The 72,089-nt window shown below is 40.2% G+C and overlaps 1 protein-coding gene across 2 annotated transcripts; it reads right to left on the bottom strand.

The window, feature by feature from the left end:
• Nucleotides 1–33,948: 33,948 nt before the first annotated feature.
• Nucleotides 33,949–66,704, bottom strand: PCDH10 (protocadherin 10). 2 transcript variants are annotated; one of them, XM_042871522.1, is made up of 5 exons: nucleotides 64,095–66,704; nucleotides 62,708–62,766; nucleotides 62,030–62,136; nucleotides 53,188–53,493; nucleotides 33,949–34,031 (listed from the first exon to the last, which is right to left on the bottom strand). In XM_042871522.1, the coding sequence occupies exons 1-5, from the start codon at nucleotides 66,702–66,704 to the stop codon at nucleotides 33,949–33,951; spliced, it is 3,165 nt and encodes a 1,054-aa protein (XP_042727456.1). The 2 variants fall into 2 exon arrangements, with proteins under 2 accessions (XP_042727456.1, XP_042727457.1); XM_042871523.1 differs by lacking the exon at nucleotides 33,949–34,031 and adding an exon at nucleotides 36,897–36,996.
• Between the last annotated feature and the right edge of the window lie 5,385 nt (nucleotides 66,705–72,089).

Below are 72,089 nucleotides of genomic sequence, written 5' to 3'. Positions count from 1 at the left end.
TAAGTTCTTCAAAACAAAGCAAACAAAAATTCTCACATGTAAAAAGGAACTCCACTAATACAGTCTCAGAAGCACTCTGCTGCACACTAAAGCAGGAACTGCAACATCAACACATGTAAACTTGCCCAGTGTACAGATCTACAGCTGCCCACTGAAGCACACTCATGTCCTATTTTGGGCATCTAGGCAAGTGATAAACACTCCCTTGCCAAACATTTGTGTAAGGAGCTCTATTAGCTACAAGTGTCCATGATCTCAATTTTCCCCACGGTATGAGTATGCTATCTAAGCTGACTGTCAAGAGAAAATGCAAAAAAAAAAAAAAAAAAAAAAAAAAAGGAAGAAACCTAGCGTAACAAGATGTCTTTTTTGTTATACCAAGGAAAAAAAGTAGAGTTTTAATCAAAAAATTGTTAAGTATCACAGTTAACTATAGGGCCAAACATAAGAAAACTTATACTGACAACAAGTGACCTCTTCATCTGCACACACCTACCTGAACCAAACAACACACCAAAGAACAAATCCAAGTCTCTCAAACTCCCCTTTTGAGCTCCGCTGTGTTTAAATTAACCAGTTACTTATTAAGAAAGAATTAGTGCAGCTACGTTTACAGGCTACTACAACTGTATTTTACAAGGTTAAATACATACATACTCTTCCCCATAAAGTTTTTATTTGCACGAAAGTAGTATTTCCTTACAGCTCTGCTTACTGTCTGGCAATCTAGATGGTGGAGCTGCATTATAAACTATGTTTATACACTGTACAACTGTGCTGTATATGCCCAGCAGGATTTTCTATATGCACAGCAGACTATCCAGGTGCCTTGCTCAGAGGCCCTGACTGGATTCTGGTGATTTAAAACACAGCTTTGCAATATATCTTGTCATAACACCTGCGACCTCCCTCTAGATTTGACTCAACATTTACAGAGTTCTATCTTCTTTGTGAAAGAATTTAGTACACACAAGAATTAATAATTTCTACTGATCTCAAATTCCCTTCTGTGATCCAATACGCACAGCTTCTTTGCTCTTTGGTGCAAATAACTCTTAAGTGCAACTTAATAAAAATCTCTGAAGTTTAACTAATAAACATACTAGATAATGACCAAAATCCATTCCCTCTCCCCTTTCACAGTCTCTTTGAGACAACTGTGGTCACAAATCACATCTAGCCCTGCAATACTATTCTACATGCTGCACCTCACATTACAGTAGCATTCTGCAGTTCAGGCTGAAAATTGCTTGGCATGTCTCTCAGCAAGATGAAAGGCATCACAAGCAAGGTGCTTGATTGCAGCAGACCTCAGCCAAGGTGTTAGTCAGAAAAGAAAATGAAAGCCAAAAAATTTATCATTCCATTAGGAAGCATGCCAATGCTTCAAGCATCACCAAAACGTTGCAGTCTTGAGTAGCAGAGAAGCATTTCCCAAAGTTACGAGCTCAAAAAGAGTTGTCACTTGAAGTTCTCAGAATTACATTGTTCAGAGTGGCATCCTGGCCTGTAGCCAGCAGAACTAGAGAGGTGACCATCTTCCTGTACTCAACCCTGATGAGGCTGCATCTCAAACACTGCACTCAGTTTTGGACCCCTCACTACAAGAAAGACAACGAGGCCTTAGAGTCTTCATTACACACATCTTAAGAGGAGCTGCTAAAGGAACAGCAACTGTTAAGTCTGGAGGTGAGGAGGTTCAGGGGAGGTATTATTGCTCTCTACAATGACTGGAGAGCAGATGGTGGCAAGCTAGGGGTCAGCGTCTTCTGTCAGGCAACCAGAGATAGGACAAGAAGGAATGGGCTCTATTTTGTGCTACAGAAGGGTTAAGTCAGCTACCAGGAAAAACTCCAAAAAAGTGATAAACTGCCCAGGAGGTCATAGAGTCACTGTTCCCGGAGGTGTTCAAGAACCACACAGATGTGCTACTTAGAGACATGTTTTAGTGGGCAATATTAGTAGTAGGTAGACAGTCGGACTAGATGATCTTTGAGGTGTTCTCCAATCTTAATGATTCTACGGTGGTTTGCATAAACTGGCTGGGGTTTACAACTGCCCCAAATGATTTAGAAATTAAGTCTTCACCATCCCATCCACTGTCTGAAATACAAACAGACACCAGGGAGAAATGTAAGATAAGACTTGTAGTTATTCAAAGAAACAGAAACTAGTCCACAATCATTCCCCTCCACCACCAATATACATGGAAAGGAGGGAGGGGAAGCATCTGTGTAAGCAATACACTGAGAATATAGACAAGGTAAGAGCTCTTGCCTAAAAAATTATCCAGTGCTGACCAATGAATGGTTTTGGTCATCTCTCTCATCATACGACTGGTGACAGTGAGGAGGAGAAAAAAAAAAAACAAAAAACACTAAATGGGATATCTCCCATGACTTGTTTTATGAGGTTTTGTATTGGATTCTCCAGAAGCATTTTATCTGAAAAAGCACTGAAAGTTCCAATAAATTCTAAGTAGCTTTTAAGCAGGGTAATTTCAACACTTTCATGATGCTTGTGCTCATCTTAATGTAGAAGTTAACATAACCCCCAAACACTTCTACACACAGCAAGGCATTGCCACTTAAAACCCCTGAGTTCTGTAGTTCTTTTCCCAGACAGGAGCGTGCTATACTCACTCCCACAGAGGGTACTTCTTACAAACGTTCAGATGGCCATTCAAGAGTTAGCTCATTACTGCCCAAGTAGATAGCTTACTGAGATGAATAAAACTTAAAGGTACTTCAGGTTCAGGAGCGCACAGCAGACATCCCACGACAACAGGAGCTGCTTCTTACTGACAAGACCTGGTGAGCTTAACTCCAAAAATTTAGCATTAACAAACATTAATTCCCACATCCTCCCTGTTCTTTACCTGCCACAGAATACAACAAATGGTATTCTTCACTCTAGCTTCCTTGAATGAAGCAAACTTAATTGTTACATGATTGCAATGCAATGGAAAGTGCAGCAATGACAGAAGAGCAAGAAGGTCCCAGGCTGCAACAAGAAAGGATTTGCTCAAATGCAACAGCTGCAGGCACAGAAGTAAAAGAAGGAAGCTGCTTACCTTCAGAATGCTTCATTTACACAGGGATCTCTAGCAAGATACCTTGCCTCCACTGCCAACCCTTCTGAGAAGCCAGAATCCATCCATACCAGCCAGTTGGGCGCACTGCATTGTACCTGAGCTTCCCTGGGTTGGCCCTGCTCTCCTAACAGGTGCTCAATCACTGTTTCAAGCCTTGACTTAGCATTTCCACTACAGTAATACTCCAGACTTCATAACAAAGCTGATATGTTACCACTTGTTTTAATTATGCTCTGGAGAGTCAATCAACAAAAGGAAACAAGTGGGAAACTTGCTAACTGCTCCAGAAAGATTCTACAGGAGACATAAGTTAGCAGTCAAAGTGAGAAGTATTTCTCATCAACCAAAAGGATAAAAGTAATTTTCATTGTTGCATATACTGTATTAAGCGTCCAGCGTCAAAACTGGAATGTGACTTGTCAGGAGTAGGTGTTGACGAGGCGGTGTCGGGATGTGACGCGTTAGGACCTCCCCTGCTCTGTGACATATGCTTGGGGGCGTAGACAAAGCACACAGAGTATATAAGATAGGTTTCACTTGTAATAAACGCCATTTTCCTGCTCACCATATTGGTGTGCATGTCCAGTGATTTGGCCCCGGCCCTATCGTGGCCAGTATCGTAGATCCTTAACATTGGGTTTCACTAACAGGAAACCAACACTGTCAATTTAGATTTTATTTCAACTTAAAACTAGAGTTGCGCATTAAAAAAAAAAAAAAGAAAGAAAGAAAGAAAAAAAACACACCGAACTGCAGTTGGGCTCCAAAAGCCAACTTTAAAGGAGACACAGGAATGGCTCTGGGAGGATGCTTCTCAATCTGGTAAAAGCTATTTCCCTTCTCTTGACGTCATTCTCAGTTTAAGCAATAGATACATTCTCTACCCTTTCCCACAGCACAAGAAACCAAAATAACATTTGAGTCACTATAAAAAGAGAACAGATGTCTGATATCAACATGTTATCCTGCTCAGAGGAACCTGAAAATCCCGTTTAATCCAAGTATTTTATTTAGTGAAACTCTAAGCTCAACTGCATACTGCTTCTTACTCCAAAGCGTTTCAGATAGTGAGTATTGCATTAGCCACACGGGAGCCTGCCTAAGAAACATGGCATCCAAGACTTCCTAGGTTGTACCTGTGTCAGATAATCTTTGCACCACACTTGAGTTTTTAAGTCCCACTTCACCAGACTACACAACCTGTAAACCTCACCACAAAAAACAAATACAGCCTAGCTGTGCTAGCGCATGAACCCTATGAATTCTGCTGCAGCAGCATGCTTCAGGAATATCCTACCTCTACTCTGATCATTTCCACATAGCATTGTATTTCACCTTTAGCAGATATGAAGTAGTTTGAGGCTCCCTCTAGCTCTTCATTCAGGTGAGTGAAGGAACAAGCGAATTATGAAAGATAAAATGTGTTAGTGCTGCTCCACCGCTCAAGAATCAGATGTTCTAGGGTGACAAGTTAGATTAGTAGGGGGGATAAGCACAGATGGGGAGTGGAGGGGAATTACTACTCTCAATTCAAATTCTTCTCATGCAACTTGACCCACTATCAGAGATTACCATCAAGATTTTCTTCAGTTTACTGAAACTTTAAAAATCTACCAGATTTCTTCTGGTTGCTCATAAAATCAGACAAAAATCAGTTAAGCCAAATAGAAAAATACTGTACAGGTTTTTCCTGTAATCTTATCTGAAGGTCTTAAAAGTGCAGAAAAAGTCATCGGAATGTTAACACAACTAATTTCCAGCCTCTTCATGGACTGCAGGCAGTTTACAAAACCAAGAGTTAACCCTTCACAACCACTGCCACTGATTGGAGAACTGATAAGAAAAATTTACAGAGGGCTTCAGATGACTTTGACTTTATTCCTTGTGATGCAAACTTGCATTTCATTTCTGCAGCTGGTCTTCATTAATTCTCTTGGAACTCACCACCATTGCGCTCTTTATCGTTTGAAAATCATTTCTACTAGTTGGTGAAGACCTCCACACCAACTAAGATATCTTATGACAGTGTTCAGGGCATTGGCACCCTTTCCCATTTGACACCACCACTTGAAATGCAAAGCAAGCTTAAGAGGCAGAATCAGAACTCCGTAGATATCTCCTCACATACACAGATCCAGCAACAAAGGCTGACAAAGTTATTTATGCCCCTGCCCTTCCACAGAGTTTCCTCCAGTCATGGCAGAGGCACATATCAGGACCTGGTATAATTCAAACCATCAGCATCTTGAGATAGAAACAGCTGTCAGATTTTGAAAAACTAAGTCTCTCTTAACAAGACCCCATGCAAAGGATAATTTTAAAGTAATGTTTCTCATGCAAATTGTTTATCTTTCCTAAACAGAATAAGACAACAAGCAAACAGTGTAAGATAAAGAGTGTTGAGTGAAGTACTTCACTTCATGGGGAAAGTTGATCCAGGAGCCAGATAACATCTCAGTGAAGCAACTGCTGTCACAGTGCAGCTGGCAATCTCTTCTGCAGCGTTTCTTATCTCTCTCAGAGCAGAGAAAAATGTTCTCATTACGTTTCTTTGTTAGAAGACACTTTTAATGTAAATTCTAGACATCGTTTGGAAAATAATGGCACTTCAAGAGTTAAACTCATTAATAAGTTTGATGGCCTTTATTCAAAAATAATTTTACTCAAACTAAGTTCCATGAAAACAACTATTACTTGCTCCTACAAAGTCCAAGATAATTAATGTAATTTCCGCTGGATGTAATAGGAACGGTTTCAATTACCCTACTTTTCAATTATTCTCCATAATATCTTTTATTTTAGAAAGACTAGAGTGCCTTTATTAATAAAAGTGTTAAACTGATAATGATGATTGGGGAAGTTAGGCGAAAGAGGAGAGAAACTGTCTACATAGGAAAAATTGTATCATGCATTATTTACCCTAGTTCACTCAAACTGCAAAGAAAAGGGAAAGACAGAATAAGTGACTTAATGGGAATGTCTGAATTGGACACACGGATGAGTTATAAGGATTAAGGTCAAAGGATAGATAAAGGGCATAAATCTGTTCAACTTTCATTAGGATACAGATGTTTTATTTAAAGACACTCCTAATTCAGACCAACTTGAATTAAAAAGGTCTGTGCGATCAGTACTGACAGATTTTTACTACAGTGAGCTCTTTCTGAATCACTGCACAAGATTTAAGTTAGTGGCAAAAAACGTAACTTCAGAACTCTCCTTCTTAACGCAACACTTAGTCCCCATTTTGAGGTACTATATATAAGGGAACAGGGTGAAAAATACTGCATGCTATTACAAATACTGTGCCCATCCCTTACAGCTGAAACCGCTGTTTACTGAAAATAATTTCCTCACCTGACATAACATACTTGCTGATTACTGAGTATTCACATCCACACATCTACATTGTGCCTGCATAAGCAATGTCATGTTCAGTTCTAAGTATGAAGAGCTTTCAGAACACAGAGCACAAAGGCAACACACAGAACTCTAACACTCATTCTAGCACGGTCCTCGTTATTTTATATAGAAGTCTGACCATTAGATCCTAGAAGGTGGTAGTGTTTTTTAACCTCAAAAAAATTTTAAATTCCTATGCCTGTACTTCTGCTATTGTAAGTGTTTTCCAGAGGTCTATAAGCCATGAAGTACAGACTATTTTATTGCATGAAAACTTTTCGATTTATACAGGTTTTTAATATACAAAGATTTCTGTACATCCTTTTTTTTTTTTTTAGTTTTATTTTAACAGATCTTCAGGTTTAAGATTTCAGAATGCACCCTGTTAAGTTTGTTTGCCACTTTAGAAGAAGTCAATGAACTTAAAAACAATGGATACTTGTTTATGCTAGACTTGGTATTCACAGAGTTCTCAAACTAACTTTAAGCAGTAGACATTGCTGTTTGAGTGACAGACCTGGGATTCTTCCATTAGGAGAACGCTGAGAGGGGATCTCATCACTGTTTATAAATATCTGAAGTGAGTCAAATCAATGGAGGCAGGCTCTTTTTGGTGGTAAGCAACAGTAGAGCAAGGGGCAACAGGCAGAAAATGGAACACAGGGAATTCCATACTACCACAAGGAAGAACTTTCTCACTGTCAGGAGTGATGGAGCACTGAAACAAAATGTCCCAAGAGTTTATGGAGTATCCTCCTGTAGAGATATTTAAGACCTGTTTGGACAGCTAACTGTGCAACCTGCTGTCACAACCGGGTTGCACTGGATCTCCAGAGGTCCCTTCCAACCCCTCCAATTCTTTGATTCCGTCATATTAATTCACACCAAGTCATCAAATACGTACTGATAATACCAGCCACTTGAAGCATAAACACTGTTAAAGGGCAAGAATTAGACTATAACTAAGTTATATTTAAACAAGTAAAATTTATATTATCGGCGGCACCTTGAAAACATGATACAAATTCAAATGTCTATTCATGCTTCTATTACAAATCCTGTTTTGAAGCAATTAAAGTCTTATCCAAGTTGATTTCCATCAGTGTGAAGCCCAGCATTAGAATTCTTCATTTAGATGCATGTTCACTTTCCTAATATTTAAAAACATTTGATGTAAATCATTCCAGACCTTTTCATTATTAGATGAGCTTATAACCTTATTGCTTTTCCAACCAAGCACAAAAGTCTAATATGAAGAACTGATATGATCAGCTCATTCTTTCCATATTAAGTTTTATTTTTCAGTGTCCAAGAGGAAGAGGTTTCTCCACAGCATTCGTTTTCAAAGCTTCTTCAAAATGGTGTCCCAAGGACTACGTCTGTCCTGCATATGAGCCTTACTTTCTGGAAAAGGCAGCTCTCATTTCATCTAACCAAAGCTTCACTACATCGATCTACATTATAAAAGATATACAAAGGAAGAGACATTAGCCTGCAAAAGCCAGTGGCCAGATGTGGTATTTCAAACCACTCCCTCAAAACCATTCATTCCAGTTCTTATTATCTTTCAACGTCGTTTCAAGGGTTGAATGCGAGTTCCTGATCTAGTCACCAGCAGAACACCTTAGAGTAAGTTGATAAGATTAAAATACAACAAGAATAATTGAACAGTCAATCAACTGTACAACCAAATAGCCCTAATGGAATTTACATACAACGAATACAAAAAACTGTAGCCCATAACTCACCACTTGCATCAGCATGTATGCAAAAGGAACATTGTGTGTTTGCCATCTAAAAACCTTCACAGTGATTTCAAGCGAGTAGTAAATTTTAATCCACCGCTTGTGTGCAAAGAAAAAGGTAAAACCCATGAACAAATGAAAATTAGAAGACAGCTTAACAAATACCAGGAGAATAAGAGTGGTTTGTATAGTCTAAGAAAACATTTCTCACAGTTGTATCTGAAGCCCTTTGAAAGGGCCAGGAAACACACATAAACAGTTTTGAACATACATTCACGTCCCCTAAATGCTTTTGTCACAATTCCTCATTAAAGGCTCTTAGAGAAACAACTGTAATTAGATCAGAGAAGATTCTAATTTTCTTTTCCAAACCTTTGTCTACTTACTGACTTATGAAAAAGTAAAACTGTCCTTTCCAAGCAGTTGCTAACACGGTATTTGAAACATACATATTGGGTTCTTCACTGTTCAATAAACTCAAATAATCAGGATGGAATGGTGGGAAAAAGACACAATAAGATGAATAAAAGCAGGCCACAAAGCTTGCAGATGAGCCAGCTGAGGATTACTGTGACAGGTTGTACAATGCGTTAAGCAATGAACAAAATCAAAGATGAATGCAAAGACGCACATGGAGAAAGTAAAATTGTTCTCCTTCTTTCATATTAACGTTTGTCATGGGACAGTTACCACCAACGAAAGACACCAGAATTGACACACTATGCAGAAACAGACCAAAGAAGGCTAGAAGTTGTTAAGAAAGAAACAGTAAGCCAGAAAGCATTGTGTCATCTCTTCAAAAGGCCATATATGAATTCGTATTTCATACAGTCTTATTAATCCTATGACAAAAGAGAGGTGTAAGAATGAGAAAGGATGCTAAATGCTGTGAGGACAAAATTATGTGAAAATCTTCTTTATTAAAGAATTAAGCAGATTAATTTGCCATTTAAAGAGAAAACTAAGAGAAATAGTAGTAGTCCACAAGATTACGCATAGCCCGTAGAAGCTGGGAAGGAGATTATGCTGCACTTGGGTCACAACAACCTCCACTATCAATACAAGCTGGGGGATGAAAGGATTGAGCATGGCCCTGCCAAAAAGGACTCAGGAACACTTCTGGATGGCAAGCCAGATTTTAGCCAGCAATATACCATCACAGCCCAGAAATCCAACTGTACCCCAGGCTACATTAAAAAAAAGTATGGTCAGCAAGATGGAGGAGATGATCCTGCCCCTCTACTCTGCACTGATGAGACCTCACCTGGAGTATTGCACCCAGGTGTGGAGTCCTGTGTACAGGGGAGACATGGACCTGTTGCAGCATGTCCAGAAGAGGCCACAAAGGTGATTCAAGGAATGGAACGTCATTCCTAGGAGGACAGGCTGAGAGAGCTGGAGGCTGTTCAGCCTGGAGAAGAGAAGGCTCCAGGGAGACCTGAAAGCAGCCTTTTGTATATGTAAAGGGAGGCTGTAAGAAAGAAGGGGACAGACTCCAATCTGTTGTGATAGAAAACAAGGGGAGATGGTATTGAAATTAAAAAAATAAAATGAAAAGGAGATTTAGACTGGATATTAAAAAAAAATTTCACAGTAAGAGAAGTGAACAGGTTGCAGAACATGATGGTGGATACTCTGCCACTGGAGACATTCCTGGTCAGTCTGGATGGGGCTCCAAGCCACCTGATCTAGCTGTAGGTGTCCACATTCACTGCAGAGAGTTGGACAAAAGAGGCCACTAATGGTTCCTTCCAACTCAAACAATTCTACAATACTAAAGGCACTAGCTCTCAGAAGTCATTGCAAAAGAATTTGAAAATTAAGCCACAAATAATTCTGCTTCACAAAAACTGTAACGAAAAGTTGTATATATTTGCTGCCAAAGAATGGCAAATCTGGGGTGAGGTCAATTTTCATGTAGCAAGCCTCGTGTGTAACCATTACAACATGAATACTCAGACAACTTACAGAGGGCTAAACACTGGTAAAGTATAGCAGGGCGCAGCCTACAAGACACAGATTTCATACCACCTTAAACTCTTTGGTGAATGCTGCACGATCTCAGGCAGCAGGATAAGATGGTCCTCAGTTAAACCAGGTACAGTGAGTGATCAGGCACAAATGGAAAGCCAATTAGATCTTTCTAAGTCGGCCTTGTTAAGGATTGATCAAAGGAAAGATGAAGGAGCCCTCAAGCCTTTCTTATTTTCAGTCTCCAATTCATTATTCAGACAAAATGTGTTGCATCTCCAATTCTGTAAGGAGCCTTTGTGTACACAAAAATGTAGTCTGTAAAACTATCAATTTCATTTATATTACATCTCTGTTAAGTGCAGTTTCTTGAGAATGTTTTGTTTGTTGCTTTGTTTTGTTTTTTTTCCTGGTTGTTTAATGGTTCTCCCACACAACCTCACCCAGGGAAGTACTTCCACATGGTTAATTCTTGTATAGTATACAGAACCTCATTCCAATCACGTTGCAAGGAGGATCATAGAGGAGACATTTTTTCTATTCAATTCTATTTCCTGAAGTTTTGACTAAAATTAATTTTAGCACAAGACTTATTTGATCACCGCAAATGCTAAGCCACACTATTTTTCTGGGAGGAAAAAAAAGAAAACTGGTCACTGACAAATTTTTCATTATTTGCACCTGCATAACAATCCTTTTCTATGAAACCACATGCTTATAACTACTGACAGTCCTCTAAGAACCCATTCAGTTCCCTACCTGCTATTCTCACAAGACAGAGAGAACAGGACTGGTAGCTGTTTTGGTTTTTTTCCCCTCACTCATTGCTCCTGTTCTTTTGGTATGGACTTCAGTCCGACAGAGAACTAATAAGATTCCCCTGAAACCATCAAGTCTGGATACTTAGTCATATATTCAAGTGTTTCCTGCAAGATGTAAAAAACTCATTTTACTTCGATATTAACTACATCAGCTAAATAAGGTTGGGCAGAAAAAAGAAATCACAGATGGGAAGAAGTTTTGTAACACAGTAACCTATAAGCTGAAACTATTCAAACAGCTGCCCAAAAAGACCTTCCAATTTCAGGCATTTAACCACATGATTTAACTCACACACACCCCTATACGAAGGAGCAGTAGCTCAGGGAACATAATATAGCTTCAGCCCCAGACTTATCAATGGCTGTAAGGTTTCCTAGTCAAGAACTAGCCAAGGCTTCCCTCGGTGCAGCTGTAAGTGAACACGGCACCAAAGAGTGTACCAAGGATTGCCATGTTCACCATCAGCTCATCAGCAGTTTGAACTGCTATTAACCTGTCAATAACTGCAACATGATTACTGTTGTTTTTTTCTTTTTAAATATGAAGCTCTTGAGTGCATTAGCTTCTCTTCTCACTAAAAGCTATCCTTAGAAACAAAGACTACTCAGTGCGGTTTTGCATAATTCTACGGATTTCAGAGGTAGTGCATCCACTTACATTGAAGCATTTCACAATATTTTTTTAGACTAACAAGGAGATAGAGATGATTCCCTGACCTTTAACCATCTACTTCATACAAAGGGATTTCCCCTTTAGAATTATTTTGAAGACAAATGAAAAAAATATTTGTTCTACTTTAGTCTTGTTAAACTGAGTAACTCTTACAGCTCCTCAGGAAAGCATAAGTGAGAGAAGACCAACTTTCCTCACAGAGAAAAGATCATATATGAAGACTAAGCTGTAGCTTGACCTTTATCTTCATAAGTGATAACTCTCAAAAGTGACCAAAAGGTTAACTAAACTCTAAAAAGGTCACCTGTCTTTAATCTGGCTATATAGATCCTTTTTTGATGTTCAATAATACACAGCTACTGTTCATTAAATATCATCCGTCCATTCTGTATTTTCACCTCCTCTTTTCAGCAACGGCAAGATTTTTGTTCTGTCACATTACGTAAATCGCAACTTCTTTCACATCAGTGCATTTTCTAGGATAGAAAATATTGTAGAATTATGCAGGTGAATCACTAATTGTTCTGCTTCTATTAATGCTTCTCCTGCAATGTCAGGTATGCGTACAAGTCAGATCACAAGATAAGTGTTTTCCTCTTTGCCCTTATATGTTTTTTTCCCCACACTATTACTATAATCAACTATTTTTCTCCACAGAAGCGATGCATTTCAAGCTGTATTCAGCTAAAACATTTCAAAACAAAGAACTAACCCAAAGTTTCGGTTCAGTTCCTTTCATTACACATTAATCAAAATTCAACTCATTTAGTAGATAAGTGTTACCTTCACATTTTCTTTCCATCAAATGTATAAAGAAATCCATGGAAAAGAGACCATCTAGAACTCACTCAGTGTGCTTTCATGTTTTTTGTAGACATCTGTTAAAGTCAGCCCAGAACACTCACTCTGAAGAACTTAACCTTTCACTCATTTTATGAAATTTGTAAATCTTACTTTTGAAATAATATCTAGCACAGAATCTGCTAAAAAATACTTTTCAAACTACCACTATCAAGATGAAGTACTTATGAAGTTACTCAAAGCACATGCTGGATGAGCTTACTCTCCCTTGTTCCTGGTTTCAAGACAAAATCCACAAGAGACCCACCCTCAGAGGTTATCTGCCTGCTTAACCTACAGCAATACAGGAGGAAATGGGATGTACTTAACCATCTTCCAGTTCTCTCCTATCCATAAGATAACTATTGTTATAATTATCATATTTATTGCAAAGTTCAGAAGTAATTCTGCACTATTATGCCCAAATTCGTGCATGAAAAGTCATTTTTGGCATTAATTCTAACCCAGCTCAACTGAACAGCTATCATCATCCAACCATGTACTAGTTTGAAATGCTTGGGGAACATGCTAAGAGACGGCAGGCTTTCAAAGGAGGGACGGCTCTTGAAAACAATAGCACCACAGACGGATGTGTGTAAGACTCAGGATCAGGGCAAGATATGATTTAATTCCCAGCAACTGGAGAGTACAAGACAGGTCTGCTTGTCCTGGATACTGACAGAACAGATTCAGGTAAGTCCATCTCTCCTGGATGCGAAGTATGCATCGGTTCAATGATTCCTGAGAATTGAGGTTAAACAAAGAGGAGTGGTCCTGATCCACACTGCTGTAGTTTCTAGTCTTCTAAGAGCTGTATAGTTCTACAGGCACCCCCTGATTTCCTATTGCAGCACTTCAGTCTGGTTCCCTCAGGGAAGAGTTACAAATGAAACATCATGATATTCTCGCCTGCACGCAAACGCACATACATTCTTTCATAGGTCTTGGTCCAGGATCTGAATCACTAAATACCACAGCTCAACTAGTGAGATACTTAAATCAACAGAACTAGTACTTCCTCATTTGTAAAAAAGGTAAAACTAAGCATGTCATGGGCATTTGACAATCCCATACGTTTCTGAGCAAACTGTAGAGGGTATCTTCTTAACCTGCAGAGTGTCATGCCGAGGGAGGAGGGGGGAAGGAGAAAATCAACAAGGAGTGAAAGGTTTGTGGCTCAATGAATGCACGGAGCTGCCTTCTGACTCATCCTTCTCACCACACACAGCTTCCCACATCAAAGATTATCACTCCTTTGGATTCAAAGAAAAAGGAAGGATGCTTTGTCATGCTTTGCACAAGAGGGTAAGAGAGATTAAATGGATTTACTGGGAGCGAGTCAAGACCTCAGATTTAGATATAAACTTACTGTTGTAAGAACAGTAAGAGGGTCAAAACTGATAGGGGCATGATTTGCAAGTTTGCACATCTGTTGCTTCTATCTACATAATTCAGTCTAATAATAGCAAAATTATGAAGCGCCATTTCTGTTTTCCAAATTGAACTTGCTCCTCATTTCTTCTACAGCATCTGCAAGAAACAGAAGCTCAAGGGCTGAACAATACAGCTTGTACTACACATTAGCATCTTAAATCTTAGAAATATTTGAGACGTGGTCTGACAACCACTGAACAGCCTATTATGAAATAAAATAGAATCATCTAGATTGGAAAACACCTTCAAGATCATGATAAGAGCTGTAATCATTAAGTCACTTCTTGAATCTCCCAAAGGCACGCCTGCGTAAATATATCTCTACTCACAGTGGGGAAGCTGTGTGTATGTAAGGCAAAAAAATAGTACGAAGAAAAATTATTTTCACCCTACCATAATTAAAGGACTTGCCACAGGAGTAGACTTCTAAGCAGTAGTTCTCCGTATGCAACAACAATGACCAATTTATTTCAAATTGAGTGAGATTACTTTGATCAGACAAGTTCACAAACCTTGCACTCTACAAATTAAATTGACTGTAGATTTGTCTTTTCCGATACCATCTTTCTTAACTGAAAAGATTCTTATGCATCAGAAGACAACACACAAAAAACCCAGTGCTAAGAACTAAATGGTCAAGCATTTGCAACTTTGAAAAGCCGACAGTTATTATTCCAAGAAATCATCTCCTGCCTTTTTTCTCCTTCATTCAAATTTCTTCTCTATTACTACTTTAACTGAAAGAGTTCAAGTTGAAACAAAGTCCAGAACCATAATGAGAGTTCAGCTCAGCAAGGCTTGGAGGGGTGACTGCCTCATCTTTTTATGTTTTTTTCTTCAAAGCGAACAGGCTTACAGACTCTAACTGTGTTTTATTAAAATGCTTTCAGACATCATTTTGCAAGATGCACCTAAGCGGAAAAATCTTAAATCTAGTGGATGATCAGATTAAAGAATCTGCTGAGGCAGAATGTCTCCCTCCCACTACTCGTATCTCTGAAACAAGGAAAGGGGTCCCTTGCAGTCCCAGTTACCAGTCCAGCAGCTTTCAGCACTTCCCCCAAGTTAAGCAAACATCAGACAATCCTCCCTCGGGTCTGTACCAAGTCTTTCATCACTCCTGAAGTCTGGCTTGGCCAGCAGTTCCCTGAACTGCTGAAAGCAGGATCTCCACTTGCAGCTCATCTCACTAGCTGACCACAACCTCCCTCAGCCTGAGTACGACTAGGAAAGCAGCTCTTCACCCCTCTTCCCTTTCTAGAGAAAGTATGACATAGTAAAGAGCACAGCAGCAGCCAGGACACTGAAAACAGATCATCCTCCCTTTCCAGAGGCAATTTCATGTGGCATTCACTGTTCAGTTTGCCTGATCAGCAAAACACTTCTCATACCACCCTTATTAATGCACTGCTCTAGACTCTGAACACTCACTGAACACATTCTTGAATATTTAGCCTGCTATACTTTCAAACGCACTTATCTATACACTTGATGTTAGTTTGCATGGCAATTGCCTAACTCTGAACTTTGTTTTCCAGGTATCCGATACAGTAAATAAATAAAAGTTATATCACCGGCTCAGAAATGAGATTCAGGTAGATGCTGGCACCCTGTTTTCAGCCAGTATTTCTCATCAACAAATGAGATTAGTCTTGCATTCACTGCACTCATTTTTCTATGAGAATCTATAGACTATCTAACAATTCTGCTGACACAGGATCAGAAGACAGGATTTCCTGCTGGAGGCACCTGCACCTCTCTCATCCAAAAACCTTCACAATGTGCTGCGTTAAAAAAAGCCATTTCAAGTTAGACACTGGGTAATTTTTCTGTGAGGTTACAGGACCCATGAGCTGATAAACACAGCATTATTCCTAATAAGCAATGATAAACGTGGCATCTTCATGTGACAGCGTGTGTGAAGTTACTGCATATCTGCCTGTTGAAAGCAAGGATTTGATTTCAGAAACAGAATACGTGTCCTGCTTTTCCTCATTTCCTTGAGGAGTTACATGTAATTTTTGAAGTGGTAGACTAAGCACAACTTCTGTTTTTTAAATAATTTCCTTCACTGAAAAGCAAGAGACAACCCCATTCCCTACACCAAATAATTTCTAAGACAGATGATCTTATCAGCTAAATCAGACTTCTCATTAAGTTCTCTCTTGCTTCCCACTGCCTGAAATTTGTCCATTACAAAGAAGAAAATGAATTGTTCATAGTGGCATTCTCATCACTTTTTTCACTGCAAAAGAAAAGCTTTCAGCTGAGAAACCAGTTACAGCATAAAATAAAATAGTAAGTGAAACATACGCATGAACTTCAATACAAAGTTGACTCCCATTTCCCAGAAATTACAAGGTCTTGATCTCCAGATCCCATCAAAAGCTTTAAAATATTCAAGTTCTCAGCAATCTAAGAACTTCATTAAAACTTTCCTAGCCTCCTCAAAACTTAAACTCTTAAAGAAGTTTCAAGATACAATCGTTGCAAAGACTATCAGCAAAGGGTATAACTAAGTTCATTATGTATTTCCACAGCTGAGCCAAATGCAATGTTCACAGCCAGCACATTTGAATTAGGATACGTGACCTCACGGAACTGATAACCTAGGAAAGAATCTGAATGCAGAGAAAGGGAGAAGGAAAAGAGGATGATAGAAACAGAACAATGAATTCTACAGTACTAAAAACGTTTGCTTCAAGTGACATTATCAATTACTGTTTTTTACAACTTCTACAGATGGTTTTTAGTTGACCAGCTCTAAAGATGTGCAAACTCCGTAGCCTCCAAAGCAGGCTGTACAGAGCCCAGAGGGCGTGCAAATGTTACAATGGGAAACAGTAGTACTGTGGAAGGATGTTACACAAAAATGTAACAACAAAGGGACCAGCACAAATAAGATGGTATTTCACAGGAAATAAAAGTGCTCACCTGTCTCCAAAGATCTAGGCTTGCAGAAGGGACTCCACAAAGGAGGGATCTCCAACCAGAAATCCCTCCCCGGTGGCAGTCAGCCCTTAAATGAGGTCTAGGAGAGGCACAGCCAGGCTCCACTCTCTCTGGTCACACAGAATTGCATTCACCTGTGCTCGAAGGGCTGACCCACTCCTTTCCCCAGGTGATCAATCAGTGGCTCAGGCCATGACTCAACAGTTCCCATACAGCAAATCAATCCACAGAGGCACAGGAAAAAATGTTCTGCATCATTAATGAATACAAATATTTTTAAATAGTTCACTTCATCATCGTCTCTTTTAGTTTCCATTTCTGTACGTTTTGTAACACACATAACATGAGCATGTTGGACATACATTTAATTTATAAACAAAAATCAAAAAATTGGAATGCATGCTCAAAGATGGTTTTTCTTACTGGCAGATGTGTGCAATAGAAGAAAAAAAAGCTCTACATAGCTCTACGTAACGTATCCATCTAAGAGTAGCACTCTGAATATCTGTGAAGTATTTAAACCTCTCTCAAACATCTCTAACTACAATTTCCTGCTCTAAGCCATATCAAACAAACAAAACCCCCATTAACTGTCAAATGCATCTAGCTATTACATAACAAACTTTTAATGCACACGAAGCTTTCTCTTTTATCCTTTATAGCTTCTGAATATAATCCATTTTCAAGTATCAAAAGAGAATTAAGGTTTTCAACTAGATGATCCATTAGTTTTCAAGCTGGCTAGCTCAATGAAGACAGACGTTTTTAATGGAAGCAGAATGAAAGAGAAGAGGGCAGGAGGGCTATTTCTTGAGCTCGTGTGTAACCACCACCACCACTTGACCACTACAGAGAACCGTTCTGACATTGTTAGATTTCATTCCGTGCTTAGTCAAAAGAAACAAACAACAAGCAGGCTTTCATCAATATACATAAATAATTACCAGATTCAGAAATTACTACCTCCAAAGCAGTTATTTTTCACTCAGCTCTATTTCATTATTTATAATGCCTCTATTTTTAGAGCAACATCAATACGATGAACGCAGAGCTTGGTTTCTGCTGATTAAGGCCCCCCCCCAAAAATACACTGAGGTCCAATTCCCGCTACAGCCTTGAAGGGAAACGTATCTAGAGTAACAATCAGAAATAGCATCCTACAGGACTCCAAACCTATCTCCCCACCCACTGATTACTGATTACACTATCTCACCCTTTCCTTGTGTTTTTTGTGCTGTTGTTTGTTTAATCCCATCTCAGGACAGGGTTTTACTGAAGGTTTTTGCAGCACGTTAGCACATTCAGCCTCACAGTTACCAATTGAATCCCTCACACCTTACTCTGGCACATGAAGCCAGCCTGGCTGACGCAGTTTGCTCCAGCTCAGGTGATATCAGTCAGCCCAAAGTTCCTGTTTTGTTTTTTGTTTCTAACGTATTTTCATTGCCTTTGAACAAAGCCACAAAGGCCGGTGAGCTGAAAACACGTGCTCAGCCCAGCGCTGCACAGCCCCGAGCCGCAGCCCGCCACTCACCCCGAGCACAGATGCACCCACACCACCACCAACCTCGGAGCCCCACAGTTAGCTCGCTACCACACCACGCACAGAACCAAAGCTCAGAACAGCCTTCCAACCTCTTCCCTTCGCTGATTTAACTGCCTCTCACGTATCTTTACCTTTTTACACAGCAGCACCGCGAGTTCTCCCGGGGCGGTCCGCTCCCAGCAGCCGTCCCCTCCTCCCTCGGGCCGGGCTGGTCATAGCGCCCGTCTTCCCCTCTAGAAGCTTCCTCGTGCCGTCGCTCTGTCTGCATGGCTGCAGGCGGAGCTCGCAGACCTTCAAGACTTCAAAAGGATCCCCGGCCTTCCTCCTGCTGGACTACGCAACAAATTAATTTTAGGAAGTTGTAAGAGATTATTCTTTTACAGCATTGCCTCAAAGCTTGCTGGGGACACAGATGGACTTGTTCAAGTGCAGACAAGTCCCGAGCAAGGACTGTGAAATGCTTTGTCTGAAGGACACAGACGAACAAGTGCAGGCAAGTCCTGGGCAAAGGTTGTGAGATCCTTTGTGTGGGGGACGCAGATGGACAAGGGCAGGGGCAACGAGAGCGAGATGAGCTGCAGCTGAATGGCTGACAAGTGCTCCTTTGTGTGGGCTTATCTCAGGATGATGGCCATCTCAGGGGGTACTCAATGACTCTTGCTTAAGGCCCATCTTTGTCACATAGGCAGGAGAACAAGGAGGATAAAAGAGGAAACGAAAACCATGAGGGCAGGTTTCTAGCAACAGATTCCTCATGAAGCAGAACATGGGATTCCTGACTATCAGATTCCTCACAAAGTGCCACCTGCATGCTGACAGACCACCCTAATATGCAGCAAATGCAAGCCTGGACTTGCATAAATCAATCAATCGAAGATAAAGTAATAAATATGTCAACGCTCTGCTGTGGGCACTCTCAGTGTGAAGTGGTGATCAAGAGGGCAGGCAGGACAGGGGTGCAGCAGCTCAGCCACAATGGTGGTCTGTCAGCCTCACAGAGGCCCTGCAAGGAGAGCAGCTGGGAGCTGCTTGCACAGAGCCCCGCTCACCTGGCAAGGCAGCAGGGGCTGCCTTGTGGCTTTTGCCTCTTCTTCCCAAAGTAGAAGCCCACTGGGGTGTCTGCATCTGGGCCTTCATTTCTTACCCCAGGCCACTCCAGACAGAGTGGGAACCACTATGCCCCAGGGGGCTCTCTCTCTTTATACTTAAAATGCATTACAAATGTTTTTCCATTTTTCTCTTCTGGAGCCAGGAGGCGATGCTGGCCCAACATGGAGGATGACAGCTTCTGTGGTGGCCTGCTCCTCCTGCCGTGTGTAGCACTGACTCACCTTTCGGTATTAAATGTAAGCTGATAAGCTCTCCCCAGGCAACGTTTTCGTGCTATCCAAGACAGCCTTTGTGGCTGCAGAGATCCTTCAATAACCTGTCAAGAGTGGGCATCCCTGTGTAAAAAGCTGTTCGTCCCTATATCTCATTTTAGATTGATGTACGTACCACTTTCATATCCTTCAGCTCAGCGTAACATTTGCCCTTTCATGTTCTCAGTTTAAGCCACTGGGAATTCAAAGCTATTTCAAAGCATAATTATAGCAATCTGCATATAAAAGGCTATATGTCCTACAGAGGGTTCAGCGGAAAAAAGCAAACTCCTCAAAAGAAGAAAATTAGAAGTAAATCCCACAACTAAGATTCAGTAAAGTTAATACATTTTTCATCTGATGTGAACAGTCTGTGGATTTGTAAAGCCACTGGAAAATTGTCTAAGCCACTGTACTGAGTCAGTCTATAAAATAATGTAGCTGTTACAAGGGGCCCACCGCTTCAAAGCTCACTCTCTCCTCCTGTGCTGCCCTGCGCTTTATTGACCTTAAGGCATGCTGCAAGACCCAGCTGTTTTAAGTGAGCTTTGAAGGGATGGAGATCTTCCCCACCGTCCTACCCATGGGCTGCTGCCAGTTCCTGAGGAAGGAGCATTCTGAAGAAACTTCGCTGGCTAAAGATGTCATGAAAGATATAGAAGAGGCCTTTTAAATTGACAAATCCATCAAGAGGCCTTCTCTAAAAACTGTACTTTGAAAATAAATTGTATAAAATGGTTTTGCTCTGACTGTATCGTGCTGCCCTTTTATATAGCAAAAGGTGGGAATTATAGCCACAAATGTTATATATGCTACTGAAATCAGGTGACTCATAATATTCCTTAGATTTACTGAACATGAAGGGTTAACCACATCAAACTCCTTAAAACGATTAAAAATCATTAGAATGTTTTTAGTTTACCTTGCTTGCTTTACCTATTTAGCTTAAAATACATCTAATGTTGCACGTAGTAACCAGATTTAAGGAACATCATAATCAGTTTGAATTGGAATATTTGCAGCTTAATCATGATTGTCTGCAATACTGCTTTTCTGCGATTATATTTCAGAGGTGGTTTCACACGGAATCACAGAATCACATGATGGTCCAGGTTGGAAGGGACCTCAAGGAACGTGAATCTTCAACCCCCCTGCTACATGCAGGGCCACTGACCTCCACATTTAACACCAGACCAGACTGCCCCATCCAACCTGGCCTTGAACACCTCCAGGGACGGGGCATCCACAACCTCTCTGGGCAGCTCTTCCAGCACCTCACCACTCTCATTGTAAAGAACTTATGGTTTCTCTACCATGTAACTTTTACTTCTCCTTTTTTCTAATTTTCCAGGCTTCTCTAATTGTCCACTCTTCTCCACTGACTTGCCATCACACTCTCTAGGCCATTCCCTTTTCAGTTCCCCTTAAGCTTCGTATTCTTCCTCAGTTTCTTCTTTCTTCATCATAAATCTACAGGTTGTTTTTGGAGCAGCACAAAGGTACTGAGAAAGCCACTCCAGGTGAGCTGCTGTTACTTTCTCACAATAAATTCTGCAAAAGCAGACCCCTGTCATCCTCTGTAGGTGATACACTGCAGAAAATCCCACTCCTTCCTGTTTTTCTAAGACAAGCTTGAAACACTAGTAGTCACTGGTTGGCTGAGAAAAGCCTCCCTGAAGATTTAAAACCAATATCATTAATAGTATCAATAATCAGAGCAGTTGTATCCAGGATATTTAGAATTACAGATATATGATTTTTTTCTGTGAACTTACATTATGGAACATTTCATTTTGGTAATGGAAGATGACAGTAGTCTAGCCCCTCAAAGGTACAGGAACAGCTCATGTAAATCTACAAAAACAGGAAATGTACAACTACCATTTCTGTCTCTGGAGTGTTTTATTAGTAAAATACCTGTTTGTTAGTGTTACTGTTACTCAACTTTATTCTCTTCTATGAAAATGATGATGCACTGGTTTATAATTATAAAGAAACTTTCAGTATGGGTTTAGTTCTGATTACATTTCCTAGGAAAAACTACAGTAAAATTCATAACAGTAAGGTTTTACTTTTAAACAGGTTTTGAAACATCTTGATTATAGGCAATTCTTACTGTGAGAACATGTATGACAAAAAATAAAATGCTGGTGAAAAGATTGCAATTTGAAAGACAGGATTTCTCAAAAGTTCGTGAGAGACAGCCCTCAGTCCTGATTAGGAACGTTTTCTTGCTTGTTATTTGGAAAAGTAATAATTTGCCTTTATTTTAAAATCCTGTGTATTTTAGAAAATGAATAACTTCAGGCTTTTAGCAGAGAAGCACTGAAGCATATGGTAATCCCAGTCCCAAACACTAAGATGTGCCTGTCTGTGCCAACTCTTAATTACCACCTCATTAACACTCAGGTGTCAATTGCTGGTGGCAAAGGCAATACTCAGTTGGCCTGGTTTCTGTCATGCACAGTGTAATTAAATTGACCTCCGCAAAAGGAGCCCAGTAGTTGCCTGATACCACTTGGACACCGATTGCCGCACTAATCACAATCGTGTAATTTAGTGAATCACACAGTGTAATGAGGGAAAGACTCTGGAGAGTACCAAATTGTACTTGCATATGTAATAATGACTTTAAGGACAATTAGGGAAATAATCGTTGCTCTGTTTTCTTCCAAGCTAATAATGAAGTGCAGTAGTATTTGAGTATGTGTTGTTGATTTAAAGCTTCAGCTGCTGTCTACTATTTTAAAATAATGGTAACCAGCAATTAAAACGTATTAAAAATATATATATATATATATTTGTACCAGTAAGAAAGCTCCAGCTTCATTAGTAGCCCCACATCAGGTTACAGTTTCAAGTGCTATTGGTTGCCTAATTAGGATCTGAGACCTCTGTTGGCTTTTGGGTCCCAAGAGAAAAGATTGATTAAATGTACTTCCCTATTCTCCATAATGGGCCAGTGTGCAGTCACTGTCCTGTGTCCTGCATGCACAGCAGTGATGTGAAGGCAGCCCCCAAAAGGCCATCCAGGAGGATATACCAAGTGCGTGCTACTTCCCAAGCGAAGGCTCAGACCATGGCACCAGCACTCAAATGCAACACATGGACACAGTTACTCTTCTTAGCCAAGGTTTTAACTATACAGCTTTCTCTGATTCATGCACAGCCTGAACACAGGACTCTATATCTTGGAACTAATGAAGACAGAGCTCCAAGGCTTGAGTTTATTTTGTTGAATTTCTGGCACTTAAGTGAAGCACGAAAATTTGGAGCTCAGCTGTCATTAACTCCCTCTTGGCCAGGTAGGCAGCTCCAGGAGTTGTTTCAGTGCTGCTCCTGTTTCAGCTCTCCCTGATAATCTCTTTTCCTGTGCTATGTAGCACCTTACTGCTATGCATATATTATATATGTAATCACCTGACAGCAGCACGTAAATTTGCAAGGGATGCATATGCGCTATAATATCCAACCAGAACACAAACCTGAGTGTATGACCAAGATGTTATAATTGCAATATAATCAAAAGAGTAAGGCAAAAGCAAACAAGGATCACAAAAGAAAATAAGTAGAAGAGCTTACCCTTGGGTTGAGCTCACTAGAAGATACCAAAAGAGGGGATCTCCAGAAGAGATCCTTCCCCTCTGGTAGCCAGCTCTTAAATAGGTCTAGGAATTGCCTTCACCTGTGCTCCTCTGGCTGACTCAAGGCTCACCTCAGGTGATTAATCAGAGGTTCAGGCCGTGACTCAGCAGTTCCCATACACCTGAGATCTTCAAAAAGGCCTGCTGTATCTTAAATTCAGAGTTTTGTCTTTATTATTTCTCAAGGCTCTGTATCTCCAGGTAGACCTCTGAATCTTATACAAGTACAGAAATTCTGGGCTTATATTTTTTCTGAGAAAAACTCTAATATTCAACTTTTTGCATCCGTACTTGTGCTTTGCCAGCTGGCCATCTTTCCTACACACATTTGATGGTTACCACCACCGAATTTCAGTTCTGTGTAGATCAGGTTCCCACTTTTCATTGTTGGATGTTTTCCTTTGTGATCCTCTGTTTCTATCTCTAAGTTCTGCCTTGGACTCTGATGATTAGAATCATAGAATCATAGAATTGCTCAGGTTGAAAAAGACCTTAAAGATTATCAAGTCCAACCACAACCTAACCACACTACCCTAACTAACAACCCTCCTCTTAATCATGTCCCTGAGCACCACATCCAAATGGATTTTAAATACATCCAGGGATGGTGACTCAACCACCTCCCTGGGGACCCTATTCCAGTGCTTAACAACCCTTTATATAAAAAAGTTTTTCCTGATATCCAGCCTAAACCTCCCCTGGCACAACTTGAGGCCATTTCCCCTCATCCTGTCACCTGTCACCAGTGAGAAGAGACCAAGCCCGCTCTCGCTGTAAGCACCATTCAGATATTGAAAGAGAGTAAGTAAGTAAGTGAGTTCTCCCCTCAGCCTCCTCTTCCCCAGACTAAACAGCCCCAGTTCCTTCAGTCTCTCCTCATAGGGCATATTCTTCAAGACCTTCACAAGCCTTGTTGCCTTTCTTTGGACCTGTTCCAGCACCTCAATGTCCTTTCTTTATTGAGGTGCCCAAAACTGCCCAAATTAAACAGTAAGATGAGCATGGTGAAGCCATCTTTTATTAGTGTGTTTGTGCTTTCACTTATACTAGTGCTATGAATATGAATCCTATGTGCTATTGTTTTAACAATATTGATAGACAAATAAAAATCTGATGTCCAAAACCAAGTATGATCAGGAAAAGTATTTTGTCACTGAATTCACATACTGCATATATTTTGCCCATTAATAGATCAAATATGATCCTGTTTTACTATGTTGGCCCATGATGTCAGCGGTGGATGTTGGTGATGTGGCAGTAGAGTTTGAATCTTCTCACCAGTATTCCATTGTATTTTGTTGTCACGTGACAGATGGCAGCACAGAGACAGCCTGACAAAATGGCATCGTATCACAGACTTGGAAACACTTATGAAGCAAAGGTGTGGAATTGAATTCCTTCAAGCAGAAAAAAATTGCACTCATTGACATTCATCAACACTTGCTGAATGTTTGTGGATGTAGTGGACCAAACAGTGGATGTGAGCACAGAGGAGCAGTGGGAAGTGAATTTCAGCAGTGGTGATAGCAGTGTAAAATACAAGCTTTTTGCTACAGCTATATGAACGTGGCATGCAGGCTTTTGTTCATTACTTGTGAAAATGCATAGCTAATGGTGGTGACTATGTTGGGAAATAGCGTATTGTAGCTGAGAATTTACACAATCAGATGTTAGTGCATAACACAGACTGAACTTAAAACTCTGCTATAGGTATCTGTCATAAAAATTCAGGTGTTCTTTTATGCTGATACCAGTGGGATATCTGAGCCTTGAGCTCAGATATGATCAGTTCAATTGTCATGGTGAGTGGTTAAAAAACTCTGCCAAATAGTGCAAGTCACCTGATGAATAGATACTGAGCTGGGGGAAGAACAAAGATTTGAAAAGAAAAACAAGTAAAAATTTTAGTTCCTTGAAAATGATGCAAATAAATTTGCTGACAAGTTTATGCAAAACATGCAGAAGGAGAAAAATCATTTCTAGAGATGCTACAAAATCTAAAGAATAGATGAAAGCATTTTGTTGACGATGTATTTATTAAAGGTTGTGAAGTCTGGAGAAGTGATACATCTAACAAAGAGAAAGCAATGCTGTGCAGAGACCATGAACAAGCAGGAAGGATGTCTCTTGAAGAATGGCAGGCCATCATGGAAAGACACTTTTGCTTTCAGCTCACAGCTGTAGCAGGTGAGATGCAATCAGTTGAAAGGTATCCAATCTGCAGATGAGGAATTCAACACTGTTTCATGTATAACTTTCTATCTGCAAAACCGTGCTCAGCATGGATTGCATAATTATGCAGCTAAAGGAGGAAGAAAGATTCACTATACCTTCCCAACAGACATCTGTAAGTGTATTCTGTGTTTGCTGAAGAAAACACTGAAATATAGCTGATGGAAATACTGCATACATAATTATGACAGAAAGGAAGTCAGACTGTTTTATGATTTACTACCTTACTTTTGAAAAATACTAAGCATATATATCTAGCACCTTTTGACCCAAACAGGAGCTCTGGAAGCTCAAAAATTCATAACATAAGGCTTTTTAGGCGTAAAAATTCCCCTTTGTCTCAAGTTATGTAGGAACCTCTCCTCAGCCAGGGTAAGGACCAGATGGTGCTTCAGCAGCAATGGTCTGCTCTCTAGGGCTCCCCAGCTTGTCCAAAGAGTGGTAACCCAAAAGTGGCTTCTTGGTGATGTCCAAGTAAGGTAAATTAATTGTGCTAAGAAGCAGATGGCATAACATCAAGAATACGACAACTAGCTGTAACCTTACGAGGCTCCAAAGCTTTGCTGCTTTTATTAACTATTGTACAGCATAAGTGCACATAAACAACCCTAATAAAAATGCTTGACATTTAAAGGCATTTTCCATTCACATTTTGAGAGGCATAACACAATACAAATTTGGTCACAAGTACTTAGACATGTAAATGACGCTTATAAAGCACTTACCCCACGTTCCTTTTACAGCACTGTGAGTTACTCATTCATCACCTGTGTTGTCTATAGCACTCCATCTGCACTTCATATTGCTTTCCTCCCCTAAGGAATCAAGCCCTCATTTGTGTGTGTGTGTGTGTTGTTCCCCTCCAACTCTGACTTACTTTCTCCTTTTGATCATGACAGCTGCTGGTGACTTAACATACAAATGGCAGCCAGAAATCAGCAGGCCACAGAGTGTCATTTGTTATACCATTTTGCCTTTGACTCCACACGCTCTAAGGGGAATAAAGAGAAGGATGGTGCTAATATAATTCAAGGTGACGAGCAGATTCTTCTAACTTGAACGAGCTTCTTGTGGTCTTCCATATTGTTTAAGGGTTCAAAGCTTTCTGAGATTTTTGGCTATTTTCTCCCAATTTTGCTTCTGTATGTTGAGATAAATTGTGGGGGGAATAGAATAGGGTGTTAAAATATAAAATCAATCCAGAGAGGTGTTCTCACCAGCAGGGAGAAATAACAGTCTCTGTCATATCTTTCCTCCTTCTTCAAAGACCCGAGAGGAACACAAATCCTGGAAATAGGATGGGAGCAGGGATAGGTCTTCAGTTCTAGCAAAAGCAATATAGTCTGAAGGGCTGCCAAAAAACTGAATCACTTCAGCTATTACCAATTTGCTTCAGTAGTACAAACAGGTGTTAATTCAGATACACTTTAATATCATCTCATGTATTCTGTAACGTAGCTTTTAGAGGGACTATTATCTCACTTTTTAAATGTTTGCACTCATGGATTCTTTATGTATATTCATTCAGTTCTAAATAGTTGTTTAGTTTTTGATTAATGGGCCAGTGTATCTTTATGATAGATGACAGGGCAAGATGTTCACTTGTTGTAGACAAGAATCACACTAGTACACACTAGATTACGAACCTACCTTTATTCTTATTGATTATTTAGATTAAACTAGTAATACAGGAGGATTTTAGCTTCATACCAATGAGTGTAGAAACATTCTTCAAATAAATTTATATTCATTTCTCTCCTATGAGCAAAGGTTGATCAATCACCTTGCTTGTTCATGATATTTTCAGGCCAATTTAACCATACTGAGATGGAAAGGAAACTGGGGAAAAGGAGAGGCAGAACTTTTGAAGGTACAAGTTTTTTCTTTGCAAGAGCAAACCAGGACCAAGAAAACAGAAGAAGGACCTTGGGAAATATTAGTGACAGCACATGCACAAGAAATATTTGAAACAGCTATTTTCTGCAGTCTAAATACTCTAGTATTATACAGTAACATAGCAGTAAGGAAAAAAAAAAAAAAAAACTATCAAGACTTCATCTCAAAGTGAAATATTCCTTTTTCTGCCCTCTTACAGCAAAGGCATGTGGTGCCTGGCACCAGTACAGCCTGTAGGAAAAGATTGGATGCACGCGTATTGGTGAAGGCATTGCCACTGCTGGTTCTGCAGTCAGGCAGGAAAACTGGGAGCATTGGCCTCCTGCTGTCTGGGTGCAGAGGAGCTGAGGCTGGGACCTTGCCCCTTGGTAGAGGTCAGATCAGGCTCAGCCAGGGAAATCAGGACCAGACACATCCTTAGGATGTGTGAGGCTATCAAAATAGTTCAAGGGAATTAGAGGGCTGAATAAATCCTCTTTTTAAACCAGCAATTCCAAAAGTCCCATTACTTTTTTTTTCTTTTTGTCTTTCCAGCCTATAATGCTAGTGTGCAGATACTTAGGCGAGGAAAACAGCAAAGAAGTGACTTTTCCCAACCTAACTGGTTCAGTAATTCTGTTGTCCTCAAGGGGATGACTTAGGAAAGATTTCCTTTCTGGGAACTTAGCCAATTGTACAAAATCTCTGATCTTTTCAACATCTGCCAGGTAAGTGCCAGGTAAGTCCTTCCCAGTAATGCTTTCTGCTAGTATCAGATTTTCAGACTGCCCTTACCACCATTATGTCTGAGTGTTTTCCAATAAAACATTCGTTTATATGACTAACATGTCAGATGCGGTTTGCTCGCTTGCTCTTTCCCTTTGGCAAGAAAGCAAGCTCTCTAATGGTTCTGTAATATGCCTAGTATCACTCTGTACTCCAAACTACAAATATCTATTGAGAAAAAACTTTGTATAAAATATTATTCACTGGGGAGCAGGCAAACAAGTCTGCATTTAGTGAGTGATCATCTGTATAAGGTAGCACGTGTACATAATTTCTGCAGTAATAAATGTTTAGTTGCTTTTGTAAAATGAAGAAGCAAAATAGGAGACAACACTCTAATTTTAGAAATGGCTTTAAATTGGATTATCTGAGAAAGGGAGAATTGAATAAAGGTTTTTCAAGTCCTGAAAAAATACTCTCGTCATACCACCTGCTCTGGAAATCTTTTGTACCCAGTCTTTAACACCTTGGGTTTTCTGAAGGATCCTATTTTTAAGTGCTCTGAGAAGACACGTATTGAACAGAACACTGCCAGAGAAAGAAGTACTGTAGGAGGCCCTTTTTATACCACACTGATCATAATATTTGCCCGTGATTTTGGCCCCTGAGGACAAATGCTTCTTTTATATGATGGGATCTAGACCCAATTTTCTTTTCCCAGCCCTCGCTAATCATCAAATCCAGAAGGATTTAGGTTCTGAGTGGAAAGATGAAGAGCTCTTCATTGCTTTCTTTGAAGCTGTCCCATTTTACAAAGAATAATTATATATTCTTTTGACAGAAAGACCAAGGGCACCAAATTACATATTGCTCTCTAGACTGCTAGTTAGCTCATTAACCTGCATGTGGGGAGATGTTGATATTGTAGCACCCATGTGGGCTTACATTATTTTATATTATAATCACTGTTGTTGGTTGGTTTTCTTATTATTTTGATTTAGGAACTAGATTCTATTCCCACCTCTACAATAAACAGCATTATGAAATTTCTGTTATGCTTCAGTAAAATAAAGATAGTAATACAGGCATCTGCTGTAACACTGGAGTACACTTTGCTTACCAATAAAGGATATAAAGCACACAGAACAGCAGTCAATAGAAATCTAACTTTGAAATGAATGCTTTTTCAATTTCCAGCCACTCATAGATTTTGCACTACAAAAGGTTCTCTCTTGGATGAGAAAAATAAGACAATTTCTGTTTTTGTTTTTGCTGAATCTTTAGATCTGTGAATATTAGCAGCATGTTCAATGCAGTTTTAGATTTCATGTGCAAACGAAGAATTGAAAAACTAACAACTGCATGCAAATGGTGGTTTACAGTTTACTCCAGATAGAACAGAAACAGGAAAGAAATTTCCCCAGTCCAGTAAAAGACCGTGCAGGCTTCCGATACTTTTTGTTACTAGTTTTCATGCCTTTATCACTGAACAGTGGAGGTATGAAAAAAAAAAAAAATGAATTATGTAAAAAAGAAAAGGTAAACTTCCTGCTTTGGCCTGGAATTGTTTCTGTGCTACTCCTACTTCTTGGATCATCAAAATGAAATAAACCTCAATCGAAAACACAGGAACTGATGGTAACAACTCAGTTAGCAAATTGAAACGCAGCAAGCTTAATTTAAGTTTCTATATGGTATCTCTTACCCCAGTTCCCCTTATTAGACACGATCCTGACTCCTACCCCAAGCTCCATCCCCGTCCTCCAGGAGCTGCTAGTGCTGAGGACTGGCCCCTCCTGCCTCCCCCAGTGTAAGAAAGACTAAGATATGTCACCAGCCTCTGTTTTTCAACTTGGCTGTGATTGATCTTATTTAAATGTGTACAGGGCATAGCATCATAAAATGATAAAGGTTGGAAAAGACCTCTGAGATCATCTAATTATCAAGGATATGATTTTTTTCTTTTCATTGTTTTCTTTTTTTTTTTTTTTTTTTTTTTTTCCCAGAAGCTCAGTGAGGTTTAATGATTTCAATTCAAGGTATACTGCATTTTCTCCCTAGATTGCATTAATTAACTGGCTTTTTCTTCCAGCACTCACTCTCTGTCTTCTTTCTTTGTTGCTAGTCAGAATATAAATCAAGCCAAGCCTGTAACAAAAAGTGAATGGCCATGAGCTCCAAGGGCATCATTTAGACTCATCTTTGGGGGTTTGAGCAGAATAATGTTTCCTTGCATTCATCATCTTTTTTTTTTTTATATATATATAGCATAAAGCTATAATAAATGTATTGCTCTCATGGTGAGAGCAATCTTTCTTTCTTTTTTGTTATATTTATGTTCCTGAGAAGAGCACTATTTAAATACCAATTAATGTCATCTGTAAGACTAGGAATAGCAAAGCGCTCTCTTTCTTCTTGATGGCTGAACAGTCCCACACCACTGCTCTCCTGCCAGCATCCCGTAAAGTTCTTGCTCTAAATTATTCTGAAACCCATCTAGAAAAGCTGTAATGTTGGAGATGGAATTACTATGTAGTTTTGACATCAGGCTTCATTTAGGTCTTTTTTTTTCTATTTTATTCTCACCAAACATCCACATACACACGGAGACCCTTCTATATACACCCTGCTTCTATATCCCAAGTAAAACTTAGACCAGAAAATATGATAGGAAACATCTTTCAGAGTAAATCTGAAAAGAGATAAGGTTGTTAGGACATTTGTTACCTTCCAAAGCAAAACCTTCTGAAACATTCATCATTGGGGCTGATATTTCTTTGCTGGCTTTATTCTCTCTTTTAATCATCACTCTTCTCCAGTGAATTTTTAATTATTTTCCCATTTGTAAAAACATTAATGTATGTTTTCAGGACTGCATTTCTGTTGTGGTCTTCTAAGAAAATCTCAACAGAGATGTCATTCAGCTTTGCCTTGAAATAAAATCACTCAAAACTTGTCTGCTTTAAACTGACATATAGCCACATCCAAATTTCAGAACTTGATTTCACAGCTCATTAAAAACAGAGCTAGTAAAGTTTCCCATCTTTTGGTGTCAAATATTTTTATTGCAAATTGCTCTTGCTCAAAAATGCATGTGCATAAAGAAAGAAGAACTTTTTTTTGTTCCCCTTCAAATCACTGCAGCTTGGACCACTGCCTTTAATGGAATTAGGCTCTGATGCATACAAAATACAGTTCAGTTTTGGAACCTGAATGTTTGAATCCAAGGCTTCTAAAACTTAAGGTTGGTTTGGTTACATTCACTTTATCGTGTTGTTGTAAGGCATTGTTATACAATACATTACTCTTCACTCTTAGTGCAACTCATAGATGAGTTACCCAAAATATGCTTTTAAGCTGATGATGAGGTGAACTTTAATCATTGAAGTGCATGTATTTGGAAGCATACTATTTCAGGAATTGCATGGCTTAACTGAATTTTACCTATTGTATAATACAAATAAGTATTTTAATACAAATTCAACCTCTTGTCTTCACCTCTCTTTAGTAAGAATGGTAATGTTATCTGAATCTCTTTTGCTATTCTGGATATCTTCTGAATTACTACAATAGTTAACCATCCAGAGGACATTTTAATCAGTGCTGACACAGAGAACAAGAAAGTTTTGGCACAGTGTGTTTCATCTTGACTCAGCAAGATTTCCAGCACTCACATTTACACATTTTTGACAGGATGCTTCCTAAATGAAGCATTAGCCTTCTGGAGAACTACACCCACATAGATTTCATTTTCCCTGATGTCTCAGCCAACATACAATATCATGATCTTTATTAACAAATTCAAATTCAAAAACAATTTCAATTCAAGAAAGCTGTCCACGTTATTTCTTGCTCATTTCTTACATATGAGGATATCTACAAAAACACAGATGCTTCAGCAATGGATTTTAATGGCTGTATTTGTTCATATATATGTATCCATTTCATATCAAGACAGATCAGCAGATCAGAGGGAAAAAAAAAATGATGAAGGAGACCTTTAATATGAATCTGAGCTCTGATTGTAGGGGTCAGTGCAATGGTTTCAACTCTCTGTTTCTGAATTTTTCTTAGCATAACATAATAGAGTCTTACTGGCTGCCTTTCACTTTGCTTCAAATAAAATAACTTGTCTGTTCTTCATAGACATCTGGTACCAACGTTTTGCAATCAAATTGCTATGTCTAATTGTATATGAGTGATGCTTATTTACTTTGGCCCCTACACCTTTGTATAAATTCTAATTAAAAAGTCCCAGTGCCAAACAACTTACGACTTGAACAAGGAACAATGGCAGGATATGATCAGCTTTCTTTCTTCACATAAGACATATAAATATTTAACAGCCTTGCAAAATTGCAATGACAATTTATCAGCCTAGGAAGACTATCTATTTATCCACCTTTTACCCTGAGGAATGATAGCACTTGAAAAAAAGAAGAAAAAAGGTCTGCTGTGAGCAGGTAAAAGTTTTCAAGTCAAACAATGAAATGTGTGTTTGATTGTGGGTGTGACGCATGAGGAAGGGGCTGAATTCAAATGTTGAATACAAAACTCCATTCTACACTAAAGAACAAGTCTAATTTTCTAGTACCATAAATGTGTTTCTACCCTTCTCTTTGAATTTACTGATAGGAGCATACTCCGGCAAGAAAAAAATCCAGAGGCAACTTACCAGATTTTGAACTATAGTTATATACACACATACCCCCCCAACACACACATATATAGTGACTATAATGCATGAAGCATAATCTTTACAAATAATATATATCTGTGCACTGACATTCCACTTAGTTTTGCAACAATAATGTTGAAAAGTTACTACACCTTGTTCAAATCAGTTGAGACTATTTAATGGAAATACTTCTTTTTTTTCTCCCTTCTCAGTGGGCAGATTAATTAAAACCTGCATGAAATAATGGTAATTCTGTTTCAAGTAGTGAAACATTTTAGTATTTTTCAGTTTTGCAACAGTCAGTCTGGAAGAAACGAAAGAAATTTAATAGGCAAGTCGCTTAGATATCCATTGCTACACATCTAAACCAGGAATTAAAAAATAAATAAATAAATTACACATCTGGTTTCATTTTGTTATTCTCTGTAAGACACTGTCTTGTGCTGGAACTTTCATTTACTCTAAAGAAAATTCTTCACAAAGACAGCTTGTTCTACTGCTCGCAGTTTTTATGTGAATTTAAACATTAAATATTGCTTCTGATACCTAATTGAAGGATAGAACATCTTTACTCCTACAGCTGTGTACAGATAACATCTTCTGAAGCTCAGGATGCCTTACGATGAAAATTACAGAACAGGACTGAGAGACTAGTCCCTGCTATTTCTCTGAGGCAAGTTTAAGTACACTTGTATCATCCCTGACAGGTATTTTTTGAACTTTTGAAAATCTTCAAAGAAGGAGGTATCAGAACCTTCCCTACACCAGCTTACGGATGCAGATACTTCTCCTTAATATGCATCCTAAATATTTTCCAACTACTTCATTTTATTTTTTGCCCAATATGCAAATCAGAGTCCTTAGACATTAGTAGCACATACACTTAAAGGAAGAGGCAAATACAAAGAGCTAATGTTTAAAGGCATTTACATACCTATCACTGCAGATAGGCACCTAGTAGCATGGTGAGATACATGGAGATGCTGAACAATTCAATTTCAATGGGAGGTGGCTGGATGCAACAGGTATCTTCCCCACTACAACATAGAAACAGGGAAGGGATTGAACCTCTGTACGGCCAAATGCACTTCTCAGTACTTCTTTTGGGTCATAACAGATAGGTACTGTTATTTAATGTGACCTAAACCTCATGTCATCAAACATTAGCATACTGAAATTCACAGTGAACTAGGGAAATCCTCAGAAGTGTTTAAATATTTTGGGAGCCCAGGATGTAGTAGTTAAAAACATTCTGTTCCTCGGGAGCCTCGCATCCTATCACAATTCCTTCTGGGACTCTCCCTATGAACTTAGAAGGATTTCTGTGCATACATGGATCACTATCTGTATTATTTAACATTAATCTAAAAAAAAAAAAAAAAAAGAGAGAGAGAAAAGAGGTGTGTATCAAATACACAGTTCACTGAAAACATTCCGTTATGGAAAGGAATGACATGATATGATATGGTTAAGTTTTCAGGAAAAAAAAAAAAAAAATGCATGCAAATTGTGAAGATAGCTTTATTAAATAAAAATACTTCACTGTATCTGAAAAAGAAAGAAAAAATATTTTTCTTCCCAAAACCTGAAAACAAACTTACTTTACATCTAATATTAATGAGGTACTTGGAAACAAAGAAAAACAAATTTCTTGGAGGCCTTTAAAAGCAGAAACAACCATTTAACATAATCCTTTGAGTGAAAGTGATGTCACAAATTTCATTGTTGTTCTTCACAAAACTAAAAAGGCGTATCAGTGACTGTAAGTCCCACTGTCTACAGCTAGAGGAACATTCCATGACTGGTGTTTGTTCAAATCAGTAACCACTGTTTTCACTCCCTTCTGATTGTGTTTTGTACATATTTTTAAAAGGATCCCCGAAATATATTTGAGTGATACAGATCTGCTAGAAATATCCATTAAAAGTGTTTAATAGTGTTTGTTCAGAGTAGTTAAATGAACTTCAGAGCTCAGTCCAGCAGCCAGGAACTGATCAGCAATCTTGTTTGAATCCTCAACAGGATGGTTTCCATTTGGGTGAATTATCTGTCTTCTAGAAACTGTCATCATAAACAAAAATAATGACAGAGGGAAGAAAACCAGACTTAATAAGCACATAGCAGTGGCTAAATTCAGCTTCTCACGCATTCCTCCTGTGGTAGCTCTAGTGGGGGTACCAGAATTCCTGTATAACAGCATGATCCAAATTCAGCTGCAATCAATGAAAGGTTTTCTCTTGTCTTAATATTGGACCGTCCCCAGGTATTTGTTCAAATTTGGGTAGACGTTGCTTGATAACACAGTGTTCTATCATTTCTTTTCAGTACTTGACAGATATTAAGATACAGTGGGGAGGAAAAAAAAACAACAACCCAATACAAAAAGAAGGAAAAAAAAAAGAAGAAAAGCACTTTACTACATTTTTACATTTAGTAAATGGTACTTAAGCTCCATGGAGATGAATTTACCTTTAAAAGTTTACTGTTTTCATTATTTCATAGAAAAAATTGCTCTAATATACCATTTCCAACCATACAATTATTACAGAACATAAAGATTATATGAAAGGGCTTGATCCTTTTCCCAGCTGAGATGGTAATCAGCCCCTTTTAAACTCCTATGGGAGAAGGGTCAGATGAAAATGTGCCGTGTTCCTAATTTCAAACATCCGTTGTGATAAAAGAGTCGATATTTTGGCATATACTTTGCCTTTGTAGTTTGAATTCTATCAATAACTATTCCTAGCCACAAGAGAAATATTTTTAGGCAATATATTTGTATAGCTTCACAAAAGTATGTCAGAGAGATGTGCGTGTGTTTGTGTGTGTGTGAATGTACGTATGCATATTTATGAGTTTGGGATGATTTTCTTAAAATACTTCACTTACATATATCTTACATTGCAAAATGTACAGACACTCAGTGTTCTTTTCAACAACAGATATAGGTGAGCTTATAGAGCCTTATAAAAGGTTTTATGATTCCAAATTAAAAAGCATAGAAATACCATCAAAATAATGGAGAGTGAATTATACCTCTGATAGTACATAGCGCTCATTCTGGTAATATTGACAGCTGCATCTTTGGCATTGAAAATTCATTACAACTTCTAGACAAAATGTTGTTGTTGCTTACAGCTCTTTTTTTTTTTTTTTTTTTTTTTTTCCTTTTTTTTTTTAAACAAGAAAAACAGGATTGACCAAGATACGAATATTGGGGAAGTACTATTAAAGGTTTATTTTATATTTGTTTTTAGCAAGGATAGCTTAGGAACCCTGAATTACCTTCTCATTTTAGTGTATGGTGTAGACTGTATGAATCCATTTAAAAATCAACTAAGTTGTACCACATTTTTCTCAAAATTATATATAATATAATATATATATATTTTATATTTATTTAGAAGCTTTGAAATAGTACAGTAAACACTTTGCAACACGGTGTATAAACTACAGAATGTCTTCGATAATTTGGTGGGTCTTCAGATTAACAACATTGTTTGTGACCCACTGGTGAAAAGAACATGATCACAATCTCTCTTGTAAAGTTGGAATAGTTTGGGGAACACTTGATCACACAAAAATAATATAAAACAGTCAAGTTTAAAACAGTGATATTGCATTTATAATGCACATTTCTTTTATCTGTACGATTGGCTTCTTGTGGTGATTATAAACATCTAAAGGGCTCAGTGACATTTTGGAGAGAGAAAGATATATAGTGCTGTAAACAGGCACACACTGATCAGAGAGGCAAGATCAGTTGCCTCTGAAGTTTCTACAGTTCTACACATTTCAACTCATTTCTCAGGCCTGCTGAGAGCAATTAGGTCCTATTGTTGGCCATGATGTCTCCAACAGCACACAAATCCTTCAGTTAGACAGAACTGGATGGCCAAGATAATGAAGTTGAAAGTTGATGCTTTTTGTTGGTCGACTTTTGTGCAAATCATGCTGCTTCAGGTAAGTCCTGTAGAAGTGACTAGCATATCCTTTTCCGTGCTGCAGGAAAGAAAAAAAGACACTTCTGAGAGAAAAAGGAAAAAATCAGTCCCCAACAGTTCTTAGGTCTAGAATTTCTTAAAGTGTAGAGAGATAATCAAAACTTGTCACAAACTGTTGCTTAAAATTCCCATTGTAGCAAACAGTTTAATGTCGATTCATTTTTTCACAGAAAAGTCTTTTTGAGGCTTGATAGTCTGAAAACCAAACTTCTCATGTTGTTTTATTATTCTGTCTAACACATCATGGCAAGTATTCCAGTGTGCCTCTATAGAAACAGTACAAGAACAAGGCAAATAGTCAGACTTGTAGGTTCAATATTACAGGAATTTCCAAGCCTATTTTTTCCTAGTTCGTCTTGTTATTTGAAGCAAGATCTAGAATCCCCCAGATTCAGAAGCTGGTTTTCCTTCCTTTCAAAGTGAACCATTATCCTCATCACCAAATGACCCTTCAGTCTGGTTTGACAGAGAGATGAAAAAATGGTACATTAGTGCTACAATTAAAATTTCAGCATTTACTGTTAGACTGGAAATTAACTCGTGTTACACAAATGAAAAAGGTCAATGCATTAGCAAACCCATATCCTACTCCACCAGCTGTGCTGGCTACATTATCTCAAGACACTGCTTATTTTAACTGTAATTGGGAGCAAAGGTAACAAATGATTTGTATAGCACTCAGAAAGACCCTGGGTTAAATTCTGATCTCAGTTGCACGCAAAGTTGAGACAAGGAACTGGCTCAGTTGCTGAAGCATTATTAGTACCATTACTACCATAGTCTTCATTGTTGTTATTGTTTAGTAAAGCTGAAATGTTAAAATCAGCTTTTACCTTAGCTTCAAATCAACTAAATTCTCTACCTGAAATTCTGTGTATTCCTGTGGAGTGTTACAACTAAAATAAAAGGAAACTTAGCTTGAACTAAGCCATCCATATATACATGCCTGCATGTAACAAACAGATCCAGACTCCATTCCATTTAACAAATATACACATGAGCCATATTTATTACCTATAGATACACGGCACTAATAAGCATATGAGGTTTATCACTGAATCACAATGACTTCACTCACAGAAAAAAGTCAACATGGGCACTGTTTGTTTGATCTAGCCTACCTATCCCATGGGATGCATACAGAAAAATGTTAACATTTATTTGTAAGCTACTTGTTCAATGCACATACACCTGCCAGATCTGTTATTAACACTAACATTAAAATATCTATTACAGTTTTGAAATTTCATTCTGTAGAAAATTAGCAGCAGAATGCAGAAGGATTTTTTAAATCTCCAGGAAGAGTTTTTTAAATTGGTAGTTAAGATTAAGGAGATCAGAATCTTCATGATCTTTTGAGATAGTATAGGATCAGACCAATCAAATTTCTAGACAACTCTATAAGAATATATTTTAAATATAACAAGAAACAGTAATTCCAATAATAATAACAAGACCTATATTTGATCCTCATTACTTTTTCCAGAAGTTCATTAATAATTTTAATGCTCTTGTAAATACATAAGAACAGAGGTCTTGATTGCTGCCTGCCAATGAGAAACTCATACTGCAGTACATACACAGGACTTTCATGAGACAAAACTATACAGACACACAGCACTACTTTCTTTCTACTCCTGTCTAACAGTGCACTGGTGTTATTAGCCGGGCACTTGAGGCACACAACATTTGTTAAAGATATTCTTTCAGATGATACAGAATCCAAGCTGCTGCCTGTCTAATCTTTTGCCATGAAAATCTACTTTTTTTTAATTATTATTTTAAACTTTTATTAATGTGTTTATATCAGGCCATTTGATAGTAATAACTAAATATTATGAGTCAGGGTGCAGAACACATGCAACTCTCTCCACCTACAAAAATCCTTGTCCCAAATCCTCAGATATCCTCTGCCAACATACAAAATACTGTGGATTTCAAAAGTAGTTTTGTCCTCCAAGGTGTTGTTTGGTTTTTTTTTGCTTATTTGTCTGTTTTTTTTTTTTTCCTCTGTATTTGCACAGAGATCTATGTGCAGGGAAATCTCTCCACGTCTGTACCAGTTTCCGTCTTTTTACAGATGGGGAATATAAGTCAGAGAGGTTAAATGGAAAGGAGGATGGAAGTACTTTAAAACAGGGCAATAAAAGTTCTGACAACTAATTCTGGTGCTGTGTGTGTAAGTGAGTGTGTGTCCATAAATAAACTCCAAGTATATACACTAAGCCTCTCTGCATCACAATTTCTCCATCTGTAAAATGGGAATAATATTGCTTACCTATCTCCTAGAGGTGCAGGAAGGTTTAAACCACTATTCTTTATAATCCACTTTGAGATCCAGAGATGGCAAATGCTACAGAAATGGAAGTATCAGAGTCAGTGTAAGAGCTGGAACAAGAACACCATAATTTCTGGTGCCTAATTCTCCTTCAAGATCTCAGCTCTCTCTTTCATCTTTATTTTATTTCCTGTTGCAAATTCTCAGACCAAGTGCATAGGGAAGCTTCAAGTCTGTGTGAGTATGGATGTTAGAAAGAGGGTTTTAATGATGAGCCATTTCCTAATACTTTTAACGTACTGTTTGTATATACGTATACATTCTCACAGGGGTTGAGGTGAACAGGATTATTAAATAATCACATGTATTCCAATTAAAATTCTTAGGATACATGATTTATGCTGTACTTACTATTGATTCTTCTCCAAAGACCTTAACTAAGGTTTTGAGCATTACGGTAAGAATGTTTAATGCATGAAATTTATACAGAATTTCAATAAAAACAGGAAATAAACACAGCAAAAATATATTAAGGTTCACTTATCCCACCATACTCATTAGTAAGCCTCCCATTCACAGTGATGAGCTAGTTCTCTGTAGGTTGATGAGAGAAGACATGAAAATAAATCAGTGGTAGGTGAACAGAAAAATGCTAACATAAGAAACAGAAAGTAGAAAATAAAATATGCCTTGATTATTCCTAGCTTATGAATCAGAAATGAACAGAAAATACTGTAAAGCCCTTATAAATAAATCTTCATTCCACCCCATAGTGAATCATCCTATTGCATCCAAACGCTGTCAGACTATTACCTCACAGCCAGAACTAAAGCAATATACATTTCTTCTTCTGGCAAACCCTGGAAAGTATTGCATGTACTTGGAAGACCTTCAAACTCTCAGAATAAAAAGAGTTCTCCTGCTTAGCATTGCTAGCTAATCTAACTAGCACAAGAGAGAAAGCCCACTGCCTTCCTCCACTGCTGGCAATCAAAGCAGCAAAAGAACATGCATGCTGTACCTTTTATAATTATTGTCACCTTCTCTGTACTATATTTAGGGGCTCCAAAATGTCCCACAGCATTCTACCTGCTGTAACAGATTGACTGCAGACTTCTTCGAAGTGCCACCAGTCTAGAGAACCCCTAGCTAGTAAGATCTCCAAAGAACATGGAATTCTGTGTGTGCTGCTGCAGTTAAAGAAATACTACCAATGCCCCTGCACTTAAGAGAAGGAAGATACCATAACCTAAAAGTCTTCTCTACATCAAAGAAAGCTCTGCAACAGGAGAATGGGGAAAAACTATGTATGAACTCTCGTCTTTCTGTTTCAGCTCCAAATTCTCTTTAGTCATTGCAAGTAATCTCTTGGTACTATTTATCTTCCCACGTGCTTTCAGATTAGCTTCTATGCAAACATTCAATGCATGTTTCTTTACCTTCTTTTTTTATTGTTTTATTTAACTCAGCCTCATTGAATAGAGATCATGCTTTCAGCAGCGGCAGAATGTAACCTGTCGGCTTCAGTGGAGCTCTAATTTAGCTATAAGCAAGCAGATTTTAGGAAAGAGGTCAACAAGTGAATGGGAATGCAGAGTAAACTATTACAGCTCCCTCATCCTTTGTAGTGGTGTATTCAGGTTAAGGATGAGACACACAGCTGGGGGATGTAGGATGGGGAAGATTACTCTCCTGCCACTTATGTTCTGTGGATAAAAAAAGTATGCCAGTCAATTCTGTCCCAATTCTGCATCGTTTACAATCCATTGTGGTTTTTTGATTGTTTGTTTTGTGGTTTTTTTTTTTTTTTTTTTAAACAAACTATTATTCAAACAAGTATTTTAAGACATTGCTAATAAAATTTCATGAAAATTCTATTAGCAGCATTATAAGAGATGGACTTCTTCAATTCCATGGTACTTTGGTACACAAATAGGAAAATAATTTTGTCATATCTATTCCTCGTGAATTGTTCTTTTAGTTGAGTGAATCTTTACTTAACTGTGCTTCATACCTGTGTACCTCATACAGCACACTTGAATGAACTTGAACTCATGATCCAGATACCCACACTTCTTTTTACCCATTTCAAACTGATCATATTCATTTAAGACAATGCAAGAGACAGTGATTACCAGCCAAGCCCAATTTGACAGCGGTGGACATGGACACTGCACTGACCATAACCTAGTGGACACAATGAATAATATTACCTTAGGGGAAATAATACTACTTAGGGAAAAAAAGGGTTTTGCCCTTTGCCCTTAAGTACAAAAGCATCACTTTTCAAATTTGAACACAGTGCTGAGTTCCATATCAACAACTTGAACATTCTTCTTTGAAAAAAATTTTATTCTTTGATGCATATTGCCACTTTTTTTAGCTTACTTTCGAAATATGAAAGTGCATGCCTAATAAAAAATATGCATTCTATTTTTAAGATCTCATTGATATTTTGTGCCTATGTGCTTCTGGAAGTGTGCTGATCCTACCAGGAGTTCACATTGAACGTGCTTCGGTAAGTATTTTCATATGGCAATGATACAATTGTTGACACCTTGTGACAGCCATTGAAATCATAATTCCTTTGTGCTATTGAATGCTCTGAGATTTATATTCCACCTGGACTCAGCCGATTCTCTGAAAAAAGAATTACAGTTCTTAAGAACAGGTATTCAAGTCTCAATTCAAAGGATAGCCCTAAACATAGACAATTTCTACTTTTTCTTTTTTTATGAAAATTTAAGTCAGTTTAAGCACTGACCATAATCAACACATGCTTTACATTAAACATGTGATTGACAAGGATTCTCTTTTGTATCAAGCAAGCTTTTTGTCATCAATTTTCTGTGGCAAATAATTCACTTGTATTTGGATTTCTGTGCTAAGTGCTGACAATTGTTTCAGTGCCAGGAACAGACCCGTGGCACAGTGTGTCGAAGTTGCCACTCTATCTCTGGTTGCTGTTATTTACTACAGAAACAATGCTTTTTAATTATTACAACACAGTATAAAAAGTGCCAAGGTTCACTCTATAATGTACCATAGAAATACCGAAGTCAGTTTTCCCATGAGTAGAATAAGAACAGGAAAATATCTTCCTCTTTCTGTACTATTGCAACTGTATTATCTACCTGAATACACTAGGAATAATACATGGCATCGTTCTTCTAGTCAGAGAACCATGAAACATTTCATTTTGAAAGAGCTCTTATAATTAAGTACTGTATTAGTTCTGATTAAGTAACTCCTAAATTATCCTTTATGTAAGTCATACGTACTCCCTAAGAATATTGCCAATTTCTTCATCAAGAATTCATTCTAATTGCATGCATATTCTTGTAGCAAATCCACATTCTCCATATTCACATTCACTTTAAGCTAATAATTTTGGTACCACTCTTCGTAATCCTAGTATTTGATTCCTTTCATTTTTGTAAGTATTCCTTATGTATTCATATGCAACTATCATTTCTTCTCAGATCTTCTTTTCTTCCTTCGCTTAAAAAAATAACACAACATTTTATTGTTCTCTTCTGAAATCTATACTATACGTCTCTTTAAGCTGACAAGCCTGAAAGTGAACACGTCAGTTTGAGAGTTAAGCAATGCAGAATGAACTGAAGGTTAGCTACAATGTGACTTAAAATTTTCAGTGCCCTGGGGAGAAAAGGGAGGATTTGAACAAGTCCTCCTAAATTGCCCTTAAGTGCCTAAGTTCCCCATAGATTCAAGAGCGAAGTAGACATACATATCCACACACACACATATATATGTATATATAAAGGTCACCATATGGTGGCCTTCAGAGGCATCTAAATTATTCTCACTGACTCAAGCCTAAAATAATTCAAGGTACTTCTTCTCACAATAGGCAACACTCATTACAGCATTACATCAGCATCACGCTGTGTATCCTTGTGCAATTTATCTTTGTCATTACGTTTTTTTCTACCATTCCTCTCTCCTGATGTCATTAGGATTTGGCAAGAATGATGTTTCCTCTCTTTTTGTGAGCATTTTCTTTTCTATTTCACTAAGCACAGTACTTTACACTGTCTTTTATGAGTAGCATAGATTCAGATTTCAGGGAGTTCTTCCCGGTTTGCCAAGATAATATATTTAAGTGTATGATATAAACTTCAAAAAGACACATTGGCACGGTTTCTATCTATAAACGAAATGTGCCCTTAACCATTCTTTCTCAAAATACCACTAGATTGGAATGATTTATGTCCCCATTATTAAAATTTCTCAGCCCTATCCTGTCATATAAGGGAGCTATACACTGCGATTAAATTCATTCCGCCTTCAGGAATGGTTCCTGGCTGGTGTTCCAAATTGCACCATGCCCAGTTGCAAAGGCCAAAATGACACCAGAGAGCATAAGGCATTACTGACCATAACATCCCAGTGTTAGAAAGGATCATGCTTAACTAATGAGAAGAAAAAAGCCCTAGTGGACATAAAACATACTGCAAATACAAAGCACAAAACACTTTGTTTCAAGTAGAACAGGAAAAAAAAAGTTGTCCCTGCATTCATTTGCATTTCCTATCAGTACTCATAGCTATACATAGTTATATTCATTTGTCATCTAAATGCCAAATGAGGATAGATATCAAATTAAAGCAGAAATAGGAGACTAAGAAAGTAATAAAGCCATAGAATGTTATTCTGACATTAGATGAATCCACAGTATCATCATCTACAACATTGCTTAAGAATAAAGACAGGCTGTGTTCAACAAGTTTCAGACTAAATCCTTTTATGGTGCTGAGTGCAGCCATGAAGCTGGAAGTGAAAAGATAAAGTCAAAGGACTTAACAGGAGTCTGTCATCCCCATGACTTCTTTGGTGAATCTAGTATGATTCCATTTTTTTCTAACCCACATGACTCCTGTAAAAACATCATGTAAAATAGTATCATTTACACATAAGTGCATACAAGAAGTGTTTGATTTACTCTTGCAATCCATACATGCACAAAATTTTCAGGTAGAATTTAGGAAGCAAGTTCAACAAGTCCACAGTATCTTCTTCAACTAATGAGGACAGTTACCCTACTAAAGAAAATGATTAAATTATCTGAGGTTGAATTTTCAGTGAAATCACATTGCTTATCATTCATGGTATTTAATTCTTCCAGATATTAGAAGTTAAAAATCATACTGTAATTGTCTTTATCTTTTATTTCCTGCCTTATAAAAAGGTACCAATATAATATAATTTCTCACTCTTCTGACTTCACCTTACTGTGTTTCTAAAACAAATGAAACACACTGACAGGTATTTCCCAGCAGCAATCATCTTACTGCTTACCTGGAAGTGTGGACTCTCAGTGTCTAGTGTACAAACTGTTTACAGGCTCGCTAGATAAATAGCAACACTGATCCCTATAGTGCGCTTGTTCAAAAGTGATAGATGTGGTTTCTTTTCTTACAGGCTATATGTTGCATTCTTTAAACAGCTTTTTCTATTCTTCCTCTTTCTGTCAAGAAAAAATTAGGAAGGAAAGCCCTCTAAAATTAAGGCAGTGGAAATGAAAGCAGAAAATCAGAGTCACTGTGTACAGGGAAAGAGCGAGAAACAAGAATCATTTCCTCTGCCATGCAGCCCAAGTAGTTCCTAAGAGAGGCAAACAGAGAGGAAAACACTTTTTAGTGTGTAGACCCAAGATTAGTTACACATTGAATGCTCCAGATCCTGACTGTCACATCATGATTTGTACACGTAAGAACAACATTTATTCATAATGAAGAGAGTTTGCTTATCAAAAATAAATAACTTCAGTGGCTTTGAAAATTTGAACAGAAAACACCTCACTGCTTTCCAGAGAAAGTCCTGTCCATAACTGACTAAGTTACTTCTGACATAGAATTTACAATTGTAAGAGGAGAATTTAAAAAATGACTCCCAAAGTCATTTTTTTTCTGCAATTCCTCCATATTCTACTGGTAGAAATGCAGAAAATAGTATTCAGTTATTATTACTTCTTTAAAAACTGTCTAGAGATGGTATACCCAACAAACACAAGCACTCTCAAAACTGAGTAAGTATAGAACCAGGCTGAGACTGCTAGATTTGCAAGAGTTCTATGTGTTCCAGTCACATAGAAGAAAAGTGGCACATAGGGGCTTTTACAGCTACTGAAAGGGGAAAAAATGTTGAAATACGTATATATTAAGACAAACCAAAAGTTCAGTATTATTTCAGATAGAAGTTACTCATGTTCCCTTATTTTTTTCTGTTTATTTTTCTTTGTTATAGTTGCAAAGAGTACTACAGTCTTCCTAGATGAAAGATGCTATATAAACCAACTAACTGGTGGGTTTTTTCATAAGTCCTTTGAGTGACACAGGGTACAGTGAGTTCTTAGAACATGGTGGCATAACAGGATTCAAACAAATTGTATCAAAATATAACAGCTATCACCTGTGCTTTTAAATTAGAAGAATATTTCTTTTTTTTTTAATTATTTTTAAAAAGAGTTTTAATATGTTTTATTGAGTTGAAGACGAGTTATGTTTGCATATTTATAAATTCCTAATTTTGCTTTCTGAATTATCGATTTCCTTTCTACTATTGCATTAATATCCTGTAAGTGCTCTTCCCTTTGAGTGACAACTGCAAGAGGAATACATTCAGATGAAGAATGCAAACCAGTCAGGAATGTACGGCAGAAATACCTTTCAGAAGTTATGCAATGATCACTGAACAGTAAAGCATCCTTAGTGGTTTATTCGAAACCGTACCGACACTAATGAGTAAAAGCGTCATAGTCTTGCTCTGCCTTGATCGAAGTTTAATTGTTTAATTATAATTGCATATGTAACTTTTTAATTATTACTTTATTTCTTTATCTAATAAGCTTTATTTATCTAATATAGCCATACCTGAACTGGCAACATTTTACATTTACTTTAAGATAAATTTTTTAGCATTGCAGATACAGATATACATCAGCATAAATGAGAACGCTCTAGTAGATTTTGTAGAAAGTATGTTTCTTAGCATTACATGTTGCCTTTTCATCTCAGCCTCCATTTTTGCTGAGCAATCCTGCATGTGCAGTATCATTCTCATTTGTGCAGAAAAGAGAGTTGCACTCTGCTGTGCAAATAAATTCCTGACTATAAGTTGAATTCCACTCCGTGTTACAGGACAAGCGGGATGCTGAACTTTGCAGATCAGAATTGAAAGACACAATTTTAACAACTGTTTTACTGCACGAAACTGTTCTAATTACAAATGAACAGCTCTTCCATGGTATTTCAATGCAACTTTTTCTTTTAATTCAGCATTAGAATATTTTCTTTCTTTTGAGCCCAAGAATTATATCTAAGATGTAACTTACTGGTACTAATTAGTTTGCTTTAACTTACATGCATTACTTAAAGTATATGTGGAAATCTTAAATTGAGTTTAAAAAGTCTTAATGGCAGCAATAACCAGCTTACAAGCTTACCTGATTGGTGTTAGAAATCAAGTTGACTAGTTTTAAACACATAAATGTAAACAAGGATAATATTTTTTACAAATGAATCAAGTGTTCCATTCAAAATAATTATTTACATTGGTGTAAATGCAATGATATAATTTCTATCACAGCTGTGGTAAAACCACGTAAATGATTTTCAGAAGTATGATGCAACTAAATAAGACATAAAGAAAGTACTTGTTTTATGATACAGTTCTTACTCCATGATACTTAGCTCGCTTAATCTTGGAAACTTTTCTAAAATAGTAAAGACTTCATGCTTAATACATCTTTCATACATTTATGTTAAATAATAACAGAAAATTGTGTTACATTGCCCTGTCACACAGGAATACCCTTCGTAATCCCAAATACGTATCTCCACACATATCCTTCGGTGTACATTTTTTTATTCTTTTGAAATATATTCAAAGACATAAACATTTTTCTCCTATTTGTTCTAATCCAATTCAGAGAGTGTTTACGTTAGCTCTGCGGTAGACTACTTGAAATAAATTGATAGTCCAGTTCTTAAACATTCAGCTCTGCAAAGACTTCTGAGAGCTTTTCAATTTTATTTGTAAAGCTGACTTGGGCATGTTGATTTGAGAAGATGCCAAACATTTCATAGAACCAGAACTTTGGACTACATCTACGCTTTCATGTAAACAGATACTTGTGCTCAGACCCAAGCCTGATTTCCCTGATCACGCACAGATCTCCACTGTGCCTCTACTGCAGAATGAGGCAATGGCTATCCAGGCTAAGAATCAGAAGCACAGAGTGAGGAGAAGCTTACAATTACATTTTTCGGGTGGTAAAAACAAAGCTAATGAAGTCATTTGACATTATAAAGCTAGACTTCTGTGCATCTATCAGAGGCAGCGAAAATGTTTACTATCCATGCCAAGCAATACAAAACAGCCAAAGAAGGGAATTTCTCTCATTCCACTTTACCTTGCTACCAGCTTTACCTGGCTACCAGCTATCTGGGAAAGGGATCAGGTTTTATATTCTTTCTCTCTTTTCCTATCAAAGCTAATATGGTGTTGGCAATAATTATCATGATAATGATAAGGTTTCATCAGTGAAGATGCTTTTGTGTACGCAGAAAATACTGTAGAGTTAATTAGGGGGCTACTTAAAACACAATTGTTATTCTACAATATCTCCTTAGACACCGTTATCTTGTGCAGTAAATAGCGCCTGTATGTATTTACTTAACTTGCTTCCGCAGTAGATTAAGCTATGCCTAAGTAATTTTTAGAGCAAAATAATCATTCCCATACAGAAAATTAAGGTATTATGGCAGTATCTGGCTGTTTTCATATATCAGAAAGCAGAAGAAAAAAACAACAACAACAACAAAAATGTCAGTGCATTTAGGAAAATTCGAAGGCGTTATTAAAGTATCTTAGAATGACACACAGTGATGGAGGAAAACAATGAAACAAAACAGGAAAAAATTTAAAAACTACCTCTTATCATCAGTTGTAGACCAGCCCTCTACTGGGATAGATAAGATGGTGCTACTCACACTGTAATCACTTTAGCACCTTGCCCAAAGTAGTAGGAATAGAGCTGTCTGATAAGGCATTCACTGTGAAGAAGGTCTCTGCTAGAAAGCCTCCAGTATCTGGTACATCAGAGTTGGAATCTTTGATGAGAGCTTTTGGTGACTATAGTGAAAATACTATAAATAAGTACTAGAACAACAACTATTGAGTGAAAAATTACACCAAAATGGTTGCTGTCAATTTTAAAATATATTTATATAAATCGTCCAAGAGCTACATTTTATTTTCCTTAACAGTGCTAGTTCACTTATTTAAATTTTCCTAGTCAAGTCCAGAATCTCTTGTAAATTTTACAATCATTCCAGTCATGAGAATTTCTTAACTGTTTACAGAAAGTCACTGTTGAAATCACATGGATGAATAAGAAGAAAATGAGTCTAACATATGCAGTAAGAAGATCATTGCAATGTACAAGTATTCCGGAGTCCTCTGACAAAATAATTTTGAAAAATCCTACAAATCATCGATCCTAATTGTATTCATGACAAACACATGTAAGAACTTGAAAAATATATACTCCAAAATATATTAGGTCTAAAGAGACTTACTTTCAGTGATTCTGTGGAAATGGGCATGTAAGTCCAATGGCTTACATCAGTAAGATGAAAATTTGTTAATGAGACTTAAAGAAACACTCCAAAGTATGAGGATCTGTATCTATTTCTACTTTCATTTACTTTACAATACAGCTACTGCTGTTTTCTTTTATCCATGCAATGTACTAAGGCATGAAAAATCAAACAAGCAAACCTCTTGCTTGCCTTTTCCCTATTATGAAGCCCTTTGTTTCTTTCTTTGACCCCCATAACCATGAGTTCGAGAATATTCTGTTAAATGTATATAATCTTATCAAACATATATTTCTTTATCAGTTCATGACCTGGTAGCCCTTCAGCTGTTTTGCTGACCTGATGGTCTCATTATTGCAAATAGCAAATGGAAGTGCCAGCTTAACTCCTGTTTTCTTTCATTCTCCTGTTTTATTCACATCCCTATCATTGTTTATCTAAATTAGCCCTATCTTTTGATATGGCTTTGCACATCAGCATTTTTCAGTATTTTTGCTCTTATGCTATGTATTTTTACAGAATGAATAACCTGGCTAGAGTAACATAGCAAGATGCTTTGTGTAATGGTTTGATACTGTGGTAGTGTATTTTCAGTTCCATTCCTTTTAACAACTTGACATTTCATTTCTTACTTGCTGGCTCTGCACATCGGGAGATGCTTTTCAGGGAATTGTTTCATGGTCTTTTCCTCAGGAAGAGTTCAAATTTCTCATGATAACTTACACTATCTTCTTCATTTGTCTTTTCTAAGGCCTCCACGTTAAACGTACTCATTGGAACGCAGGGCAGGAATCACCACGAAGACACTAGAGCAGATACTCATGTAGCACAGTGAAAGCTCCATGTAGAGCCATCAGTTTACACACAAGCCTTTTGTGCTAATGGCACAGACTAAACTAAGTAAGCTCAGCTGTTCCACTGCTCTCATAATGCTGTGCAGCTTTGAATGCCAGAGCAAGCTAAGTCAGAAGCGGACTGGGTTTTCTGGATCACGCTTCAGCACACAACGTGGCTATGCGTGGTCTTACCAGGGGCATGGCTGTCCTAAATTTTTTTATGTCATCTGCAAATGTAGTCTGTTATGGTATTTTGTTTTTCCACATTTCCTCTTCTAGAAAGTCAATTTTTTAAACTCCATGGATTTCCACACAGCCACAGGGAGAACTTTGCTTCTGCTAAAACATGCCATTTATCCAAAAGACCTTTTCTGTCTCTTAGATGCACAGAATCTGATAATGCTTCCCCCCAACAACATTTGTTTACTTTAGTAGTTTCTACTACACAGAAACACGGCTAAAGACTTTTTTTGACAGTTCAAATATGTTGTATTGATTAAGTCTCTCCCACTCTGTCAAGATTCTAATAGATTGACAATCTTTCTGTGCTGTTTTCTTGGACAAATGCCAGTTACCTTATTTCTAAAACTCTGCGTTCACAATTTTATGCCTTATGCTAAAGTTTCTCTCTGGCCTCAAGTTTACGAAATTTTCTACTACATTTTTTAAAAAAATGATAAACAGAACTTCTGATTTTCTACGGTCACTTGCTTTTGCTAAGAAATGAAAATAAAGAACAGCTAATCCCATCTTCTTCCTATTTATTTTAGCCAATTTTTTAACAGCATCCTCTTTTATGAAGCAATCTTGCACGCTTATTTCAAAAGGTTACCTGAAATGGGTAGCTTCTTATAAAAACACCTTTCTTTCTTTCTCCCTCCCTCCCTCCCTCCCTCCATCCCACCTTCCTCCTATAAAGAGTAATTCAAAGAAACTGCTTAGCCCCTCTGCAATGTTCTTCTTACTAAATGCAGATTGGGATATCCTCCAGTTCTCTCTCACGCTTCCTATACTTGACTTCTTAAAAATTGTCTCTATTCATTTGCATTCCTTTGGGTATTTGCCCTAAAGGGTCACTCATCTTTCTTATTTTCCATCCTGAAGCCTACCTACTAGAATAGCTCCCTTTTTCTGACCATTTCACTTGACTCTGTTTGCTTTTTTTTTCCAGTTTAAATAGCTTTTGTATCCTGTAATACACTTTTTCTTCTTTGCTACTGTTTCCTTTTTCACACAGACATTTTCTTACATGCTCTAACTTTTCATACAGCAATTTTGCTGAATATGAGGGTTCTGTTTCACACACTTTAGTCATTTCTTTGTAAAAAAATTGTCCAACTGACAAACTGTTTTTGATACTATCTTCTTTGCTACGAGACTGAATTCAAATTTTATTACAGCTGCAATTACTCAGTGGCTCAACTACAATTCCTTCCAAAACCAACTTCCCGTTACACATTCCTCTTGCCTTATTCACTGAACGCAGTATTATAAACGGCTTACTCACTGATACAACTGTTGGGCTCATTTTATTTTCTTTGCTCCTGTTATTTAGTATACAGTTTTAATCAAAAATTTTTCTAAAGAAAATATTCAGTAGGAGAAAATGAAACGAAGTATTACAAGGTTTTCTGGCAGTTTCTGGTTTGAGGGCCAAAGAATAAAAGCAGAATTAAACCTGGATTATGAGATGTAGATTATATCATTCATTTACACTGTTTACTTCCAACATTTTACCTCTATTTTTTTATGCCCCTCTGTCAGATAAAGGTAAAACATGAACCAAGGTCTATATATTATATATGCTCAATTAAACTACTTCTGTTAGCTGAACAAATTGAAATTCCTAAACTATGAATTAAATATATACATCGTTATTCATTGATGTCACTGGATATAATCATCACTATAACGCACATTGCATCAGAATTGTTATTGCTGTAAAATCTGAGTGTTTAAACTCCAGCAATAGATATGTAAGCAGTACTGCTAAATTACAGTTCAGTTCTGAAGAATATTTCTTAGATGTTAAGTGGTACAAGACCATCTAGAGAAAGTCAGAGACGTGAGTCCTTGTATCATAGCACAGTGAAATTTCACATTGGTCTTTAGAGAACAAGCAGATGACTGACACTTGAATGACTGAAATACCCACACAGAGCTAATTAAGAAGGAATAACTGAGTTGCTGGAGAAGGATCTGTAGCAAAGATCCTTCATACTCTAAAACTACCAGGGCAGCACCTTTCAGAAAAACTAAATGCTTTAGAAAAAATAAATATCATTCAGTGAGATTTTTTTTCCAGATCTACAGTCCTTCTATTGCTTTGTTAGTATTGTAATGTTAATGTCTTTGGCTTGCTTGGATGAGATAAACATCATAAACTCCTGAAGGCAAGGAGATCACAGTCTTTGATAAAATATAGACAGCTACTGAATAGAATGAAAAGACTTACTAGACCAATGTATTGCTCAAGAATTCTACATCTAGCTCAGACTCCAAATGAGTTACAAATGTCTTTCTGAGATCTATCACACTCTTTCATGTCAGCAAATCACAGTCAAAAGTTGACTAAAGAGATTTTGGAACAAGACAAGGCATGGAAGAATACTGACAAACACCAATATTATGTCAGTTGAAAGATGATCAGATGATCAGAAGGCAAACAACTTTTTCTTCTTCCTTCCAAACCCTTACTTCCAAACTAAATCAGAGAATGGCATAGGTTGGAAGGAACTTTAAAGACTATCTAGTTCCAACCCCTCTGCTATGGGTTGGGTTGCCAACTATTAGATCAAAGTCCCATCCAGCCTCGCCTTGAACACCTCCATGGGTGAGGCATCCACAGCACCATCTGAGCAATCTGTATCAGTGCCTCATCACTTTCTGAGTAAAGAATTTCTGCCTAATATCTCATCTATATTTTTCCACTCTTGGAGTTTAAAGCTACTCCCCCTTATCAATATCAGATCATGCAAGTAGTCTTCTGCTTATAAGCTTCCTTCAAGTACTGGAACAGTTACTTTAAAATAATTCTGAGGACACTGCTCAAAAATAAAAAGAAGTTCCTGGGCTGAAAAAAGAAATAAACAACAACTTGACTTAGTTTTCTTCTTTGAAAATGCCACCCTGGCAACATCTATATGTAAAAAATCTAATCATGAAGTAATTCAGGATCTGAAAACAAATTTGAGCAACTCCCTGACTGATCAGTTGATGCTTTTGATGTCGACAATCATGTCATACTAACAAGAATCAAGGTTTTGTCTTTTTAAAAAAAAAAACATTGAACAGCGCATTCTTCAGTGGTGCCTCAATCCAAGGGAAGCCACTTTCCCCTACTGCTTCTAAGATTGCATTGGTATTATTTTTACAGTGAATAGGAGAAAGAGCTAATTTTTATTCCCGCAAAGGGAACGCTTTCATACAGCCTTTCGAATAGTACTTACTCAAATACGGTGGTTTGTAAGGCGCTCGTGTATTAGACAGCAGTCCATCCAACTCCTTCCTCTCCAGAGTGTTGTGAAGAGACTTCTCTTTGCCGAAGGTGGAGAAGGACCTTTCTGCCCCCGGCTGGGCTTCTGGTGTTTCAAACACTTCAGTGTCTGGAACGGAGTCCATGCCAGGTACATGCAGATTGCTGCGGTAATCTGCAGCTTGGCGTCCGTCAGATGGGACAAAGGAAGGCATCCAGCACCGATCTGAGTGGCCCAGTGCTTTACATTCCTCTGTGCAATTGGAGAAGAGATCCATGCCTGAAAGCATGAGAAAAAATGAAACTACAGATACAAGCTTCAGCATCACGAACTGACAGCTGACAGACTTAAAAAAAAAAACTATGCTGAAAGGGATCTCATTAGAACTTCTACTACCTTCACCTCAAAAAATAAAATAGAAAAAATCTGAACGTCCAGTCTTCAGCATTCAACACCATTTAATAAGAATAAATAAATGCTAGAACGTCACACACACAGATGTGTCACAAGAAGAAAGGTACTGATGGATGTATCTTGCAAAATAACTTGTAGAACTTTCTGCTTAGAACTCACTTCATTGAAGATCAGTTCTACTTGCAGACAATGTCCGTGCTTCACCAGACATAAATACTTGTTTAAGAACAAGCGTTTAAGAGCAATTGAAGGAATTGTTTATGTACATAAACCTATCCCTGACCAAAGAAATTATATGACCTGATTGAGTAATCACAGATCTCGATTATGAAAATGAAGTATTGGTCTTATAAATTAATTATCTGTTAATACATGCATACAGACAGAACCTACTGCTATTAAAAGCAGATTTGCAGAGTTGGAATCCAGCCTGTAAGCAATCGAGATGGCTTACTAAATCAATCACTATGAGTTTTCATTGCTACAGCAAGTATCTTGTCATTCTTACTATCTTGTCATTCAAGTAAAGGGATGGAATCCTATGTTGAATTAGCAGTCTGAAGGTAGCTGTAGTGCAGTGCATCATAGCCATGGATACTACTGACAGAACAGTTAGTGCTTCCCTTATGTCAGCAAACACCTATCCCTGCCAACATAAAACTGTTTGCTTATAAATGCTTTAATGCCATTAAAATTTCATATGACAAGCAAATGCTTCCATTGACTACCTTAAGATGAGCAGTCCAAAAGAATATTTTGTGACAGTGATTCACTAAGCTGTTGGATTGTACTTGTTTTGAAAGGAACTGTGTAGGAAATCATAGGCATAAAGTAAAATAAGTATTAAGGTCTCCAAGTCATTGTTCAACATCACACAGAAAGGCAAAACAGTGAAGAAATGTCTCTTTCTTGAACTTAGAAAGATGTGTCTTAGAATGGGAGTACGTCAAGACTGAACTGAATTTGTTATAAGTATCACATTTACAAGCATTTCATTAGAATTACAAAAAAAGACTCAACTTGCAGGAGAAATAGGAAAAAAAAAAAAAAAGAAAAGCTTTAATAAGATTCATGCACTGTAGCTTGTTCACCAACCTACTCCAAAAAAAACTTGATTAGTTTGATCTCCCTTGTGAGGATTAGAGCATTAAGAATGCTACCACTGTTTTAAACTGTTGATTTGTTTTCTATTCGTAATACTATTTTGTTATCTCACAGTGAAGGAAACAAATTCTTCAGCAAGCAAGACCCCTTTTCAGCCACCAACCAGCGCTTGAGAAATAAAATCTGTCTTCTAGACAGACTAAAGAAAAAAGAAAGAAGAGGAAAAAAAGCTTTTTACCTCAGATTAAACTCACTGCATCAACTTCTTAATTTTAAATGAAGTGAAATACAATGTCAGGTCCTGTTTTGATTAGAAACTTGCACTATAATTGGCACGCAGAAGTCTGAAAATAGATTACTGATCAGTGAACTGCTGAAAAATGTAAACTTGAACTGCAGGTATGATTAAACAACCAGATGAAGATCATTATACAAGATGTAGAAACTGTATCGTTCTGCATTCTGTAATGGTAGTAGCTATCAAAGACTGAAAAGAGAGGTTCAGATGCACACTTCCTGGGAAGAAATGTGTATATAACCACATCTCTAAAAGCACGTGTGTTCATGTGTGTCTTATGTACAGAAGCATACAGAGAAAGATTTTTATTCAAATACAAGAAAAGACTTTATATTTTAAAATACTTCAAAAAACAAACTTTTTTGCTGTTCAGAACATTTTAGCAACACTAACTATAGCTAACACTAAAATGGGTCTTCTGATTTTTTCAGCCTACCTAGTAGTTACACATACACTAGAAATAGCTCTGGTTCTAAGAGAGAATTGATTACAATTACATTTTGCTAACAGTATATCACTGACCGTACCCACTCTGAACGAGCAAGGGAAATACAGAAAAAAAGAATGGATGAATGCTAAATTACTTGCTTACGTCAGTGGGGAGGAGATATTATGATAATACTGCCTTCAAGACATGTAGATAATTAGGGATAGAGCCTTTTTTTCTCTTCTTGAGGTTTTACTTCTCCTGAAAAATTACCCTCCATTTCACTGTTTTGTTTTCATGCCAGTTGCTAAATAGCAAAAATCCTCAACCCAAATGCTACTTTTTAGTTCGCTTTTGAACCCTGTTTGTCTATGACAGTGCACAGCATAGTATTATATAACAGCTTATAAAAGAGATGTTATAGCCTCCATAAATCAGGATTTTGAATAAATGAAGTAATGAATGTAGGGGATATAAAATGTAAGCTCAAAGTTTCCCTCTGCTGAAAGCAGATGAGAACTTTTGAAAGAAAATATATGTATAACACTCCCCCCCCCCAAATTTCTATTTCCACTAATACAGAGCTAGAAAGTAAATATTTGATAACAAATGTTCAAAGACGACTGGGTTGAATATTGCACTTTCTTGAATTAGTCACAACATTCCCTAAGAGGCTAATGGGTGCAGAACTAAGCAGTCAGTTTTGATTTTTTGAAAGAAAATAAATTCAGAATATCAGACTGATCCTGAAATCCCTTTACTGACTATGATATAGGTTATGCTTCCTCCACCTTCTTCCTGTGGGTCACAGTATAGAATTTTTTTTTTTTTTTTTAATTAAAAAAACATTTTTTAATAGGGTGGATGATGAGAGGGGAGGAAAAGCTGCTTGCTAAATTTGTAGAAGGAAGAATATAATGTGGTAAATTAATAAGACATACAGCATGGAACTCCCTTATACACCAAGAATCATATTTTTGATTCATAACAAAAAGGAATGTTCAGCAGGGTAATACTTCCACCTCATCTTTCTTATATATCTACTTACATATACGTTGTGTGAATTGAACTATTCATCACTATTTTAAATCCACATTAAAGGAAAATGCTTCATATTTTTCACTTAGTTGCATTAGACTTTTATCTGCATTAGACGTTGCATGCAGATAAACTGAGATTTTAAAGGTGACTCTGCAGTATGAATTTTAAATGTCCTTTGAAGATAAAAATAGATAGTATAGACTACTGAAGAGCTGAGAATTGATAAGCTTTGAGCTATTCCAAATACAGCATACATAAATATAAAAGCTCGTTGCAAAGGTGAACATTTGTCTAGATAGGTAGTGGGCAATACAAGCTTTTGCATAACATAAGTTTGCAGATTTTGAAGCCAAACAAGCCTCTGCCCTTCCCTCAAGGGAAACTAAAAAGAAAGAAAGGAGTTAAATACTAAGATTTATATCTGCATCTGAATTTCCTGAGCTCAGGTGCTTTGAATCCGATACTTGGCAGCGTTGCTTTTCTAAAGCATATTTCCAATTTGCTTCCTTTTCATATTTCTACAGAAGAAAAGCAAAATTTCTGTGTGCATGAATTCTAATTGATTTGAAAGATGATTTAAGATCAAAGTGAAAAGTAAGCCTACAACCACTTTTAAATAATTTATTTTTTCTTAATTTAAGTAAAGGAGAAAAGCCACATACCAAGCCTTTAGAGAAATGAGTGAACACGTTCATATATACATTACTGAGTAACTGATATAATCAAAAGAAAAAAAAAGAAAAAAATGTAAATTAAATGTTGACAAAATGTTTTTGTAGTTTTGTTATTGAGAGGCTTTTCACAAAGTTTGTCTTTTTTTTTTCCCAGCTCATAAATGTGTCTTTTCTGCAGAACTGAATGGCATTTGTTGCTTCTTCAGCTTTTTGAACGTTATTTGGGAGGTAGGTGTGATATAGGGAAACTCTTTGAAACTCCATTAGCAGATCAGATACCTGTTTGGTTGGATTATCACTGAGCAAGTTACTAATTTATCTGTGAGTCATGTTTTCATGCCTGTAAATAAGGATAATTATTTTAACCTTCTTTGTGGAAGACTCTCTCTACTGAAGAAGCTGACTTCATGAAACACAGTTATTATCATTCTTACTTGTTAAGTAATTGGTGCTCTGCCTTGGATAAAAATGACTTCATCTGCATGAGAACATGAAAAAAAGACTTAAAGACCTTCGATAGTCAGCTCTTCCAAATCCCAACTTCAAAGCCCTGTCTGGACCATTGAGATGTGAACGTTACTAAGTATGAAACACGAAGAAAGAAGAAAAAAAGAAACAAAACAAAACAAAACAAAAAAACCCCTCACCTCAGTTCAAGTCCGAGCACTTTTCTAAGCCATCTTAATGTTTAACGTTCAACTCTCACCTTATCCAAGACAGACTGTTAGCCCAAGTGATCTTCAAAACAGGATTTACCTGTCACTCTGAACAGACTTCGAAGGAATGCTGGTCTTGTCTGTCCCTTTACCACCAAAATTCTCATTTAGATTTCTCAAGTTCTTGTCTCCGTGAAAACTGAAATACCATAGCTATTCTACATCCTAGCAGTAATGCCTAGTAACCCTCCTGAGGTTTACTAAGTCTAGACAGAAAAGGTGTGAGGTAAAGTTTCACTCTGTGCCCTTGCATTAGACCCCTAACAATTCCCTTCATAAAGTTCAACAATAGAAATCTGATTTCAGATCTCAGGTAATCACCAACATATACTGGCCATGCAGCACAATCTACTGAGTAGATAGATGGTAAAAAAAAAAAAAAGTTGATGCATTTCGTAATACATAGCATTCATGTATTTATCTTCTCATCTTGGATATTCCTTCCTGAAGTACACCTCAGAGATCATGCCTATTCAGTGAAAAAAGGGAAATGAAGGAAATACTGTAAAGAACTCTGCATGTCTGATGTGAGAAAGCTGAGTAGCTAGTGACCAACCAAACGAAATAAATTGATGGCAAAAGTCCAGGTCTTACAGGACAGGTGTCTAATCACACAATTTAAACATACACACACACACAGAGTACTAATTGGCACCCAAGTCAGCAATTTCACATGGGAGGCCAAGAATTTAATCAACCATGGGAAATAAACTAACCTCAAGCTTAGAAATGACTCCTACACAACATGATTGAAATACTGCATGTTAATAATAGGTAGTAGTGTTGCATTAGTTGCATTTGTTCCACAACAAAACAACTGCTTTTGTCTCAACAATTTTCAGTTAGAGAATAAGAGCACATGTAATTAGCACACTCATTTGGGGTTAGAGAAACCTTCACTCCAGTAGCCAAAACTTATTGCATGACCCTAGGAAAGCCATTTTTTTTCCCCAAGAAGCTCAGATCCTTACCCTACCTAAATGAAATGATTATTCAAACCAGAAAAATTAGGTTCTTGGAACAGTTTTGAGTATCCCACTATATGGCATTCTCTGCTAATCACAGGTGACAGTTGTTTCCTAGTTCATGGATATGAAGGTAGCTAAGAATGTAGATAATAACAATGCATTCAAGTGCTACCTTGATGGGAACAGTATGAATCCCTTACAGGCATTCAGAACATTTAAAATCATGATTAAATCACTATCAAGAACACATACTCTGCCAAAAGGTGATCTAGAATCTTATTTCAAAACATAATAGGGCATTTTATGACACAGAGATCAGCTTAGTGCAGGATTTTTGTCGATAATTTTGTAAGAGTCATCTATGACACTGTGATAGATTCCCATCCTGCATGTTTACCTTCCCAACTAATAATTCATCACGCCTTTGGCAGTCAGCTTGCCTAGCAATGGACTACTATGGAATAGAGCTATGTGTATGCCACAGGACTGTCCATTAGTAGCAGTAACAGAAGCAGTGCACGGGAGGTGGAAAGTTTATTTTGCGATTAAAACATTGCTGAATAAAAATTAGTAGGAAGTTATATTGTTTGATGGGTCTTGTCAACTAAACATTTTCAGATAAGAACATACACTGCTTTTGGAAACAAATACTGTTCTGCATGGCATTAAGAAATGTATTTTAAAAAATTGTCAACAACTGTGTTTTCTTTTCATAATTTAGATAAAATTGATCGCACAGCAATGACTGGAAAACTGAGAAGGGATTCCCTCAGACACTTTCTCTAGACATTCAAGATCAAACAAGATTTATGTTTTTTTGGTTTTTTTTTTAATAACATTAATCGCTAAAAGCTAATAGCACAAGTAAAGACTTGATATCAAAATATGTTGCCATCACGTATGTCAAAGGGCACCTTCTTTGAATCATGGCAGCACAGTTCAGCCCAAACCTTACAGAAAGACTGTATCACACATTGGTAGAAAGTAAGAGCAGTTTCTTCAGATGGTTGTATTTAAATATTTACTTGGAACCAGCATTCTAAAAATTGCTCATGCTAATTATTCCAAAAGCACAGCACCAATATATTAAATTGGAAATTCTGTGTATTTGAGGTTTCAGTTAAAACTATTAATTGTGAGCAGCCTAAGACTGTCAGCTTTCATTACTTCATATGTATTCATCATTTAAGTTACAGTTCATAAATCACACCATAATCTTAAATGATTTGAAGTTATTTTGCAAATACAGGTTTTTTCTCCCTATTTAGTTAAATGGGAATAATAAAAATAAGGAATTCAGCCTTTTAGGAAATAAATGTCAAGTCTGACAGTAGTTGCAGGGTTCATAGCTGAGACAGACTACTTGCAAAATTGGAAGAAAGAATAAAGAGCAGAGGCACGACAATAACAGTACTGGATGCAACTAAAAGAAAATAGCTTTCAGTTGATGTGCAACTGTATGATTATATTCCCACCATCAGTCAAATCCAATCCCTTCTGCAGATGTTTGTACTTTTCTCTCCTGTTTGGCTATTATGGTTCATTATGTTGAGGGACTAAACTGATTGAAATTTTCATTGAGATGACTGCTGCAGTAAAATGCGTAAAAGGAAAAAGAAATGGAATGCAGGGAGGGCAGGAGGAGAGGGAGTTTTTTTTTTTATCACGCAGTAGCTGGTTGCTGTATCAGAAACAGTGCAAAAGAATGGGTGGGGAAGGCTAAATGCATGGCTTTTTAAGACAACAATAAATCATACGCCATAGATAGGCCAAAAATGAAAGAGGCTCTGTGTTCAGATGTAAACTTCTGGCAAGACATGGTTTGTTGTCAGGTTCCCAGACACAAAATAGGCACTCTGTTCATTTAGCATGAAGCCCTGCAAGAAGCAGGGAGCTCCGGAGACTCTTGGCTCTTCTCAGTCTCATTAGGTCTGCATATTAATGACTTGCAGCAATATAAAGGGGCCCTGTAGCAGCCTCCCTTTCCCCCTGGTTCCTGGGTTTCCCATCATTAAGGGAACAGTGACTATAGCAGAAGGAAAATAGAGGATACTAACATGCAGGAGATGCTGCACTGCTATGACAGCACTGAGTTCCTCGCTCTGAAATCTTTTAAGACAGGGGTCAGGAAAAAAAAAAACAAAAACAACACACTACCAACAACAACAACAAATAAAAACAGGAAAACTGGAGGAACTCAGGCAGTATTTTGTATGACATACTGGTAGCAAATCCTGATACATGACAGAGAATAGAAGAAACAAGGGGAAAGAATCACTGTGTTGAATCACTGAATCAAGACATACCAGACCTTTGGAAGCTACAATAGAGAGGAAAGGAAAAGCATTTCTGGCTAAAATGCAGTATGAGGGCAAGAATGAATTCCAGTGCATAGAATCTAAACAAAAAATGTCCCTTTCAAAGGAATCTGACAGCAAGAGAGCAAAGACAGCAAGCTATACACATAGGAATAGCACTGCAATGCATACAGTTCCTAAATGATTCAAATCACAGCTATATCATTATCTCTTAAAGCATTTATTTCCTTTGTTTGGGTTGAAAGAAATGTATTTAAGAATACCCTGGCCTTATTAGCATGGAGATCACTTATATTATACGGTTCATTAATTTGAATTAAAAAACAGTCCTCTAAAAATGCTAAAGTATTACACATTCAGAACACCCAATGCGTCTCCAGCCTCTCTGAGCAAAAATCCTCAGAGTCTGGCTGTCATTCAGTCAGCTGGTTCATTCTTTCCCCTGGGAACTCCCCTTGCACTTCACGCTGCCATGCCAGCTGAAGTGCCTACTAAACAGAGTTGCCTAGTGCATTGAAATCTACAGTTGGGGGGGGGGGGGGGAAACAAACCCAAAACAAAATGTACAAGAACTTTGGTTTTACTTGCAAGAAGTTTTGCTACAGCCAGTGACGTAGAATGACACACCCCAAACCTCCAAGATCAAATGAATTAAGTTCTGCCCCTTGAATACACAGTGTTCAAAATTGTCTCCTTGTTTAGATCACCATAATGGCAAGCTGACCTCAACCCAGCCTTCCATGCAATATGCTTATGTGATTTTGTGCCACTCACATTTTACATTCCCACAGGTAACTCTTCCTTCTAGTCTCCCTACTTACAGATTGACTGTTTCCACTTTCTTATCAGACTTACCAGAGGATTGACCTCGATTAGTGGCATCATGATCACTGTCTCCTTGCTCACTGTCTCCATGACCACTGTCCTTAGAGCTTACTATGTCTGCTTCCTGGAATGCAGAACTAGACACAGAAACATCTTTACATTAGAATAAACATTAAAGAGGAACTCATAAAACATTCTTCTGCCATCACATGGCCAAACAAGGTGCTGCAGTCACTCACCCCTGCCTTGTACCTCTGCAGAGCAGCACAGCTCTGCCCATCATGAACAAAACTTGCCTTTTCAGACATAGGTAGCCTAGCCCAAACAGCCAGCAGGCATTGCCACTCTGTCTGTTTTTCATGTAATTGCTATAAATTGGGCATTACTGATGTAAGCTGGATGGCAAAACTTTGACTTAGAGAGGCCAATGTTGTAAGGAAGACTCTATGGAAGGATTAATAAGTATTTAAAGGATGTTTTAGACTAATAAAACATGAGATTTTGTTTTCTTTTCAGATGACTTTGAGACCAATTCAAAAAAGCAGTAATTCATACTCATTTACTTGACAGCGTTTTATTTCATATGTCTACATACATCCATTTTCCCACTGCTTTGCTACTGTTTTACATCTGCAGTGAACACATTTCTGCATCCCATTCACACTTGCTAAAGCATGCATTATGAAAACATGACTAAGGAGCTCATACCTGTTTACCCGTCGGGGTCTGTCAACTAGATAACTGAGCTCAGCACGCTGATGTTTCGTCTAGGAGAAAAAAATATATGGAGAAATATTTGAACACTTGGTATTTCTGTAACCAACATCAGAAAATGCACAAGAGCAGCTCTTCATATTCACTGCAAATGGTAATGTTTAACTGCAAGTAGGCCTACACAGTCTATTTCTGGGATGTATGAAGAAATAAAAACAGCCAAATAATCTTCTTCACACATATGGGAAAGCGTGAGGGATTTTTTCCCCCCAAGTTCTTTGGGATGAGATTCTGACACGTTTTCTCACAGTGCATGCTGTCAAGCATCACAAGGACTCCCACAAAAATCAGCCAAACTATTTCTAGAGTTGTGTACCACTTGCTCTGAGACAAAACTTATTGTAATCTGGTTTTCAGCCCGTTTTCAATTCTAGAACATAAAAATAGGGAGAGACAGTATCATTACTGCACAGTAAGGAAGAAAATACATCAAGACAGCCTTGACTCCTCGGAACGGCAACAGAAGGAAGAGCTTTACAGACATTTTGAGGGAAAGTCAATGTTAAAAGCCAATATGAGACACTGCACTGCAGAACTTATCCAGCTTTAGAAAATATCATGCAAACCACGTCAGCCAGCCTGGACAGAGTTCAGGTTTCAGTATTCACATTAAGAGAGTTTTGTTTCCTGCAGCACACAAGCAGAGAGCCACCAATAGCATGTAGGAGCTAACACAGAGAAACGATTAACAGGAGAGCATTATGACAGCCATACGCTGGGACAGAAATTCTCTACACACTGGGCAACACAACACAGACAACGTGTTTAACGAGAGGAAACTGTAAATCTCTGCGTATGATTTCACGGCAAGTCTTTCACGATGCTTTTCTTTGCAAACAAGGCTTTCAGTTACAAAGCCAGGGAGGAAAGAAGAGTCAATTAATAGGCCCTAATTCACACATTAATTAAAGCTCCTGCTAACTGCAGAGATTTTCACTCTCCCAGAAGGGGGTTCCCCCGTAGCCTTTCTCACACATGCTAAGGTTCCAGGGGGGAGTGTTGGGGGAGGAGACGTGGGAGGAAAGCGCAGTTTTAAGAAACTCAGAAGCGCTTGCAGCCAATGGCTCGGAGAGCCCCAGCGCTGCTCTACAGGGGCGGGGGCCGGCCCGACCGAGTCGCCCTTCGGTGCGGGGACTCCCGGCCCTCACGCCTCCCTCTCCTGCAGCCGGCAGGTGAACGGGGAGGCGGGCGAAGCGCCTTCCCCGCCGGGCAGCGGCTTCGTTGGCCGACGCGGGAGCGCAGCGGCGCGGGGCAGCGGTGCGGCCGGCGCCCGAGGGTCCCCCAACGGCCGCCAAGGGCCCGGCGCGCGGCCCGGCCTTACCTCGCTGGACAGGATGCTGCCGTTGGAGATGATGTCGGGCTGCTGGTCGGCGTAGCCGGTCACGATGGCCCCGCAAGGGTTGTGTTCGGCGTCGGTGCTGCGGGAGGGGCTGCAGGGTTTGAGGAACATCAGGTCGGTCTTGGCGGACTCGGGAGTGAGGCAGACTTGGTAGCAGTAGTTCTGGTTGTGGTGGTGGGAGCCGAAGCTGCCCGACTCCTCCACCGGCACCTGCGCCGGGTTGCTGGGCGCGTTGGAGCTCTGCACCAGCATGATGTCCGACTTGCTGAGTTTCTTCTTGCGGGCTCGCGCTTGGCGGCTGCAGCAGGGGCAGCAGCAGCAGCAGCCCAGGCAGCAGTCGCTGGCCAGGCAGGTGTAGATGTTGAGCTTCTTCTCCTTTTGGCAGCGCACGGCCAGCACGATCATGGCCAGCAGGAAGATGAAGGAGACGGAGCCCAGGGCGATGATGAGGATGAGGGTGAGGTCGAGCGAAGTGTCTCCCCCGGAGCGGCTGGGCCGATGCTCTCCGCCGCCTCCGCCGCCCCCCGCGCCCACCCCCGCGCCCAGCGCTCCGCCGCCGCCGCCGCCGCCGCCGCCGGGCCGCTCGGCCGCGCCGTCCACCAGCACCACCTGGATGGCGGCGGTGGAGGAGAGTGGCGGCTGCCCGTGGTCGCGCACTTCGACCACCAGCTCGTAGGGCCGCTGAGGGTCGCGCTTGGCCGGCACTCTGCGCGCCGTCCGCAGCTCGCCCGTTCGCCAGTCCATGCGGAAGAGGCTGGCCTCGTTGCCCCGCACGATGCTGTAGGTGAGGCGGGCGTTGTCGCCGTCGTCGGCGTCCACCGCCGCCACGCGGCTGACCAGATAGCCCGGCTCGGCGCCGCGCGGCAGCACCTCCCGCGCCGGGGTGCCGTTGCGGCCGGGCAGCGGGCTGACGATGGCGGGAGCGTTGTCGTTCTGGTCCACGACGATGATATTGACGGTGGCGTTGCCGGCCAGCGGCTGCGGTTCCTCTCCGGCGTCGCGAGCCTCCACCTGGAAGCTGAACTCCTTGAGCTGCTCGTAGTCGAAGGAGCGGAGCGCGTAGAGGAAGCCGTTCTCGGAGTTGATGGAGACGTAGGTGAAGACGGACATGCCCTGGATCTGACTCTCAAGGATAGAGTAGGCGAGCTGGGCGTTGGCGCCCTGGTCCCGGTCGGTGGCGCTGACGGCGTAGATGTAGGCGCCGGGCACGTTGTTCTCGCTCACGTACACCTGGTAGACGGGCTGGCTGAAGCGCGGAGCGTTGTCGTTCACGTCGCTCACCCGCACCTGGATGGACTTGCTGGTGCTGAGCGGCGGCTCGCCGCGGTCCCGAGCCACTACGGTCAGCGTGTAGGCGTCGCCGCCCGGCTGCTCGCGGTCCAGCGGCCCCTCGGTGACGATGGTGTAGTAGTTTTTGAACGAGCTCTTGAGGCGGAAGGGCGCGTCGCCCTGCAGCAGCTCGCACTGTACCTGCCCGTTCTCCTCCGAGTCGCGGTCCGAGACGCTGAAGAGGGCCACCACGGTGCCCGGCGCCGCCGCTTCGCTCACCGCCTCCTTCACGGTGGAGAAGCTGATCTCGGGCGCGTTGTCGTTGGCGTCCAGCACCCGCACCAGCACCTTACAGTGCGCCGGCACGGCGTTGGGCCCCAGGTCCTTCGCTTGCACGTACACCTGGTACACGCTGCTCTCCTCGTAGTCCAGCTCGCCGCTCACCTCCAGGCGCCCGGTGCGCGGCGCGATGCCGAAGAGCTCCCGTGCGCGGGCCGATATGTGGCTGCTGAAGGAGTAGATGACCTCGCCGTTCTGCCCCTCGTCGGGGTCGCTGGCGTTGAGCTGCAGCACCAGCGTGCCCGGCGGCGAATTCTCCGGCAGCGATACGGTGTAGACGGGCTGCTCGAAGGCGGGGACGTTGTCGTTGGAGTCCAGCACCCTGATGGTGAGCAGGGCGGTACCGGTACGCTGCTGGGGCTGCCCGCCGTCCACCGCAGTCAGCACGTAGCGGTGCACCGCCTGCTGCTCGCGGTCCAGCGGCTTGTCCAGCACCAGCTCGGCGAAGCGGTTGCCGTCGCCCTGCGTCTGCACGTCGAGTGAAAAGTAGCTGTTGGGAGTGATCTCGTAGGTGCGCAGAGAGTTGGTGCCCACGTCGGGGTCGAAGGCGCTCTCCAGGGGGAAGCGGGTGCCCGGCGTGGCGCTCTCCGAGATCTCCACGGTGAGGTCGGGTTCGGGGAAGGAGGGTGGGTTGTCGTTGATGTCCAGCACCTCGATCTCCACCCGGAACAGCTCGAGGGGGTTCTCCAGGAAGACCTCCAGGTGCAGCAGGCAGGAGGGGCTCTGCTTGCAGATCTGCTCGCGGTCGATCTTCTCGTTCACGTAGAGCACCCCGGTTTCCAGGTTGAGTTCCAAGTAAGGGCTGCGGGAGTTGGACGCCGTCTGAAAGCGGCGAGCCGAAAGTTTTGTAATGTCCAAGCCCAGGTCTTCGGCGATATTCCCCACGAACGTGCCATGCTCCTGTTCTTCCTGCACCGTGTAATGGAGCTGGCCGAGGGCCCCCTCCAGCATCCAGAGCGAGGCAAAGAGGAATAGCACGATCATCTCCAACAGGGAAAGAGATCCCCCCTCCCCAACGCCACCTCTTCTTCCTTTTCCAAAAGCCTCCACCACCTCCTCCTCCGAAAGCACACAGCACAGTGCGTGCGCCTGTGTGTGGATGTGTGTGCGCGACTCTGTGTGTGCGTGTGTGTGTGTGTGTGTCCGCGCCTGCGAGCGTGTGGCGAGAGAAGGAGCGGGGAGGGGGAAGGAAGGGGGGCTCCGGCTTAGGGGGGGGGGGGGGGAGTGCGCTAGGTATTATTTCTTCTGAATCATGTCAAGATTTTTTTCACCCCCATCTCCCTCCTATTTGTTACGAGTATTATTGTTTCACACGCTGACCAAATGAAGAAGAAGGGCGTCCCCACTTCATCTGTGATCTTCGAAATCAATGGCCAACTAATAATAGCTATTAGCTGCCCGCATCTACAGACACACAGTAGCCCGCTTTTATTTATTCCGAGAGTCTTGGCACTGCACCGCGGCAGCAACAGCGGCGGCAGCAGCAGCAAATCCCAGGGAAGAAATTTTTGTATTTCAGGATTGTCCTCGGTTTGTCTTCCTGGTGGGAGCCGGAGGGGGAGAAGCTGCTGGCGGAGCCGGTGGACATGCCCTCTTCGGAGGCGAGAAAAAGGCAGAAAATCGCGAAATTTAAAAAAAAAAAAAAAAAAAAAAAAAAAATTAGAACCCGCAAAAACGTTTCATATAAAAAACGGCAAAGAACAGCTTCTCTACCCAAACTTTCATTCCCTGATTTCTCTGGGATTTCCTCTTTTTATGTCAAGATCTTAGATTTTTCTCTCTTCTATCAACAGTCTTTCGTTTTCTTCTTTTATTGCTATTATTACGTTCATCATCATCACGCTGCGTTTTATGGACGTGCCGATCAGTTTTGCTTTTTTTTTTTTTCTCTCTCCTCTTGCTGGTTTTGCGCCTAACCCCTCTCTTTGCTTGCTGCTGCTGCTGCTGCTGCTGCTGCTGCTGCTGCTGCTGCCGCTCTCCTCCCGTCCCGGCTCCAGCCCGGCTCCGCTCCTCTGATCTCTGCCGGCAGTTTCTGAGCTCGGAGCGCTCGGCTTTGCTGTTTTTGCGCAGCGCTCGGCTCCTGCCAACCAATCGGCTGGCAGCAACGCCCCCGGGGGCGGCACCCTATTGGCCGCGCCGCACGTCAGGTTGGCTGCATCAGAGGCGGGTAGGCAGGCAGGCGAAGCAGCGCAGGCAGTGCGGGCAGGCAAAGCGGGCAGCGTAGGCAGGCAGGCAGGGGAGACAGGGCGGGCAGCGCGGGCGGATGGACGAGCAGGCAAGCAGACAGCTATCTACCTACCTACCTGCCTATCTATGTAACCAGGCAGCTATTCACCTGGCGCAGTAAGGGAAATCACTGCTCGTCATCAGCGCGCACGCACGGCTAATGATAAACAGCCATCTCCTTAGAGAGGGAGTTTCCACCAGCCACCAACTTTCCTTTCCGAGCGCGGCAGCGTTGTTAGGAAAACCGTAAACAAAGGGAAACTTGAGAAAATGCCTCCCCCTCTCCCCTCCCCTTGGGCTGCCTTAGCTAATTAGTTTGTGTAACAGTGGAGAAAGCGCGACTTTCCTTCCATCCGCGCTGTATTTCCAGCTCCGTCCAATCCCAGGTGCCACGGCCCCGTGCCTTTTTCCCCCGCTTTATCTGTGGAATTTCCCCTCGCGGAACAGAAACGGGTGCGGGTGGGATGGAAAGGAGCCCCGTGCCTCACGGGGAAAGGGCAGCGCCTCGCTCTGTGTGTGCTCGGTAGGGCAGCGAGAGGCGGCGAACCGAGAGCCGCGATTTGCTCGTTTCCCAGCGAGTGGCTCCATTCCGGGCAGCGCTGTCCGCGGCGTTCCCTGTGCCGCTGCGTGGATTCCGCCGAGGGCTCTGGACAGGAACGCTCCGGTGCTGCGCTCCGCGGCTCAAAGCCCTCCTCGTGGCACCCAGACAGCGCCAAATAAAGTCACTCCTTCCACCCGAGGCTGTCCGGGTTCGGGCAGAGGGCAGGAGGCAGAGCCCCGGTGCTGATGTCCCTGACGGGTTCCGTTACGGTCCGGACCGTGCGTTACCTCAAGTTACATCCTGTAACGTTACAAAAAAAAAAAAAAAAAAAAAAAAAAAAAAGAGAACAGAATATTACATGTAATTCTCCCCTCCAATAAATGTTTTATTGTTTCTAAAGGACATCACTCAGAGCGGTGACCCCGATCCAGCCGGGGCAGCGAGCGCTCTCCGCGCACACTGCGCTGCTCTCCGCACTTTCCGTTGCGGTCGCACAGCAACGCGTCACTCCCCGCACAGCAGACGCATCCCCGCGGCCCTGGGGAGCGATGGGGCCGCGTGGAAGCGAACCGCGGGCAGAGCAGCCGCCGGCAGCTGCGTGACCCCGGCGTCACGCTCGGCGCGGGGACGCGGCGGTTGGCAGCGGGACGCGCGGGGCGATGACAGCCGCTCACGGCCTCCGGGATCCCGCGGGGCACAGCGCGTTGGGGGCGGAGGGCTCCGCGTCCTGCGCGACGGCCGTTGGCGGAGCCCTCCCAGCGGCCAGCGGCCACCCCCGCGCCGCCGCCGGCCCGGCCGCAATCGCGGGCGTCGGGTGCCCCCCAGCGGCGGCAGCGCCGCACTGCGCCTCCCAGCCCCGCCCGCCGGCCCCGCGGGGGGAAGCGGGGTGCCCGGCCTTTCGCTCCCCGCGGCGCTTCGCCCCGTCCCCTCCCTGCCCGCTGCGGGCGGGGGCGCACGTCGCTCTGCCGACAGTCAGGAGCTGCCCGGCGCTGGCTGCTACTCCAGGCCCGCGGTGGCGAAGGAGACGCGTGAAGCGGGTGCGGAAAGGCAGCGGCCGGGAGCGGGGAACCGTCGGTGCGCTGCGCTCCCGAGCGCCACGCTGCCCCCGCAACCCCGGCCGGCGTTTGCCGTACATCGGCTTTCCTCGGGAAAAGCCGGCGGCCGCGGGCGGGAGGTGCGGGGCCGCCGCTCAACAGCCGCAGACGGGGGAGCGGCTCGGAGCCCTTGGCACACTGCGGCCGGGCGTCACTCACGCTTGGGGCGGGGGCGACGGGACTCGACCGGCAGCGGCCGTCGAGGAAATCGGGACCGAGGTGAGGGCGGCCGGCAGGGCACGATGCTCGGATCAGATAGATGCATATCTATGCCTCTATGCGCGGTGCGAACAGCCCCGCTCCCGCCGTCCCCAGCTGGCGCTGCCGCGGGGCTCCGGCTGCGGCCGCAGCTCGGCGCTCAGACCCCCGCCCGCTCCCCGGGCGCCTCCATTTTGTGGGTGCGCTCCTCTGCCGCTCGTCGGGCCGCGCCGTGTTAAACCCCGAGCGGTGAATTAAAAGCGCCGCTGATCTGAGGCAGCCCTCTAATGCGGAATGACAAATTGCATTTGGGCGATAACATGAACGAGAAAATGATTTATGGATTTTTGCGACGGTCTGAGCAAATGAAGGCGACGTGAATTATACATCCTAATGTGCAGTATATCATTTTCTAATAACACTGCTTTAGTTCTAATGCTCTACGCCGCTCTCTTCAATAGGGGTATTGATTAAATGAAAATTCAGAGGGCTATCTTTAAACTGGGTGCATATCTGCTGCAGGCACCGGCCGAGGTTTGTGTGCTTACCCATCGCTAACACAGACGGCTGCCACCGGACCTCTGGCACCGCTGCTTTCAGCTTTTCTATCTGTCATCGTTTAATTTGGCAGTTACTTCATCAAATGAAGAGAGATCTCTCGTATCGCCACGCTTCACCCCGTGCTGAGGTCCAGAGATGTAAATAGATGGCATCAGGTTTGTATACCCGTGGTGCAGGCAGGGATGGTAGCACCTTAGGAAGCCCTGCTCTCTGCCAGCATCCTCAGGTGCCTCCTTGGCACTCCAATGGCAGTGGCTGCCAGGGGGGGCATTTTTCTCGTGGAGAACATACAATAAATAATGCTCTTGCTCAACCAGGACTTTGCTAGCATCTCTTTTTACTGTATTGCACTGAATTTCTTAAACAGAAGAAACTTCTCGTTTAACTCATGCACAGTGGGAGTAAAGCAGCTTGAAAAGATGAGTGCATGTGCACAAGGGGTGAGAATAGCTGTCACTCATGAGGTGGCTGAGCCCCAGATTCAGCTTCATTACAGTGCCCCAAGCCCAAGGCTTCCAGCCTCACAGCCACATTCTCTTGCCCTTCAACACAGGGCAGTGATTGATGAAGTCATAGCGACATGAGCAATGAATATTCCCAATTATTTCAGTGGTCCCTAGGCTAAAATCTTGACACTAAGGACAAGCAAAACCTGCACTCGTTTGAATTGGTTTAAAACAGAGAGGGGGAAGATGAGGTAGAGGATTTTTGCACTCGTTTTGGGGTTAACTGATTATTTTTCATTACCCAATTACAGTATTTCAGTTGTTTTAGAACAAAAAGAGTCACATAGGTCAGAAATGCCCAAGTGCTGTATTTTGCATTGAGCAAATGCTTTCCTAACGTGGTTTGCAGAATAGAATGCAGCTCCCAACTGTTTATTTCAGTTATCAAAATGAAGTTTGGGTATTGGCCTTTGTCTGAGAAACACTGTGGCCTCCTTACTGTCTCTGTGTTAAAAACACTGAGAATGGTGGATTTTCCCCCCTCTTCTCTCCTCTACCCCTAATCTTAGATTGCTATTGCTTTGTGTAATTTTAGTTACCTGGGTTTTAAAAAATATATACAAACTCTACCCAGGACCCCTTTGAGACAATAACAGCTCTTAGTGCCAGAAAGATTACTGGAATCAATGATGTGATTAGGACTGTAAATAAGATCTAAAAGATGTCACCATTAGAAAAAGCCTGCTCTGCTAACTGGAAGATGTGTATGTGTTACTGAAAGGGCCATAGGATGAAAATCCTGCTTCAAACAGAGGTCGATACTGCACAATTTCAGAAATTAACTAAGAGGCCTGATTAAGGTTATTTGTGTCAGAGGGAAAGGTTCACTGCCACCACTCCCTCAATGGATTTCTTTCTTAATTGCCAATGAGGAGACAAAACAGGAAGGCTACCCCATTTGGCTAATCAATAAAAAAGCCTGCCTTCATGTTTGCCTGAGGAGCTCTCCTTGGGTCAGATCAATACACAGCCACCAAAGTTCTCACAGAGGTCACCAGCAATCGAGACATTCTCTGATGGCTTTTAAACAACACCAGAGCCAAGCATCTGCTGTGAGCTTGTAGATGTAAGCAGAATTGGAGCTACAGTGTTAATCATCATCCTCATGCTTATGGGAGGACTCCTAGTGATAAAAACAACTCGTTGTATTTATGACCTTAGACAGCTGTTTTAATAAATGAAGACAAAGTATTACTCCATTACACACTCCGTACTGTGCCAGTGATCAGATCTGATCTCCAGA

This window comes from Lagopus leucura, unplaced genomic scaffold (assembly GCF_019238085.1).
Source record: "Lagopus leucura isolate 7727_CA_CO unplaced genomic scaffold, USGS_WTPT01 Super-Scaffold_100004, whole genome shotgun sequence".
Taxonomy (NCBI): domain Eukaryota; kingdom Metazoa; phylum Chordata; class Aves; order Galliformes; family Phasianidae; genus Lagopus; species Lagopus leucura.
This window is presented reverse-complemented; position numbering and strand designations above follow the sequence as displayed.

Excerpts from the sequence above, each read along its gene's own strand:
- PCDH10 (XM_042871522.1), bottom strand. The coding sequence starts at position 66,704 with ATGATCGTGCTATTCCTCTTTGCCTCGCTCTGGATGCTGGAGGGGGCC. Across the intron at positions 62,137-62,707 it reads AGACCCCGACGGGTAAACAG|TTCTGCATTCCAGGAAGCAG; the intron begins GTATGAGCTCCT and ends TTCTGTGTCTAG. Across the intron at positions 53,494-62,029 it reads TAATCGAGGTCAATCCTCTG|GCATGGATCTCTTCTCCAAT; the intron begins GTAAGTCTGATA and ends TCATGCTTTCAG.